The sequence below is a fragment of the Megalobrama amblycephala genome, linkage group LG15 (assembly GCF_018812025.1).
Source record: "Megalobrama amblycephala isolate DHTTF-2021 linkage group LG15, ASM1881202v1, whole genome shotgun sequence".
NCBI classification, from domain to species: Eukaryota; Metazoa; Chordata; class Actinopteri; order Cypriniformes; family Xenocyprididae; genus Megalobrama; species Megalobrama amblycephala.
The window spans coordinates 29,507,824-29,568,771 of record NC_063058.1 but is presented as its reverse complement, the minus strand read 5'-3'; the positions used below and the strand labels follow the sequence as shown (position 1 = coordinate 29,568,771).

Genomic DNA, 60,948 nt, shown 5'->3' with positions numbered 1-60,948 from the left:
GCACACAATTTACTATTTCGTTTCCTCAATTTGCTAAATCGTGCACAATTTACTAATTTGTTCCCTCGATTTACTAAATCGTGCACACAATTTATTATTTTGTTCCCTCGATTTGCTAAATTGTGCGCACATTTTACTATTTCGTTCCCTTGATTTGCTAAATCGTGCACAATTTACTCATTTGTTCCCTCGATTTGCTAAATCGTGCGCTCAATTTATTATTTTGTTCCCTCGATTTGCTAAATCTTGTGGACGATTTACTATTTCTTTCCCTCGATTTGCTAAATTGTGCGCACGATTTACTATTTTGTTCCCTCGATTTGCTAAATCGTGTGGACGATTTACTATTTCGTTCCCTCGATTTACTAAATTGTGTGGACGATTTACTATTTCGTTTTCTCATTTTGCTAAATCGTACGCACGATTTACTATTTCGTTCCCTCGATTTGCTAAATCGTGCACACAATTTACTATTTCGTTTCCTCGATTTGCTAAATTGTGCGCACAATTTACTATTATGTTTCCTCAATTTGCTAAATCGTGCGCACAATTTACTATTTCATTCCCTCGAGTTACTAAATTGTGTGGACGATTTACTATTTTGTTTTCTCATTTTGCTAAATCGTGCACACAATTTACTATTTCGTTTCCTCGATTTGCTAAATCGTACGCACGATTTACTATTTCGTTCCCTCAATTTGCTAAATCGTGCGCACAATTTACTATTTCGTTTCCTCGATTTGCTAAATTGTGCACACGATTTACTATTTCGTTTCCTCGATTTGCTAAATTGTGCGCACAATTTACTATTTCGTTTCCTCGATTTGCTAAATTGTGTGGATGATTTACTATTTCGTTTTCTCATTTTGCTAAATCGTGTGGACGATTTACTATTTCGTTTCCTCGATTTGCTAAATTGTGCGCACGATTTACTATTTTGTTTCCTCGATTGGCTAAATCGTACGCACGATTTACTATTTCGTTCCTTCGATTTGCTAAATCGTGCGCACGATTTACTATTTCGTTTCCTCGATTTGCTAAATCGTATGTACGATTTACTATTTCGTTCCCTCGATTTGCTAAATCGTGCGCACAATTTACTATTTCGTTTCCTCGATTTGCTAAATTGTGCACACGATTTACTATTTCGTTTCCTCGATTTGCTAAATCGTGTGGATGATTTACTATTTCATTTTCTCATTTTGCTAAATCGTGCACACAATTTACTATTTCGTTTCCTTGATTTACTAAATTGTGTGGATGATTTACTATTTCGTTTTCTCATTTTGCTAAATCGTGTGGACGATTTACTATTTTGTTCCCTCGATTTACTAAATTGTGTGGATGATTTACTATTTCGTTTTCTCATTTTGCTAAATCGTGTGGACGATTTACTATTTTGTTCCCTCGATTTACTAAATTGTGTGGATGATTTACTATTTTGTTTTCTCATTTTGCTAAATCGTGCACACAATTTACTATTTCGTTTCCTCGATTTGCTAAATCGTACGCACGATTTACTATTTCGTTCCCTCGATTAGCTAAATCGTGTGCACAATTTACTATTTCGTTTCCTCGATTTGCTAAATCGTGCGCACAATTTACTATTTCGTTTCCTCGATTTGCTAAATTGTGTGGACGATTTACTATTTCGTTTTCTCATTTTGCTAAATCGTACGCACGATTTACTATTTCGTTCCCTCGATTTGCTAAATCGTGCACACAATTTACTATTTCGTTTCCTCGATTTGCTAAATTGTGCGCACAATTTACTATTATGTTTCCTTAATTTGCTAAATCGTGCACACGATTTACTATTTCGTTCCCTCGATTTACTAAATTGTGTGGACAATTTACTATTTCGTTTTCTCATTTTGCTAAATCGTGCACACAATTTACTATTTCGTTTCCTCGATTTGCTAAATTGTGCACACGATTTACTATTTTGTTCCCTCGATTTACTAAATTGTGTGGATGATTTAATATTTCGTTTTCTCATTTTGCTAAATCGTACGCACGATTTACAATTTCGATCCCTCGATTTACTAAATCGTGTGGACGATTTATTTCGTTTCCTCGATTTGCTAAATCGTGCGGAAGATTTACTATTTCGTTCCCTCGATTTACTAAATTGTGTGGATGATTTACTATTTCGTTTTCTCATTTTGCTAAATCGTACGCATGATTTACAATTTCGATCCCTCTATTTAATAAATCGTGTGGACGATTTATTTTGTTTCCTCGATTTGCTAAATCGTGCGGAAGATTTACTATTTTGTTTCCTTGATTTGCTAAATCGTGCACACGATTTACTATTTCGTTCCCTCGATTTGCTAAATCATGCTCATGATTTAGCAAATCGGGGCGAGGGAACAAATTAGTAAATCGTGTTCATGATTTATAAATCTAGGGATGAATAAGTAAATGTCCACACGATTTAGCAAATCGAGGGAACAAACTAGTAAATCGTGTGCACAATTTAGCCTACTATTTTTTCCTGCATGTCATGTCATGTACGGGGCTCCGTAGATTGAATCTGGAGCACATAAAAAATGTGTTATTTTGTCATTACATTTGTTAGATTTATGTTTAAAAGAACAAAAACATTATTTTTCTAACACCATTAGCACAAAGTTAATTCAAGATATATTTTATGAACACAGGTCTTTTTAGCTATTACAGCATCATTACTCCAGTCTTCAATGTCACATGATCCTTCAGAAATCATTCTAATATGCTGATTTGCTGCACAAGAAACATTTCTTATTATTATCAATGTTGACAACAGTTGTACTGCTTCATATTCTTGTGATTCAGAATTTCTTTGTAACATTATAAATGTCTTTACTGTCACTTTTGATCAATTTAAAGTGTTCTTTAATATATATTTACAGGAAAACAAGACAAATAATGATTAGTCCAGCACTAGCTTTCTCTCACCCGTCTTCATGTTTGTCTCTCAATCATTGTTCTATGCATGTATGACAGTGATGGATCCTCTATGTTCCTGTGCAATATGTTAGCCGAGGACTCAACAGCACAAGTTTGATAGACCGAGAATGAGGGGACAATGTCTATGGTGCTGTGGAATAGAAAGCGCAGAGAACAGGAAAAGAGAGAGAGATAGAGATTGGATTCTGGAGAGGAAGAGAGAGGAAGAGGATACTGTAGAACAGAAAGCTCAGGATCAAAGCCCAGGATCAGTGTGACTTTAGAAAGTTTCTGCACAGGAGATAAAAGCCTCCAGGAGAATCTTCAGATATCCTCGTTCAGCACAGGCAACAAAGGTTCTTGTTTGTTTTCTCAGATTCTTTGTCTTGGGCTGAAACTGATCACGGATTGAACTGGATTGACCTTTTATGTAAATTGACCCTTCGCTAAGCCACAATTTAAAAACATCACTGACCAATAGCAACTGTTGCTGACTACTGTTTTCTCACACAAGCTTTTGATTTATTTCTAACGCAAGTCTATGGTGGATCTGTGAGACTGTTTTAAACACAATTTCACAAATTTAGGATTAATCATGTTAATCAGTTAATGGTAACTATTTTCCTTTTATTAAAAAAAGCAGATAAGAGACTAAAAGCAGACAAAAATGTGTTGCAATCTCTCAATTCCAGCTTTTTTTTTTTTTTTTTTTTTTTACCACTTTATAAGCACATTTTACAGAAGAGATATTACACTATCATTGAAAAGTTTGGGGTCAGTAAGGGCTTTTTTGTTTTGTTTTTTTGGAAAGAAAAAGAAATTAATACTTATATTTAGTAAGGATGCATTAAATGTACTAAAAGTGACAGTAAAAACATTTATAATGTCACAAAAGATTTGTTCTTTTTAACTTTCTATTCATCAGAGAATCCTGAAAAAAAATGTATCTCTGTTTCCACAAAAATATGAAGCTGTTTTCAACATTGATAATAATCAGAAATGTTTCTTGAGCATCAAATGATTGATTTCTGAAGGATCATGTGACACTGAAAACTGGAGTAATGATGCTGAAAAAGTCTGAAATGTCTGAAAAAGTTTTAAAAGCTTGAAGTTTGAAGGTTTAATGTTTGAAGTAATTTGAAATCTAAAGTTTAAATGTTTTAAAGTCAATAAAGTCTATCAGAAAAACACTAGATAGATAGATAGATGTTGATAGGGTGTGTTTGCATTTTGCTAGTATGCTTTAGCATGTCACGAACATGTTTCAAGCATTAATTAACACATTGCTAACATGTTTTGCATATTGTTAGCATGTTACTAGCATGATTGAACATGTTGTTAACATGATTTAACACATTGCTAGCATGCTTTTAACATGTTTAAGCATGTTACTAGCATGATTTAACATGTGGCTAGCATAATATAGCATATTACCATGATTTAACACATTGTTAGCATTATTAGCATGTTGCTAGAATGTTTAACACATTGCTGGCATTTAGCTAGCATGATTTAACATGTTGTTAGAATGATTTTGCATGTTGCTAGCATGACCAACGCATTGCTAACATGAATTAGCATGTTGTTATCATGTTTCTAACATAATGCTAGTATGTTTTAACATGAATAGCAACTTGTTAGCATACATTAGCATGTCATTAGCATGAATTAGCACATTATTAACATGTTCTAACATAATTTAGCACATTCTTAACATGTTAACCCAGATTACCATGTTTCTAGCATGATTTCGCATGTTGCTAGAATGATTTTGCATGTTGCTTGCATGACCAACACATTGCTAACATAAATTGGCATGTTTCTAACATAATTTAACATGTTGCTAGTATGTTTTAACACGATTAACAACTTGTTAGCATACATAAACATGTTGTTAGCATGAATTAGCTCATTATTAACATAGTTCTAACATTATTTAGCACATTACTGACATGCTAACATGATTAGCATGTTTCTAGCATGATTTCACATGTTGCTAGTATTATTTTAACACATTGCTAGCATTTTGCATGTTGCTAACATGAATTAGCAGGTTACTAGGATGTTTCTAACATGATTTAGCATTGCTATCATGTCTCTAGCATGATTTAACACATTGCCAGCATGTTTTAGCATTTTGTTAGCATAATTAGCATATTGCTAGCATGTTGACCTAGGATAGCCCCAAGTGACAGACAGCTTTGCTAGTGACAAACAGCTTAAATACTCTATAAGTCTTATTGTGCAAAAGTTTTGACCCCCTCATTGAAAGTCTAAGACTTTTCGCAGTTTTGATTGTACGTTTAATTAAAGTCGTAAGTCGGATCAGTTAGAAAAGATATAGCAACCCGAGTCAGAAGAGTCTGAAGGTCTGACCTGAGTTTGGTGGTTGTAGCTGGAAAGCCCTAGGAGGAGATACTGTTTAAATTTTTGTTAATTTTGTTTCATTTTCCAAACTGAAACTGCAGTTCTGATTGGTCCAACTATTCAGATACAATATTCAGATCCTGTCAAATTCATGACGGGAAACTGGATGTCTTGACTGGCAGGTGGAGGAAAAGTTTCTAAAGAAGCAAGAGCGAGAGAACGACTAGAGGAGTGCAGCAGAGAGGGAGAGAATTGCTCCCAGCAAATCGTATAAAGCCATGAATAATTTACCACCTCCTCCAGCAAACCCTGATCTTTTTGTCCGTTGACTCAGGAGACCGAGGCTTTATTGGAATGAAGGCTTTCTGTGTCCTAATTTAGCATTTGCTGCCGTATCCCAGAGTGAGAGAGACGCTGCAGTGTTGCATGGATCCCAGATGCAGAACGCCTGACCTTAGAGAGTCTCGTGAAACGCGGCTCCCGGGAGGAACCTGGCCGGCTGTGAAACGTGTGTTAGCACACTGTTTGGAACAAGCGGGAGAATTGATGCGAACGGAGCACTGGAATGCTTTAACCCCTCTGAAGATGGCTGGTACATAACAAAGCGATATCATTTTCTTTGAACCCCTGATGGTCCTGCGATGGCTAAATAACTCACTTCACCGGACAGCAGATGGGGGACTCACTGAGAGCTCAAGCGGGAATAGGAGTTCATTTAAAGTGAACGGTTCTTCCTTCTTTTCCAGCATCCCAACATCAATCTTTGCCATTTCGTTCCAATACCATTCCACAAAATGACTAGTAATAAGATTAAACACGAATGCTGCTCTGTCCATTTTGTTTATGATGGATAAATGTCTTGACAGGCCGTATTCCATGCTTGATTTCATTTTTTGGCAGTTTTGCCATATATAGGAGACCGAAAATGACAAAAAAAAGAAGGAAAACAAAACTCTGGTGTGGATGGAATCGAACTCTGATCGTCCACATGAGCACCAAGAATTATCTGCTCTAACGGAATGAATGAATGCATATTTATTGAATATAAATATTTAATATTGTAACATAAATATTTAATATTCAATATGAATATTTAATATTGTAACATAAATATTTAATATTCTATATAAATGTTTTTTATATATATAGTTATATTAATGTTTCATATAAATATTTGTTCAATTGACTATGCATCAATATATAATATTCTGAATTAATAAAATGTGTAAATATTTAACAAATATTTAATATTTTAATATAAATATTTATTTTTCTATTTGCATATAAATAAAAATAAATGAATGATTGAACAAATAAATGTATTCATTTAATATAAATATTTAATATTAAATATACATATTTAATAATCAACAAATATTTACTAAATATTTCATATATTTATTTTTATTTATATATCATATAAACATTTTTTTCAGTTATTTAAATATGCATAAATATAAATAACATTCTGAATAAATAAAATGTGTATATATATTCAATACATATTTAATATTTTAATATATTTAATATAAACATTTATTTAATTATTTGAATATAAATAAAATTAATTAAAATTAATATAAATATTTAATATTGTAACATATTTAATATTTTGATATTTCATATAAACATTTATTTAATTATTTGAATATGAATAAACATAATTGAAAAACATTCTGAATAAATAAAATCTATCTATGAGTATATATTTAACAAATATTTAATAATAATTATTTAATATATATATATATATATATATATATATATATATTTAATTTAATTATATATTATATATTTATAAATATATTTACATTTATATAAATATATAAATTTATAATATTATTAATATTTAATATTAATTAATTAATTTTTAACTGCCTACTTGGACAAATGTTAATACATTTGTTTAAAAAAAAAAAGAGGAGGAAAAAGAAGAAGTGCAACAAACTGCAAGCTGGATTCAAACTCTGAATGCCCACATGAACATTTCTGACCACATTTCAGACCATGTGCAGAAATACTAACTTTCTATTAAAGTCCAACAGAAAGCCAATTGATGTCAAGCATTTGAAATGCATTAAAAAAAAGAGCAAAAAATTAATGTCTACTCAACATGTAGTGAGCAGCGAACCCTGCGTAGGAGCCGTGATTCAAAGAGCAGCTTGTCAGCTGACCATTGAGTTCCTCCAAACGGACCTCGAAACTCTCCTCGACTCTCGTCATCCTGAACTTTGACCCTAGTGGTTTAATAATGCTTTTAATAGAGGCTTTCCTCTCTGACCTCTGCATATTTTCCAGGCTCATTATATAGTCATTCAAGCTAATGATCATCAGGGGGCTCGTTATCTCCCAGTTTTGGCACGGAGCTCAACACACGCGGCACTAGAGCAGGAGCTGTCAGAGGCCTGCTTTTCTGCTGAACAATTTTAAAGCCAAATCATTCACAGAAGAGGCTGACTTTATTACATGATGAATAAATGAATAGTTCTGTGGAGCAGAACCCTGTTTTAAAAGGAATGAACAGTTTGGCGCTTCCTTAATGCTTGTGAAACTCCATAACGCAGAAATCTCCGTAAATGCATTTTCTGCTGTACAATCACTTCTTATTTCAATAGAATGAAGATGTGTGGGAAACTCGAGCAGCTGCCACAACCTGAACTTTCACTGTACATTCACAGCATCTACAGTAGAGGATGTGTATAGATAGAATGATACCTGAACATGTTGCTTAGACTGCAGTCAGGCTGTAGAGGATGATGGGTATATATGGTTCTTGGTTTTAGCATAGACTCGTTGGAAGGGGATTCTAGGAGCTGGAGATTTGTCTTGAATGCAGGACAATGCATCCACACTAGAACAGAAATAGGAAGCAAGTTAATCAGGGTTGTGTCCCTTTAAATGCAAATGAGCTGCTGCTCCCCGGCCCCCTTTCCAGAAGAGGGCGGAGCTTTAACAGCTTGCGCTTCGGTTGCTCAACAACAACAAAGCTGGAGAATCTCACGCAGACAAAATGAGGATTGTCAGTAACGGTGTTCAGCCTTACATTGTTCAAACCGGAGTCGACACTGATGGAGAGACTCAGGAAGAAGTTACTACTTTTAGGACGTTTCTGAATGGTTAGTGGATAAATTTATGTAGTTGCTGTGGAGTTGATTTAACTCATCCTACTCCTACCAGCCGTTTGTTATAATCCTTAAAAAGCAATTTGTGTAAAAGAAAATATCTCCCTTTGCACTGAACTTTGAGCGTCGTAACTTTGCAGATGTTGTTTATGCTCAAACAGCAACATTACACACTAACTAAAGTTAAAAAAGTGAAATCATAATCAAGGACCCCTTTACATTTTTATCCAGAAAAACAGCTTAAGACAGACAGAATAATAGAACGATAGACTGATAGAGAGATGTGTGGTGTGAGAGGTGTGGCCAATTCAATTCAAATTCACACTTATGGATTAAAAGAGAGCCAATTCTTCAATTCAAAATTCATTTCAGTGAATATTTGACATCTTCTAGATGACTAGAGTCTTAACGGGCTAAGAAAGACAGGGCTAGTAATATACCGGGTACATGTGCCAGACCCTCATCACGTATAATGCCAAGGTTCTTGGCTTTCTGAGGGAGAGATGATTGAGCTGTCTATAGAGATGGCGAGATCTTGGCGAGGATCACTTTTGGATTGAAGAACAGCTTGGTTTTCAGCTTCAAATGATGGGTGGTCATCCAAGGTGAAATGTCTGCCAAATATCTAGTGATCTGAGATATACCTGGGTCTAAAAAGATTGAAATGAAGAATTATCCACATGTCAAGTATAAAATGGCCCTTATTTGAGCATAAAATACATTATTTATCCTGCATGGTTTGAATTTTTTAAAGGTGCCCTAGAATTCAATATTGAATTTATCTTGGCATAGTTGAATAACAAGAGTTCAGTACATGGAAAAGACATACAGTGAGTTTCAAACTCCACTGTTTCCTCCTTCTTATATAAATCTCATTTGTTTAAAAGACCTCCGAAGAACAGGCGAATCTCAACATAACACTGACTGTTACGTAACAGTCAGGATCATTAATATGTACGCCCCCAATATTTGCATATGCCAGCCCATGATCGAGGCATTACACAAGGGCAGGCAGTATTAACGTCTGGATCTGTGCGCAGCTGAATCATCAGACTAGGTAAGCAAACGAACAATAGTGAAAAATGGCAGATGGAGCGATAATAACTGACATGATCCATGATAACATGACATTTTTAGTGATATTTGTAAACTGTCTTTCTAAATGTTTCGTTAGCATGTTGCTAATGTACTGTTAAATATGGTTAAAGTTACCATCGTTTATTACTGTATTCACAGAGACAAGACTGTCGTTATTTTCATTTTTAAACACTTGCAGTCTGTATAATTCATAAACACATCTTCATTCTTTATAAATCTGTCCAACAGTGTGTAATGTTAGCTTTAGCCACGCAGCACTATCAAACTCATTCAGAATCAAATGTAAACATCCAAATAAATACTATACTTACATGATCCGATGTATGCATGCAGCATGCATGACGAACATCTTGTAAGATCCATTTTGAGGGTTATATTAGCTATGTAAACTGTGTTTATGCTGTTCAAGGCAAGCGCCAGCTCCAGGGGAGGGGGAGCGGGAGATTTAAAGGGGCCACAACCTATATATCGGTGCATAGTTAATGATGCCCCAAAATAGGCAGTTAAAAAAATTAATTTAAAAAAATCTATGGGGTATTTTGAGCTGAAACTTCACAGACACATTCAGGGGACACCTTAGACTTATATTACATCTTTTAAAAAGAAGTTCTAGGGCACCTTTAACTAGTCAAGGCAAACTTTGAATTATAGCTTGACTAAGTCTTGTATGAAAGTTTAAAAACTACAAGGTTTAGATACATCTGTTTGAAATGCCACCTATACCTGGATATACCAGGATGGAAGTGCATTTTATTCTTGTAATCCAAAATAAACTTCCTGTTGGGCGTGGTTAATTTAATTCAAATTCCAACTCATGAAGTGTATACTAATTCTTCAATTCTGAATTTTCTGTTTGACACATGGTATAATGAGAGGTTTGCTCACAGAGCAAATAGTTATTCAACCCTCAAGGCCTCATATAGTTATTTCAAGGGCTTACCCTCAATTAAAAGACACATAATCCAGGTATTACTTCAGCTACTAAACAATAGGTAGCCGATGAGTCAGCTAATTAACTGTTAGCGTACAGCAGTTAACAGAAAGAATGTTAATGACTTACACTGTCAGAACCTGGTTTAACAGAAGCTTCATTAACAGAACTGACATGAAATTGGTTTTGGTCATGACATTAGAAAACCATCGTACTTCCATGACATGGCATTTCCAATTGAAACAGGATATTCAACAAGAAAAAAAAAAAATTATAGGTTAGGACTTTTATTCATAGTTTGACTTCTAACTATTTGGTGTATAAAAAAAAAAATAAATAAATAAAAAAAAAAAATAAATAAATAATAAAAGCCTAATATGCATAAGTTTGACTTAAGTAAATAAAAAAATAAACCTAAATAAATAAATAAATAACTAAATAAAAATTAAAATAAATAAATAAAATAACAAAATAAAATAATAAAAGCCCAATATGCATAAGTTTGACTTCTAACTATTGGTGTATTCTGGTGTATAAAATTAAAAAAAAAATTAAAATAAAATAAAATAAATAAAATAAAATAAAATAAAATAAAATAAAATAAAATAAAATAAATAAAATAAAATAAAATAAAATAAAATAAAATAAAATAAAGTCCAATATGCATAAGTTTGACTTCTAACTATTGGTGTATTCTGGTGTATAAAATTAAAAATAATAATAAAATAAAATAATAAAATAAATAAAATAAAATAAAATAAAATAAAATAAAATAATAATAAAATAAAATAAAATAAAATAAAATAAAATAAAATAAAAATCCAATATGCATAAGGTTAACAACTATTGGTGTATTCTGGTGTATAAAATAAAATAAAAAAAACAATAAAATAAATAAAAAATAAAATAAAAAATAATAATAAAATAAAATAAAATAAAATAAAATAAAATAAAATAATAAAATAAAATAAAATAAAATAAAATAAAATAAAATAAAATAAAATAAAATAAAATAAAATAAAATAATAAAAGCCCAATATGCATAAGTTTGACTTCTAACTATTGGTGTATTCTGGTGTATAAAATTAAAATAAATAAATAAATAAAATAAAGTCCAATATGCATAAGGTTAACAACTATTGGTGTATTCTGGTGTATAAAATAAAATAAAATAAAATAAAATAAAATAAAATAATAAAATAAAATAAAATAAAATAAAATAAAATAAAAGTCCAATATGCATAAGGTTAACAACTATTGGTGTATTCTGTTGTATAAAATAAAATAAAATAAAATAATAAAAGCGTATTCTGCGTATAAAAAATAAATAAATAAATAAATAAAATAAAAAATAAAATAAAAATAAAATAAATAATATAAGCCCAAAATGCATAAATATGACTTCTAACTATTGGTGTATAAAAAAATGAATTAAAATAATAATAAAAGCTGAATTTGCATAATGTGGCATTTCCAAGTGAAACAGTATACTCAACAAGATTCATGATTAGGTTGGGAAAAATGGGCATTTACCATTAAATGTGAAGAACCCCTCCTGAAACATTGAAATTGTAGAGGCCTTGGTGATGTCAGCTGAAAGAAAAATTGTTTGAAACATACATTTTATCTTGGGAATAACATGATGAATCATTCATAATATGATCAGGTATATGCATTAAGAAAGAAAAAGCCATTTATTTTGATTATATGTTGAGCACTAAAGTCAGCAAAAATAAGCCTGGTGAGAACACCAGTGATTCAAGCTGCAGGGGGATCAGCATCCAAAACACAACATCTGCTGGTGACCAGCGATGCTCCTGTGTACTGTGACCAGTACTGCTGCGTCTTTTGATAGCCGCACAAACGCGCTCACAGGGAGGCGGGCTGGCCTTCACTGGGGAAATCATAATAACATACGACAAAGATGCTGCTTTTGAAAGCCGTTTTGAAATAAGGGGGCGTTTAGACAGAGAGAGATTCACGCACCTTCAGAAGCCAGCGCCGCACACTGCAGCTAAAGCCAGAGCAGCACGCCATCCATCAACAGCAGACACTGCAGCACAACAGAGCTTAATAAAAGAGAGCCAGGGCCCAGGTTCAGGCTTCAGGTCTCAAACCTGCACCAAACAGTGCAGCACATTATCGTTAACGTAAGGTTAATAAAACTAGCAGTGAAAAATACTGTCTTTAAATGATCGAAAATGGGAGTTTGCAGTAGAATGAAAACTAATCTGAAACTATAAATGTTAATAATAAATAAATAAATAAATATGTGTGTGTGTGTGTGTGTGTGTGTGTGTGTGTGTGTGTGTGTGTGTGTGTGTGTGTGTGTGTAAAAACAAGACTTTTCTTTGTATTAACATTTATAGTTTCAAAATATAATTATATAATTATATAATTTTATATATATTTATATATTTATTTTATGTATTCTGGTGCTAAAATAAAATAATACATAATATAATAAAATAAAATATAATTATCTACATATATTATATATTTATTTGTTTTAGATATTTTATATATATTTATTTTATGTATTCTGGTGCTAAATAAAATAAAATAAAATAAAATAAAATAAAATAAAATAAAATAAAATAAAATAAAATAAAATTGGACAGGTATAACAATCTGCAATATTGTTATTGTTAACTAAAACTACAATTATAGCCTGTAATAAATGTTAATTCTGAGAAAATGTCTTTTTTTATATTAAATAATTTTGTATTTTCAACATTTAATTAAACAATTCAAATTAAACTTAATTCAGCTAATTAATGTCCCAAGTTTGATGTTTGGTGTATTCTGGTGCACAAAAAAACAAACAAAACAAAACAAAACAAAACAAAACAAAACAAAACAAAACAAAACAAAACAAAACAAAACAAAACAAAACAAAACAAAAATACAGGCATTTAATCAATGACAATTTGAGTATATATATATATATATATATATATATATATATATATATATATATATATATATATATATATATATATATATATATATATATATATATATATATGAAAATTAGAATATATAAAATGAAAATTAGAAATATTGCCCAACTTTTATTTTATTTAAAATAAATAAAAGTAAAAATTTAACATTTAAATAAATATAAATTAAAGCTATATATATATAAAATATATATAAAAACCCTGAAAAATAAAAATGAAGAATTCAAAATATATAATACTAAAATAAAACCGGACACAATAATAAACCAGTGTGTAGCAAAGTGGTAACAATGAATTATAGTACCACTGTCTTTATGAAACAAACAAAACATGGAGAAAAAAAATCTCCAGTCTCATTTAGTTGACCCAAAAGACCTCTAACAAACTCTTGAACATATTTCAAAGACTGTATGCCGTGAACTTGGCAAACTTTAGAGAAACAGCGAGTGTTTGTTGGGGGTCATCAGAGGCTGACACGAGATCTGAGCGAATCAATCCATGCCGCTGAATCATAAATGCCCCAGAGTGATGCTACTCGCAATTTACTCAGCATGTACTGCACTGTGTGATGCGAATTCGACAAATTAAACAAACTTTGAAGGTGCTATTTTGAGAACGAAGCAGTTTCTGATAAAGTATGCGTCACCATGGGCAGATGGAACAGTTTGTGGTCGAAAACTAAGACTTTACTGCATCCAAGTGAAAAATTAAAAATTAAAAATTAAAATAAAAAAATCACTTTTTATGCAACACTAAAACTTCACTGAAATGGAAAACCAGTGCCAGGCAAAATAAAAACTATAATAAAGAATTTTTTTATAATAGCTCTGTGTGTTTGTGTAGACGCATGTGTTGTAAAGAGGGCTGTGGTATTTGGGTTGGAGAACGATGCTTGATTAAGCTTTTGTTGGTCTCTGTTTGAGGAGCCTCTCAGCACCCAGAGGGGTTTGGTCCACTCATGCTCTCCCATCGAGAGCCTCTATTCATCCACACAGACCTTGGAAAAACCCAACAAGGCTGTTTCAGAATGAATAAACAAGGAATAATGATTAACCTACCCCTGGTCAGAGCTGAGAGTCCCTGTGCGGCCTTTTCAAAATTGAATGGGCAGTTCAAACTAAAAATTCTAGCATTATTTATTCACCCTCATGTTGTTCCTAATCTGTATGACAAAAAGAAATATAAGGACTATACTGGTCGCTGTTTTTCATAAAATTACAATTCAACGCTTCATGCACCTTTAAAGTATCAGTCCATATGCACCATATTTCTAGTCTTCTGAAGACTTAAGTCATAACTCACGGAAACATCCAGTCTTGCATGTTAACAAAAGAAGCTGCAATTGAATGATGAACAAATCATTTATTTCTGTCAAGCTTTTCAATGAATCCATTCATTTAATTCACAAAACCGATCAGAATGATTTGTTCACGAATCTGGCCGGTTTGGTTCTTGAACTAACTGACTCAATGTTCTGGTCACAGTGGTTCAGTCAATTCAGTGAGTTCGAGAACCAAATTAATCTGATTTGTGATCAAATTGTTCTTTTGAGTTGATCTTTTACAATGAATTTTGATTTGATTCACAAAATCGGTCTGAATGATTTATTCACGAATCTGACTGATTCTGACTCAGTGGTCTGGTGACAGTGGTTGACAGTGGAGTCAATGAGTTTGTGAACTGAATCAGTACAATGTGTGAATAATCTGTTGATTTGATTCACAAAACCTGTCTGAATGATTTGTTCACGAATCAGAACGATTTGGTTCTCAAACTAACTGACTCAAAGGTCTGGTCACAGAAATTCACAGTCAGAGCGTTTGAGAACCAAATTAATCAGATTCTTGAACAAATCAATAATCTTTTCAATGAATCCAATGATTTAATTCACAAAACCGATCAGAATGATTAGTTCACAAATCTGGCCTGTTTGGTTCTTGAACTAACTGACTCAGTGATCTGGTCACAGTGGTTCACTGTCAATTCAGTGAGCTCGAGAACCAAATTAATCTGATTTGTGAACAAATCTTTCTTTTGAGTTGATCTTTACAATTTTGATTTGGCTCACAAAACTAGTCTGAATGATTTGTTCATGAATCTGACTTATTCCGACTCAGTGGTCTGGTGACAGTGTTGACAGTGGAGTCAATGAGTTTGTGAACTGAATCAGTACGATGTGTGAATAATCTGTTGATTTGATTCACAAAACCAAACCGTTTTGGTTCTCAAACTAATTGACTCAAAGATCTGGTCACAGTAATTCATAGTCAGTGTGTTTGAGAATCAAATTAATCAGATTCTTGAACAAATCAATAATTTGAGTCAATCTTTTCAATGAATCCACTGATTTAATTCACAAAAACGATCAGAATGATTCGTTCGCGAATCTGGCCGGTTTGGTTCTTGAACTAACTGACTCAATGATCTGGTCACAGTAGTTCAGTCAATTCAGTGAGTTCGATAACCAAATTAATCTGATTTGTGAACAAATTGTTCGTTTGAGTTGATCTTTTACAATGAATTTTGATTTGATTCACAAAATCGGTCTGAATGATTTGTTCACGAATCTGACTGATTCTGACTCAGTGGTCTGGAGACAGTGGTTGACAGTGCAGTCAATGAGTTTGTGAACTGAATCAGTACAATGTGTGAATAATCTGTTGATTCGATTCACAAAACCTGTCTGAATGATTTGTTTACGAATCAGAACGACTTGGTTCTTGAACTAATTGACTCAGTGATCTGGACATTTCACTGTCAATTCAGTGAGTTCGAGAAACAAATTAATCTGATTTGTGAACAAATTGTTCTTTTGAGTTGATCTTTACAATGAATTTTGATTTGATTCACAAAACTAGTCTGAATGATTTGTTCATGAATCAGACCAATTTGGCTCTGAAACTAAGTGACTCAAAGATCTGGTCACAGTAATTCATAGTCAGTGTGTTTGAGAATCAAATTAATCAGATTCTTGAACAAATCAATAATCTTTTCAATGAATCCAATGATTTAATTCACAAAACCGATCAGAATGATTCGTTCACGAATCTGGCCTGTTTGGTTCTTGAACTAACTGACTCAATGATCTGGTCACGGTGGTTCACTGTCAATTCAGTGAGTTTGAAAACCAAATCCTTCTTTTGAGTTGATCTGAGTCATGAATTGTGTTTTGAGTCATGAATTAGACTGATTTATTTCTCAAACTAACTGACTCAATGATCTGGTAGTCAGTGAGTTTGAGAACCAAATTTATCAGATTCTTGAACAAAAACCAGTCTAAATGATTAATTGATAAATCTGAACAATTTGGATTTAGCACTAGTCAGTGAGTTTATTCATGAATCAGTCTGATTTGTAAGCAAATTATTCTGATTGAAGACTTAATGAGTCATATAGACAACATTTATGATGCTTTTGAGTCCTTTTTGAACATGAGAGTGCATTAATGATGACAGAATTAGCATTTTTGGGTGAGCTACCCCTTTAAATGTTAACTGCCATGTCAGTTTACCCTTACAAGAGCTTTGAACCTTTACATTTGCTCTGTTTTCTCATTTAGACAGCAAAATGGTGTGCATGCTGATAACAAAAGCATCTTTATTTAATATTACAATGGTCTTTTGTTTTGTGGTTCCTTGTGAAGGACAGTAAACAGGCTGCACTTGTGTAAATGAATATCAGATGTCACATTAACTTGAGATTACCTGTAAACATTTGTTCATGTTCGGGGTAATGATGTGGGTCAGCCACGCTTGCGTTCGGGACTGTTTTTCTCAGATAATACACAAAAGCAGGTTAATGCCACAATGGGAATGAGCCGGGTATTAATCCATATAAACTCCACATCAGTGTCAGTGCTTAAAATGTCAAGCAAAGAGACAAATGAATGGAATTGAAATTAATTGCCTCTCAGGCAGAGAGCAATACAATCCCTCTCTCCTCAAATGACTCCTCACTGGAAAAGCCTCGGCTCCACATGAGCGGGATTATTGTACGCAGCGTGAATCAGAAATAGACTTTTATTTGTTTTATAAACAGTGCAGGCCAGGAATAGGCAGTGTAGGTGGCCGATTTCCAGCTGAACTACGCCTCCTTTCCGAACTCTCCCAACATCAGACCATGATATTGATTCCCATACATACAAAAAAAAAAAAAACCTGGTTTGTTGAATAAATAACTAAAGAAACATTGCATCAAATGCAGTGATGCAGTTCTGCTTAGGCTGGCAACACAAGTTTGAACCCAGCTTGTGTCATTTCCTGTTCCTATATCATGTCTTGTCCATTCTCTGCTGTACCTTTCAATAAATGAAAGTGGTCACAAAATTCAAAAGAAAAAATGGACGCAAAATTTAAGATATAGTGCTAAATGATAAACATATACTTAAACAAAGCTTCCAAAAACAGGCCTTTCTGTGAACAGTTCTTGTGATACATTTTAATACTCTAAAGAACCATCTTTAATTTTAAAGAACCTTTAGTGCAACAGACAGTTTCCATGGATGTTTAAGGTTCTTCATGGAACAATCAATGCCAAAAGAGGACCTTTATTTTTAAAGTTGGGATGAAACAGAAATAGTTTTTTCTTCTCTATTGCAATGTCTATCTGAGTGAAACGGCTTCTCAAAAAATAAAAATGTAGGGCGGAACTTGATTTTGTCCACGGGTAATTTATTGGATGGTTGTGGTTTGCTATTGGTCGATCTCATGTGAGTGACAGGTTGTCCCGCCCTCGTGTCATTAAACATGTAATCAGAGAAGAGAAGAGATGTTGCTGCAAGAGGGATGGGAAGTTTTGATTAAGATTATGAGTGAATTAAAAAATATATATATTAATGATGTGAACATGTAACCCCTCCAATTCTACCGCAGTCTCTAACATCAGTCGCTAGTGTGCCTCTTGAGACCAGGGGAGTGAGGTTTACCTACCCAGATCTTTAGGCCTCCATTATACTCACCCCCCTAAAACTCACTCCTATCCGGGTCACGGCACCAATGTGACTGGCTCTACTCGCAAGGATGTTAAAGACTGCAGTCTCTAACATCAGTCACTAGTGTGCCTCTTGAGGCCAGTGGAGTGAGGTTTACCTACCCAGATCTTTACTAGCTGGCCTCCATTACACTCACCCCCTAAACCTCACTCCCATCCGAGTCACGGCACCAATGTGACTGGTTCTACTCGCAAGGATGTTAAAGACCGCAGTCTCTAACATCAGTCGCTAGTGTGCCTCTTGAGGCCAGGGGAGTGAGGTTTACCTGCCCAGATCTTTACTAGCTGGCCTCCATTACACTCACCCCCTAAGCCTCACTCCTATCCAGGTCACGGAACCAATGTGACTGGTTCTACTCGCAAGGATGTTAAAGACCGCAGTCTCTAACATCAGTCGCTAGTGCACCTCTTGAGGCCAGGGGAGTGAGGTTTACCTCCCCAGATCTTTAGTAGCTGGCCTCCATTATACTCACTCCCCTAAACCTCACTCCCATCCGAGTCACGGCACCAATGTGACTGGTTCTACTCGCAAGGATGTTAAAGACCGCAGTCTCTAACATCAGTCACTAGTGTGCCTCTTGAGGCCAGGGGAGTGAGGTTTACCTGCCCAGATCTTTACTAGCTGGCCTCCGTTATACTCGCCCCCCTAAACCTCACTCCCATCCGAGTCACGGCACCAATGTGACTGGTTCTACTCGCAAGGATGTTAAAGATCGCAGTCTCTAACATCAGTCACTAGTGTGCCTCTTGAGGCCAGGGGAGTGAGGTTTACCTGCCCAGATCTTTACTAGCTGGCCTCCGTTATACTCACCCCCCTAAACCTCACTCCCATCCGAGTCACGGCACCAACGTTACTGGTTCTACTCGCAAGGATGTTAAAGACCGCAGTCTCTAACATCAGTCACTAGTGTGCCTCTTGAGGCCAGGGGAGTGAGGTTTACCTGCCCATTACTCACCCCCTAAACCTCACTCCTATCTGATCTTTACTAGCTGGCCTCCGCTATACTCACTCCCCTAAACCTCACTCCCATCTGAATCACAGCACTAATGCAACCCCTCCAATTCTACTTGCACCAGTCTGAGCAAGATTCAAACCGCCATTTCTGGAATGGGAGGCGGGCGCACTAACAAGGATGCTAAAGACCACAGCCTCTAGTGTCAGTCACTAGTGCGCCTCATGAGGCCAGGGGAGTGAGGTTTACCTGCCCAGCTCTTTACTAGCTGGCCTCCATTACACTAACCCCCCTAAAACCTCAGTCCCATCCGGGTCATGGCCCCAATGTAACCCCTCCAATTCTACTTGCACCGGCCCAAGCCGATTTGAACCGCCATTTCCTAGTGTGCCTCGTGAGGCCAGGAAAGTGAGATTTACCTGCACAGCTCTTTACTATCTGGCCTCCGTTACACAGAGATAAATCATTTATAATAAATACTGCAATATTTCATTAATAAACAAGAATTAAACATTTTAATTTCATGATATTCATATACAATGCTACTCCAAAGTACCATTATGGCAGTGTCTGAAAACCATGGTATTACCACGGTCAAAACGGCACTATTTAGCTAGGAAAGGACAGTAATCCACAGACAGGAGCTCAAATGATGATTCATTCAGTTCAAACACCATAAATGCTGCAGACTGTGACCTTAATGTTTATTCCTCCTATTTTTTTAGTACCGCATGAGTTGCTTGAGCTCAGTAAGAAAAATCTCCAAATATTCACCATCAGTTTGAGAACAACTTTAGAGGAGCTGCGTGTCCGCCACAGGAAGAACAGCAGAGATTCAGATACACTGCAGGAAACACAGTCTGTGGTGGAGCACAAGCTGCTTGAATCAGCAGCACAGGCTGAGATAGATGACCATGGAGACCAGTGGCGTTCCTGGAGGGAGAGACAGACAGGAGAATCTGGAGTGAAACTTATTACAGACTATTATGGAAGTCTCATACAATGAGAAGGATGAAAATCTAGCCGTTGTGAACCGATCGAGTCAGAATTCAAGAACCGTAACGGTATGATTCATGCATGAATCATTCACTCACTGATTCAGTGAAAATATCTGACACAAAAGAGTGATTCGTTGATGAGTTTTTGGTCTGTTTCTCACACAAATCTATCGTATGACAGTCATATGGACCACTTTTACGATATCTTTTCACTTCATAATTCAAATTCATTCATAACTGACAGATTTTGCAACATTGAAAATGTTATTGAACTGAATGGAAACAACACTGAACTGATTCAAAGCAAATAATGACACTATCATCTTCTGTAGTGGTGCTTATAGCTGAATTGGACTGATTTCATAATTGATTAAAATTTACACAGTTATTGAACCAAACTGAATCAACACTGAACTGACTTCAGCTAAATAATGACACTATTCTGTTTAACAGCTGCTTAACAGCAGAATTGAATTCTGTTTGATCAGTGATCCTTATTTCCTGTCAATCACTGAAGCTGCTTTGAAACATCCTGTATTGTATGAAGCGGTATACAAATAAAGATGACTTTGACTTGACTAAAAGTGGTGTTTTTTTGTCATTTTTGAGTTTGACAGGCCATTTTCTCATTCAATTTCATTATACTGAAAAGAACAGTTAGGATGTTCTTCAAATATTCACCTTTTGTTTTCCACAGAATATATAAAATCAAATTTGGAACGACATGAGGGTGAGTAAATGAACTTTCATTTTGGGGTGAACTACTGTATCCCTTTAAACTCTCCAAAGAACTCACGCTGTCATATACACCGGCAGTGAAAAGATAAAGAGAGCTCATGCTCAGAAGTGAAGGTTAGCTGACGAATAGGAGCGCAATGATAATTGACATTTAACGTTGAAATGGCCGTAAATGCAGAGACATGCAGAGACTAATCACCGGCTTCAGTACCATCTGTGTCGTCATCCGCAGGAAATGTCAGTGGCACTCAAGAGTGAACCGGAGCATTCGGCCCTGCCGGCCGCATATTCCACTGCCATTCTCATTTCATTTAGTGCCACAAAACGTCACTTTGGTCTCCTATTTGCTCCCTCAAAGACATCTGACAAGAGAGAATGGCTCCGTTCCAAACCCAATCGTGCTGCCTACCTACACAGCATTTTTAAGCACCACAGGCGAGCTCCAGACGTGAGGCCGTTCCAAATAGTTGGCAGCAAAATTATGCTGCCTTATAAGATCAATCGTTTTGGCCGATATCTAAGACAGTGCCGGATGTGTGCATTCCTATTTTTAACTGCCACTTTATATTTCCTGTCTGCCTGAAATACTACTAGTTAATTTAGAAATGACAAAATTTGTCTGACTCAGTATTAGAAAAAAAAAATTATAAGTATATTTTATTCAGTAATGAAAATAACTGACACAAAAATAGTTCCATATGGAGAGAAATTGTTTATTTTTATTTATATTTTTGTGTGTGCTATGCATTTTCTGTACTTTTTAGATTATGGATGTCAAAATGTCAGTACTGAATTCTACAGATCCTCTAAAGTCTCTGTGTAGACGGCATACAGCGAGGCAGAACACCAGGTTTTATCTGCAGGGCTAGAAACTGTTGTGCCATTCAGTGTTAGAGTCCTCTCACAGGACAAGGGACCACGGATAGAAATATTCAGGGCGTAACAAAAACGGAGTCCCCACAGCATTATTAAAAAAAAACCCTGAACCACAGAGCTGTAACAGAAAATGACTAACAGCAATGACCCTTCACAGTCACCTGATCTCTGTGTGTCGTATTCTCTCAGTATTCAGAAACACACACACACAGCAGTCTATGGACTCTCTAGTGTAGTGCACTAATGTACAGAGGGGTTTTATGCATGAACGCATTCAGACACTTTGCTACGTCCAGCATCATGACACACTGAACACAAGAGCCGCAGTGAAATACTCTCATGCCGAAAGTTCAAGAACTGGGCAGAACATAAAAAACGAACTGAAATACTTCAGCAAACGTCACGACAAACAACGTCTCTTCATGTCAAAAATTTTATTCCAATGATCAGACAGAGATCAGATCGCACCTAAGTGTGCAAATCATAATTTAGGTTGCATTCATTTAACCCTTGTGTGGTCTTCGTTTGGGAAGTACACTCAAGAGTCTTCGAAGTCTCCACAGACCCCAGGCAACAATTTTTTTTTTTTTTAAACAAATGTAATTTTACTCTGTTTATTAATGTTTTTACTCCATGTTTGTACAGATTTTGGAGGATTTACCATATTTTTTAAATTTATATAAATAAATAAAAAAATATTTTTTTTAATAGGTTTTTATACAAAAACAGCTTTTTACGTAAAATTCACTTTATAAAAGACCCACAATTCTAAATTTCATTCATGGGGATAACATGGATAATTTGACATGGTTTAGTGTAAGATTTTGCCCATGTTTTGGAAAATGCAGTTTTAAAAGTAAAAAAACCTATAATTTTTACCAGTAAATGCTGCAGAGCCCCACTATGTGCTATTTGACTGACTGAAAGACATCTTTTCACAAGGTTTTTTTTTTTTGGATTCATATCTAAATATTATGAAATCACAATTATAACAATAAAAGCTACTTTTTGTCAAAGTTTAGTATTTTTTGTAATAAAAAAAAATCTGTTTTTCAATATTGTTACATTATGATGAGACCCCGCTTAGAAAATGGACAGAATTCATCCTCAAAATCAACATTTTTGAAAAACTTAGTTTTTTCAGTACAAAAAAATGCTAAACTTTGACAAAAAGTATTTTTTATTGTTATACTTGTGATTTCATAACATTTAGAAATGAATCCAACAAAAAAAAAACTTATGAAAATATGTCTTTTACTCAGTCAAATAACACATAGCAAATAGTGGAGCTCTGCAGCCATCTACTGGTTAAAGTGATTTTTTTTTTACTTTTAAAACTGCATTTTCCAAAAGATGGGCAAAAATCTTACACTAATCCATGTCAAATTATCCATGTTATCCCCATGAATGAAAGTTGGAAATGTGGGTCTTTTATAAAGTGATTTAAAAAAAAAAAAAAAAAAATTATTTATTTATTTATATAAATTTAAAAGATATGAGAAATCATCTAAAAACTGCACAAATATGAAGTAAAAACATTAATAAACAGAGTAAAATTACATTTGTTTTTTTAAAAACAATTATTTTATAACAAAATTACATTTTGTTGCCTGGGGTCTGTGGAGACCCCGAAGACCCTGAGTGTGCCTTTTTTTTTTACACTAACATAAAAACAAGCTATCACTCCAATTTTTTTTTTCTTTGTAGATCTAGAAAGTGTTAACCACTGTACAAAGTTTCATGTCATTTGGACAAAGGGAACATTTTTTTTTTTTTTTTTGAGCAAACGTCGGGTAAACATTTGCATCATTTAACCAATTTTAAAAACATTTACAAATTATTCAAAATGCTTTGTGTCAGTTTTTATGCTTCCTTCCTTTTAAAGGTAGCTCAAAATTTCAGCTCAAAATACCCCACAGATCATTTATTATAGCTTGTCAAATTTGCCCTTATTTGGGTGTGAGCAAAAACTGCCGTTTTTGTGTGTGTCCCTTTAAATGCAAATGAGCTGCTGCTCCCGCCCCCTTTCCAGAGGAGGGCGGAGCATTAACAGCTCACACTTCGGTTGCTCAACAACAACAAAACTCATTGACTAGCATACAGTAACAGAGTGTATGGAGGCTAAGGGAAAGCACACATAAAGTGAAGCTGCTTGAACAGAAGAAACACATTGTATTATTTAAATATACTTACATTTTCTTCATCTGCAGCTTTGCATCGCTTGCGAAAACAAAATGGCGGTGGAAACGTTGCGGTAATATTATAATAAGATCCCCTTCCTACGTCACTAGGGGAGCTAAATTGGAGCGGCTCGTTTTTTCACATGCTTTCAGAGAAAAGCTTACCAAAACAAAGTTACTGGGTTGTCCTTTTTCACGTTCTCAGGTTTGCTAGATGCACCGGGAACCTGATTATAGCGCTTAAACTAGTGCTGGGTGGTATACCGGTTCATACCGAATACCGGTATTTATTTTTGTTATGATATGAATTTTGATGATAGCACTGTAGCACTGTAGTGAGAGCACAGCTGCGATCGCATCACAAATTTCAAGTGTAATCAAGCAAAATAATTCATAAATAAGCAAATGCTGTTGATTAAATCAGTAATAAAAAAGAGCACAGATGAAACCCAGCTCATGTATTTTACAGCAGTTTGGAGGCCAAATGCTTGTCATCATATTTTTAATTTATTACGCTGACTTCCACAGGCGCGCTGGACACAGAGCATTCTTTCATCTCTAAGGCAATAAGCATTTAAGCAGTTTGGTACAACAATGTGCAAGCTGAAGAATACAAGATCAGCAGTGGCGTATGGCCAAAACAGGCCACTTACAAGGCAGATGGAGCCTATTTCTTCTCCATTTGTAACTGAATGTGGCAGACAGCAATTCACAAGTTATAATATATGATCTGAAAACCGACACCATCATTACGGTTCGTATCACTATCAAGTGTATCCATTTCGTTTCCAACCAATCACAACAGACTGGGCGGGGTTTAGAAAGATGGAAAAACATTTCAGACACTGTGAGAAAAGAGCTGATGCTGCAATGTATGTTACGAGAAAAATAAAGTGTTTTATGACCTTGGACGCATGTAAACCTGTTGTAGGAGACCTCCAAATCAAAATTAGGAACATTCAAAATAACACTTTAACACCCAAAAATGAAAATAATGTCATTTATTACTCACCCTCATGTCGTTCTACACCTGTAAGACCTTCGTTCATCTTTGGAACACAAATTAAAGGTGCCCTAGAATTAAAAACTGAATTTATCTTGGCATAGTTGAATAACAAGAGTTCAGTACATGGACATGACATACAGTGAGTCTCAAACTCCATTGTTTCCTCCTTCTTATATAAATCTCATTTGTTTAAAAGACCTCTGAAGAACAGGCGAATCTCAACATAACACTGACTGTTACGTAACAGTCGGGATCATTAATATGTATGACCCCAATATTTGCATATGCCAGCCCATGTTCAAGGCATTAGACAAGGGCAGGACATCTGGATGTGCACAGCTGAATCATCAGAATAGGTAAGCAAGCAAGAACAATAGCGAAAAATGGCAGATGGAGCGATAATAACTGACATGATCTATGATAACATGATATTTTTAGTGATATTTGTAAATTGTCTTTCTAAATGTTTCGTTAGCATGTTGCTAATGTACTGTTAAATGTGGTTAAAGTTACCATCGTTTCTTACTGTATTCACGGAGACGAGCCGTCGCTATTTTCATTATTAAACACTTGCAGTCTGTATAATTCATAAACACAACTTCATTCTTTATAAATCTCTCCAACAGTGTAGCATTAGCCATTAGCCACAGAGCATAGCCTCAAATTCATTCAGAATCAAATGTAAACATCCAAATAAACACTGTACTTACGCGATTAGACATGCTGCATGACGAACACTTTGTAAAGATCCATTTTGAGGGTTATATTAGCTGTGTGAACTTTGTTTATGCTGTTCAAGGCAAGCGCGAGCTCCGTGGGCAGGGAGCGCACGATTTAAAGGGGCCGCAGCATGAATCGGCACATATTTAATGAGGCCCCAAAATAGGCAGTTAAAAAAATGAATTAAAAAAATCTATGGGGTATTTTGAGCTGAAACTTCACAGACACATTCAGGGGACACCTTAGACTTATATTACATCTTTTAAAAAAACGTTTGATGCCACCTCTAAAATATTGTTGATGAAATCTGATGGCTCAGTAAGTCAGACAGCAAAGCCATTCAAACTCTCAAGGTTCATAAAGGTACTAAAAGCAGTGTTTTGAACTCGGCCCATATAGATATTGCTGAAAAGTTGTTATTTTGGGGTTTTTTTTGGCGCACTAAACGTATTCTTGTCGCTTTGAAATATTAACATAGAGCCACTGAACTCACATGAACTTTTTCAAATATGTTTTTAGTACATTTATGGATCTTGAGAGTTTGAATGGCTTTGCTGTCTGACTTACTGAGCCATCGGATTTCATCAATAATATCTTAATTTGTGTTCTGAAGATGAACGAAGGTCTTACGGGTGTGGAACGACATGAGGGTGAGAAATAAATGACATTATTTTCATTTTTGGGTGAACTAACCCTTTAAGTTTTGAACTAACCCTTTAAGATGAAGTGTAAAATTCAATTAAGTCTTCTGCTCAGCAAAGTTGCATTTATATGCTTAGAAATACAGAAAAATGGTAATATTGTGAAAAAATATTACAATTTAAAATAACATTTTTCTATTTTAATACATTTAATAATTTATTTCTGTGATGCAAAGCTGAATTTTCAGCAGCCATACACACACAATATATATATATATATATATATATATATATATATATATATATATATATATATATATATATATATATATATTTAAAACATTATATATATGTAAAATCAAAAACCAAAAGTAAAATATAACAAATTTAATTAAATAAACACAAAATTTTGGCAATATTTTTTTTTTATTTTAACATATTATTATTCAACATTTATCGGCCCCCAGTGTCCTTCCTCTAAGACACTTACGTTCAGGTCGCAAACCTGAAGAAGAACAGAATCTTCACTTGAGGGTCGGCTAAATTTATTTCCATGACTTTCACTTGTTCTGACTGTAGAATGGTGCCATGAACTTATTACAAGGACAGTCCCCTTGGAGTAACCTGGGGTTAAGAGCCTTGCTCAATGGCACAATGGTAATGGCTCATGGTTTGCTTCTTGTGGAGAACAAACTAGCAACCATCCAGTTACCAGCACTGAGCCTTAAAGGCACAATATGTAATTTTCACTTCTAGAGGGCGCTTATTTAAAACAAAGGCGTAGCTTGATGACGCTTTGATTTCATGGAATCATGGGAGGTGTTGTCTTCACGTCTACAGTCGGTGGAAAAGAATCCGGCGGGACTCAGGCAGAAATCATTTTCATGGATGAACTAATGTATTAAAGATTTATTAACATTACTGTAGTATGAAGCAGAGTGTGTCTGAAAGCTGTCAGAGCGGAACAAGGCTGCTGGAGCGACTGCTAATGAGAAACAAGCGTGACTTGTAAAATAAAATAAATGACCTACCAATACCATACAGTAAATCTACTTATAGTGAACAGTAAATCTAATAACAAGGTGATTAAAAAAAATACAAAAACTTGTGGGCAAGTGCTTCCAAGATCATGTTTCCAAGTTCATGGTGACAAAACAAAAAACAAAACCATTCGCTTTAAAGGGAAAAACTAAACTGATTTCAAAACTTAGAGAATGACATATAAGTGTCAATGGGATGAATGGGAATGCTTTCTCAGATAGCTTTCTCCAGGTATATCAGAACTCCTATTTTGCACAGTCCATTTAAAGCAGAAAGAAATTTCCATTATACTAGTGCATGCAGTGTAAACTGCTCCTCTCACTATCAAATGCTCTTACATATTAAATTCGCCGCTCACCTCATTTAACGTCGGGTAATTGAGAAAATGTATTCAACAGCACGAAACCAGGGTTCCTGAGCCCCACTCCAGAAGCAGAGACGTGAGCGGTGTGCCACGGTGTCAAACTACATTACACCACTTGATACACATAACAGTCGCTGTAGAGCGGATAAATATCACTGATCAGCCCACAGATGTGCAAATGTGTCAGAGGGATTAAAAACATGATTGTTTTGGAAGGAAACCAAAGCTCAGCTGTCTACACAATACAATGACACAGGAAAAATCTACAGACTCAATTCACAGTTTTCATAAATTCAGTCTTATATCATGTCATGCCTTCTGTTTCTGCAGACCCGCCTACAGTGAAACCTCATTGGTCCAAAATCCTTTGTTCATATATATATATATATATATATATATATATATATATATATATATATATATATATATATATATATTTAATTATTTATATAAATGAACAAAATTTTGAAAAAAAAAGGAAAACGAAATAAAATTAATAGGCTACATCTGTCATACAGCGCTATGGTATCTGTGTAATGTGTAAACTTAGATAGTAACCTAACTTTCTTGGTACTGTAGCCTTCAGTAAATTAACTTCTCTAAGAAAATGATTCATAAAACATCAGTTGACATCACATGTTTACTTTCAATTTCATATTTCCATATTGATTAAAAAAATATATTAAAATTCATTCATAATTTGCTCAACCTCATGGTGCAAAAGTTTGTGTAATAAATTCTTATAAATCAATGAAAATATTTCTATCTGAATCTACTTTTTGTAATGTCATTATTGTGTCAATAATGACTTCAAATTATCTTTTGGGGATAATTTCTCAGCCAAATTTGATGTACAATAAATATGCAATTAATTTGATTAATTAATTGCTACATCATGAAATTAATTAGATTAAAAAAAAAATTTAATTGCTTCCCAGCCCTAATATATATATATATATATATATATATATAGAGAGAGAGAGAGAGAGAGAGAGAGAAAATATTATATAAAATTATTTACTCTAATTTTTTAGATTGTACATTTTATACTCTTAGAAGCCTTAAAGGGTTAGTTCACCCAAAAATGAAAATAATGTCATTTATTACTCACCCTCATGCCGTTTCACACCCGTAAGACCTTTGTTAATCTTCGGAACACAAATTAAGATATTTTTGATGAAATCTGATGGCTCAGTGAGGCCTCCATAGCCAGCAATGACATTTCCTCTCTCAATATCCATTAATGTACTAAAAACATATTTAAATCAGTTCATGTGAGTACAGTGGTTCAATATTAATATTATAAAGCGACAAGAATATTTTTGGTGCACCAAAACAAACAAAATAATGACTTATTTAGTGATGGCCGATTTCAAAACACTGTTTCAAGAAGCTTCAGAACACAAATGAATCAGTGTATCGAATCAGCGGTTTGGAGCGCCAAAGTCACGTGATTTCAGCCGTTGGCAGTTTGACACGCGATCTGAATCATGATTCGATACACTGATTCATTATGCTCCGAATCTTCATGAAACAGTGTTTTGAAATCGTCCATCACTAAATAAGTCGTTATTTTGTTTTTTTGGCGCACCAAAAATATTCTCGTCACTTTATAATATTAATATTGAACCACTGTACTCACATGAACTGATTTAAATATGTTTTTAGTACATTAATGGATCTTGAGAGAGGAAATGTCATTGCCCCCTATGGAGGCCTCACGGAGCCATCGGATTTCAACAGAAATATCTTAATTTGTGTTCTGAAGGTGTAAAACAGCATGAGGGAGTAATAAATGACATAATTTTCATTTTTGGGTGAACTAACCCTTTAAGAAATACTGGTATTAGACCAATATTATGTATGCAATATGTCAAAAAACAGATATTTTCCCGTTGTCTATATATTGTACTGTATGTTGTCCATCTAAAATAAAAAACAACCTAAATATAGATATATTATACAGATGTATTATTTCTATATACCTAAATATAGAAATATAAATACATATTGTGATGTTATGTTTCAGAATTTGGTTACTCCAGCTTTGAAACTATTGATTTCGTTACTGAGATATTTTGACATGTTCACAAGGACACAGAATGACTGATTCACCGCAGCCGCTGGCTTTATGAACACCAGCACAAACACAGACACGCAGTGCAGAGGAGGCTTTTCCAGTGTATTATTTTTCAGTGTGTATCTGTGCGTTCAAAAGCAGCAGTCTAGTCCTTCAGAATACATACATGCATGCGTCTGTATCCACCCACATTTCTTTGTCTATAATACAACGGGAGCTCTCGAAGCCGTGTGAGAACATGATCAGATGAATACAGAGGCACTTATCAGTCAACAAAGAGAAAACACGCTGCGTTATTCGCCGCTCAAACGAGACGGACGTTTTTAACCCCGAGGTTTTTCTCCTTTCCTGAATGATGACAGACCTCAAGAAGTGAGCCAAACGCTGACAATGTTTTGTGTTCAGCATTTGCATAACAATTCCTGACCTTTCGCTGACATTTAATCGTGACCACAAATTTCTAATCAGCCCTTAATAATGAGAGCGGCGATGAGGCACTCTGACAGACCTGCCTCACCGCAGCAATCCGCGCGGATTTCAGGGATATGAGCACAAAGGTTATCCTGCGAAAATACCACTGGAAAGTTCCCCCGCAGAGACGCTGTTATGATCCACACGCTTGCCGCTAAAATTAAAAAGCTGCCAGCGACTCATTAAAGAGTGAGGATATCACACTTAAATTGTGTTCATGCTGACTCTTCTCTCCCTAAAGGAAGCGTATGTGTGCACACAAATAAAAACGCACTGTCCTTTTCTTGGGGCAAACCTCTTTTCCTGTAAATATTTAAGCCGGGGACCATCACAGCATGGCCTATTCTGGACTTAGTTAAGCAAATACAATTAAAGGTGCAGTAAGAGATTGCTGAGAAACAGTGTTGATATTTGAAATCAACCCAAACAAACACACCCCTCCTGTCATTGCTCCGCCCCCAAAATACACAAACATGCGATGCAAGAGTGGATGTGTCTTTATCATAGCTGAAGCAAAGCAAAATAATGCTACAATGACACTAAAAACTGTCCTGTTACTAAAGCTAACATTACAATAACAGCATATCTTGGTTCTGTAAAACAGCAAAAACCAATGTTACTCGCGTATGGAGCAGAAACACAACCTCTGTGTCTGTTTTATGGCCTTCCCGCTCCTGTCCCTCCAATGCTGGAAGGCTTTTCTAATATTAACGTGGGTCCTAAAGCTCTTGCCTGATCATAACTAATGATATTCAGTGATAAACAGTGATTTTTGTTGTTGTAATGTCTCTCAGCCATCTCTCTTTCTACAGTCTTTCTTCAAATCTCCCTCTTGCTCACTCTCTCTCCTCCCCCATCATGAGTGGACACGCCCCCTACTGCTGACTGGCTACAAGTGTGTTGTGCTGCTCAGGCCAGTCCACTTTCAACAGCGTTTCTCAGAAATCGCTTACTGCACCTTTAACTCTAAATTAGTAAGCAACAAAAATTAACAGGTGTTGAGTAAGTGAAGTTTGAAGTAAATCTGGCTTGTTATGCACATTATTGAGTGATACAGCAGCTAAAAACAGTTTTTGGACAAATTTAAGCCACTGTTGTTTACTATATTTTGGGCATTCTACACTTTTAGTATCATATTTTTTTCTATAATAATAGAAAATAATATGTTTTCATTATAATAATTTATAATGTTAGTTACGTTTTTTGTACCGAAAATTGTCACAATTAAATTAGGGAGACACAATATTTTATTTATTCATTGTGAAATAATAATAAAATAAAATAAAATAAAATAAAATAAAATAAAATAAAATAAAATAAAATAAAATAAAATAAAATAAAATAAAATAAAATAAAATAAAATAAAATAAAATAAAATAAAATAAAATAAAATGTGAAAGCTAAGGGCATAAATTTAATTTATTTTTAAATGTAATAATTATTCATAAATTTAAATTATTTACAATATTTTATGAATTCATTGTGAAATAATAATAAAATAAAATAAAATAATGAAATAAAATAAAATAAAATAAAATAAAATAAAATAATAAAATAAAATAAAATAAAATAAAATAAAATAAAATAAAATAAAATAAAATAAAATAAAATAAAATAAAATAAAATGTGAAAGCTAAGGGCATAAATTTGATTGATTTTTTGATTGAATTCCAAAATTATTTTACCATACATACATTTACATAGCATGAATATAATGCAATTTAGTCAGTAAAAACACAAAATATTGTGGAAAGATAAAAAAAAATCAAAATGTTTAAATAAAATAAAATAATAAAATAAAATAAAATAAAATAAAATAAAATAAAATAAAATAAAATAAAATAAAATAAAATAAAATAAAATGTGTAAGCTAAGGGCATAAATTTGATTGATTTTTTGATTGAATTCCAAAATTATTTGACCATACATACATTTACATAGCATAAATATAATGCAATTTAGTCAGTAAAAACACAAAATATTGTGGAAAGATAAAAAAAATCAAAATTTTTTAAATAAAATAAAATAAAATAATGAAATAAAATAAAATAAAATGTGAAAGCTAAGGGCATAAATTTGATTGATTTTCATATTTATGTAATTCCAAAATTATTTGACCATACATACATTTACATAGCATAAATATAATGCAATTTAGTCAGTAAAAACACAAAATATTGTGGAAAGATAAAAAATTCAACATTTTTAAATAAAATAAAATAAAAAAATATTTATATAAATATTTATATATTTTATCAAATTAAAATAAATGTAGTTTCTGAAGACAAAGCCTTCATATATTTACTTAATTTTCATATTCATGCAATTCCAATCCATTCTCATTTGTATTATGTAACCATAAATGTACATAAAGCATCAAACTAGCTCAGCTGAATGAAGTTTCTGCTTAATTTTTATTTTATTTTTAAATTGTGCATACTCATTTCCTATATTTTTACATTTGCATTACCTTTGCTATCTCTTAAGTTGTATATATTATGTTACTCTTAAAAAAAACAACTATACACACACACATATGTATGTATATATTTCATAACATAAACATGAAAATATTTAAGCCAGAATTTTTAAATTGGTGCATAATTAAAGAGTTGCTAGTTAAGCAAATACAATTAACTCTAAATTAACAAGCCAGAAAAATGAACAGGCCCTGAGTAATAGTGTTACCGACACCCTAGAAGTAAATCTGGCTCGTTTTCAGCGTGGGAGCTAAATACAAACATCTCCTGCAGCCAAACTAGCGGAGACAATACACCAGGAACTCTGGGATTTAGGACACACGCGGCTTCCAAATCCCGTCCGTACACACCTCTTTTGCTGCGCTGCAGTCGAGCGTTTACGCATGCAGGTGGTGCGACGTGAAGCGAAAGGCCAGTTTGATTTGGTGTTTACAGATGGTGCTTTTATCCTCTCCGGCCCGGATGGACCGTCGTGTCATGTTGCGGGTCTGAATAACATCCTACTAATAAACCCGTCTGATTTTTTCCCCAACACGTGGTCTTTACCAGTGAGATGAGGAGGAAACATGAAAAAGAATATTTCCTCTTGTGACACTTGAAGGAAGAGAAGCGTTTGAAGAATTGGACAGGAGCGTTGGAACAGGTTTGATGAAAGAGACTTGGACGTGTTTAGAGCACACCTACACTCAATCATGTGCATATTTTAGTCCCATATTGTCCTTGCCTGAACTATATGTTTTTTAGTGTGCACTACGTACTATATCCAGAGCATGTAATATGTTCTAGGGCGTGCATGACTACACATTATAGCAGTCGACTAGTCATGCAGAAAATGGATAAGTAGTAGGCGAGTCAATGTTTGCCTTGTGTAAATGAGACAATGTGCAGCATCAGCAGTCTTATGGCCCTGAAAGCCAAGTGGTGGACTTTTAACATGCTTTATGAATGCAAAACACTCGAATTTCACCTCTTTTTATATATTTGTGTAATTCCAAGTGTATATAGCCTTAGAAGCCATAAAGTGAGTGAAAATACAAAATCAACGATGTTGATTTTTCCACCATGTAAAAAAAAAAAAGGATGTGTTTTTTGAATGTATAACGCTCAAGATAATGGTGATTTCCCAACAATGTAAAAAAAAAATAATAATAATAATAATTAATAAGGGTGAATTTAGTTTGATTGGCACACTTTTTTAAAAATAAAATAAAAAATTGTGAATGCAAAATGCTCAAATGTTCTTCAAAAAACAAAGATCATAGTGATTTCCTAACAGATTCTGTGAAAACGTCTTATTTTAAGCCATTTTGCTTCTCAATTAAATTTATCTTGTGTAAAGGATGTTATTTTCCTGAAAAGTACTGACCACTATTGTACAAAATCAATAAATTTCACTCTCACTTGAATCTATCAGCTTTCTGAAATACAAGCCCATTTTATCAGTCAATTAGTTTTAAAAAAAACTCCTCTGTGAAATAAATATCCCTTCATTAAGGTCGGATAAGCACATGATCGCACCCCGAGAAGCAAAACAGCCTTACGATGTTTCAGGCTCATTTTGATCCATGGGCCGTGACATTTGTCACGTAAGAGTTTTAGCTTCACCTTCAGCCCTGTACCTTAAAATAACTTTAAATAACCAATTTAATTATCAGCATCGCTGGTTAGTTCAGTTCGCTGATCTCTGAGAAGGCGGATTAGTGGAAAATGTGCGTATAATATCAGCAAGACAGTTCGAGCATATCTGCAGGGAGAATATTCGTATATATAGGTTATATAAATATAGCCTGTTTTACAGCAGATACACACAGACTGAAAGTGACTCAAGGGGCAGGGAATCTCATTATACGTGCGTTGGAAGACAAAGCTCAACTCACAGGAAGTGTGAATAGCGTGAGACAGAAGTTGCTGGTGCTGCTCCTCTGTGTGGTGAATCATAACGCTGGTCTCACACCTGGTGTGCGTCTGTTTGTGCTGAGTCAGCCAAAGGCCCCCTGTATTACATACAGTGATAAAAAAAAGTAAATTGATATCCAAAATGAAATATTATATGAACTTTACTGAGCACCTAAAAACAGTTTCAGCACAATTGTGTGTGTATGTACAGTATATATAGGGCGAGTGGGGTAAGATGAGCCATTTTTTACTTATGTGGTCCTCAAGATATCTTATCATGATCAGAATACATCTATGATAAAGGGTTCTAAAAATATGGATTCTTATTAAAAAGTGTTCCTCTGGCTCAATTTACCCCAGGTTAGGGGTAAGTTGAGCCGAGTCAGTAGGTGGGTGTAAACTGACCATCTAACTGAATCTGAATCAAATCCATGTGAAATTTTAAAGATAATGTTTCTATTTTAAAAACTAATTTAATAATCAAATTTCCTTTTACAAATATTCTTTGTTAAAATATTTTACAAATATTTCTCTTTTTAAAGCTAAATTAACATAAAACCAACCAAATGAAGTTGAAATTTCAGTATGTTCAATTGTTTGCATTTCTGAAACAATATGTTGAACACCAAAGATGTAAACTTCCCATAAACAGACTAAACAGACAGTTTGTTGAGTAAAATTAAATAAAAGCTAAATAAGAATGAATAAATGTCACTGAAACTAATAAACATTTTAGTCAAAAGGTTCTTGACATGGTAGTTTTTCTGCAATGTCAACCATGTTAGACCATTAGAGACTACAGGTGGAAAGATATGATTAAACATCCTCTGGTTCGTATCAGAGAAGGATTTGGTGTACTTGTACACTGTTCCTATCAAATAAACTCGAAAATAAAGATAAACTAAACCAATTGCGTAATATTACATTCAAATGACACCAGTTTATACTTCAGATTTAACTTAAATTCAGTGCCTTATGGTGGGGTAAGTTAAAACGCTGGCTCAATTTACCCCACAGCATTTGGCTCACTTTGCCCCATAGCTGCCATTTTAGGAAAAGCTAGCTAGCTTACCAATTCAGAATAATATTTAGCTAAGTGACTAGCATGGTTTTATATGTTGTTAAATCACCAATATGTATCATAAATAGTTTTAGACCTGGACAAATTTGCTTTGATGAAACATACATCTGTTATGATCAAATTTTACTTTGACAAGCCAAAAACAGTTTAAGCGACTTCCACTCCTCCCATGTGCTTTTCCTTTTCAGTCTGGCAGAAATGATGGGTGGTTCTAAAATATATGGCCACATGACAATAAAATGGTATGGTTGCCAAGATACAGGGGGTGGGTCAACTTACCCACTGGCTCATCTTACCCCACCCTCCATATATATATATATATATATATATATATATATATATATATATATATATATATATATATATATATATATATATATACACACACCGGCCACTTTATTAAGTACAAGTTGGACCCCCTTTATATATATATATATATATTGGTGCATCCCTAATTGCTCTCAGTGTTGAAACTCTTTTTGTGGGTCAAATAATGCGACTATGATCCAGGGCTACAGTGATGAGGGCAGATGTGAGAGAATGTGAATGTGGAGTGACTCTGCTGTCGTGTTTCCAGGCAGCTGTGCGCTGTACAGCTGGATTTGGAGAGATACCTGTCCTCTCCGAGCATGCAGCTCCAGCAGCCGGGTCGATGCGATCTGAACCCCTGTCTGATCCTTAGTCCGCACGACTACTGCGTGAAGAGCTCCAGGACACCTGTCTGCTCTCATCTACACTCCATCTCTGACTGTGTTTGGGGAGGAAATACTGCTGTTATGGGTTTCAGAAAAAGGCTTTCACATCCTGTGCAGAAAAACTCTACATGAGTTCATACATCACAGATTTGTACACTGAAAATAGGTGTTTTTGCGATTGCTTACTGTAAAGGAAAAAACTGTGTTTTTCAGTGTTGCAGTACAATTTGGATGTGGTATAAGCGCAGTTTTTACCACAGTTGTAGTTAATGCAATTATATAAACTGCTAATATAATTTGTAAATTTAACAAACAACAAATTATCACTCATTTTATATAATTATCACTTTTTGTTTAATAATACTTAGGCAGAAACATGACATAGGACTACCCTACCCTGCTGAAAAATCCAGCTAAAACCAGCCTAAGCTGGTTGACTGGTTTTAGCTGGTTTAAGCTGGAAGTAGCTGGTTTTAGCTTGTCTCCCAGCCTGGGTTAGCAGGTGTTCAACTGGTTTAAGCCTCCCAGCCTGACCAGCTTAGGCTGGTTTTAGCTGGATTTTTCAGCAGGGTAGTTAGCACACCTACAGAGAAAAGTCTGTAAATCAGTAGCCAAAGTGCAGAATTTGTATACACATCTTAAAAATAATGGATTAACATATATTCAAAACGATAAATAAGAGGGAAAACACCTGCTGAATGTCGTTTAAACATTAACCCTTAAATGCATGACTGTTCCGCCAATCATTCTTACATATTCGGGTCTTTATCGACCCGGATCTATATCTAACACGGAAGGATCTCTACCTGTCGGATAATATAAAACTCCTCTGATATTAGAGTAACAATTACAGAAGAATAAAATAAATCGTATTTTGTTACCTTTTGGAGCTTGAAAGGGCTCCGTTTGAGCAGATGTTTTATGCCATCATCACTGTCCTCGTCAGAGCTCATTTCCCAGTAAATTCAGCAAATAATGGGCTAGTTTTATGTTTGAGGTCACGAATATGAGCCCATTCGATTCGTCCCGGGTCACTAAAGACCCGAGGTATGCATTTAAGGGTTAAACAGAACATTTTAGCAATTAGGGGAGAACCGGGACGAAAGTAATGCGGGGCGAAAGTAACAAAGCTATTTTTTCTGAGCTCTGACTACATTTGCATTTCAAGTTATGACGCACGTTCAGCATGCAACCCTTGACTGAGCTACCAAATATCATGTGATTTCGTCATCGTTTCCCGCGGTTAGGTCCGGAAAACAGTTTTCGAGTACGGTAAATAAATTGCTGAAGCAGTACTGTTTTTTCTATTTACAAGTTGTGTTTCGAGTTTCATGTATCACAATAATGATCAATCTAGTGCTGTAACACATTCTGAAGTTTGACTTGTCAGTATTTTTCAGTATGAAAGTAAACATTTGTCCCGCTGCAGTGACAACAAGAGTTTATTTTGTCCCACTGCTAATGCGGTGGCTTTCACTGCATTGCAGCATTTATTAAAACATGTTCATGTCATATTATACTAGCAGAATATGCCAAAAGTGAGGGTCAGAAAGACAGAAAGAGGTCTGATTCAGCCAGATGTTTATGAGAGGGCGTTTCTGGACACATCTGTTGCTGATTTCTGTATGTCACCATTTATTAACTCAATCTGTTTACATTTATCATAGTCACATTTAGTTTTTAGCCATACCTTAGCTTCTTCACATCTACCTATGAGTTCGCAGTGTTTATATTCAGATGTTTTTATGCATTTTTATGCATAAAAACAGCTGGAAACATGACTACTGCTACATTATGTTGAGAATTTATATTATGCTAATTTAATTTAATTTTCATATTGTTCAAACTGTTGAAAAAATGTTTTATAAAATAAATTGACATTGCCAAAAAAAAAAAAAAAATCTAAACAATTCAAGTTTGCACTGTCGGGTAACTTTTGAAACATTTGATGAAACTGAAATTCTCAATTTAAAATGAAAATGTAATTTAATATATATATATATATATATATATATATATATATATATATATATATATATATATATATATAAATAATTTTTTTTTTTGCAAAGATAAAGGACAAAATATGTTTGCAGTTACATATCAACAAGGTCATAGTCAGGTATATTTAATAAAAACAAGACTAACACAAAAAAATCTAGCTTTTATTGTTGTGTTACTTTCGTCCCACCTGACGGGGTCGAAAGTAACAATGTGCAATAATGTTCAAAGTGAAATTATACTGAAGCCATTCTACATTTGTACAAAATACCACCTGGTATTGATAGACCACACTTATAAAAATATATCGCTGTCTAAAACATTATCTTTTAAAATATTTTTTTTTGTGAAAAATGGTACTTTCGTCCCCCTATGCTTTCTTTAGCAACATAGCTAGGCTATATTAGCAACATAAGTATACGTTTTAGCATCATATATTTGCATATAAAACATAAGTATATAATAAAAATACACATATTTTATAGCATATTTCACAAAACAAATATCTGCTAAAAGTTTCTGATATATGTCGGGAACGTTTTAGCGACGCATTGCAGTTGAGCAAATTATCTAAAGTTAAAATGCTAATCTTTCAGAGGAAAATATAGCATATTATTTCATATGCGATTATTACTGTACGTGTTTTAAATATGAAATTTCTGAAAACATGTACCGTAGAACATCTTCAAGGGGATATATGTAGAATTCAGAAACACTTATTATTATTAAGACACCGGTAGCTGTTAAACGGCAACTTATGCTCGTGCTCGCCGTCATACTCGTGCACACGTAACGTAAAGGAGTGATTCAATGACCCGATATACTCACAGCGAAATTCTTTTACGTTTTTCTTTGCTTAGAAGTAAAAAGAAGTTGGAAATACCTTTGCAGGCCGTCCACACTGCTGAGAGCGACGTTTAGATGAATATGTAAATATATGCGCGATTTCCTCTCAATAACAAAATAAACACAACAAAGATGACAGCAGCAGTTAAAGGATCGTAGCGATGGATATGTTTGCAAAAGCTCTGCAATTCACCGTCATCATGTCGACAGATGAGGTAATTGAAATTGCACTGTTATGTTTGATTAACGTATATTTGAGACTTTAGACTATAGATCTGGCTATGTGAGACTATTGAATTCATCTTTTCTTTGCGTGACACTGACATTACAGTACAGAATAGCTTTCTGCATTCATGTGTCATAGAACGGATGAGAGGTTCACGGGAGCGTGCGTAAAACGTCACGTCCGTTTGATTTTCCCGGCAAAAACGTCCCGAATCCTTCACATAAAAATCAGTCTACAGGCTTTCATATATATCCTAGAAAGTCGGGAAAGGTCTTGTTTTCTAAGTTTCATTACAAGCTATTCATACATTGGCAATATTAATGATTAATACATGACAATTATATAATTTCGTGGTTAATCTAAAACATTTATGAATTTTGTTGGTTTTAAACTATGACTGGAGGTCATCCACTCTAATTAAGCCTTAAATTGAATTCAGTTGCACACAAGTGCTTTTCTTTGCCAAGGGCTACTCTAGACCGACCAACTCTACTGAATGAGGAAATTGTGTTTATTTCATTTAATCTGGATGCGACTGAATGTTGAGAGGAATTTCTCCAGCAATTCTCACCATCACATTTCTCATTTCCGCACCACCTTGAACTTGACTTTGGGACACAGGCATCCTTGTTCACACAAACATCAGCAGTTTATTCCAAACATAATTGCTGGTCAAATGTTAACATTACTCAGCAACCACACATACATCACCAGCTTGACGTAGCAGTGTTTTGGAACATGGTTTTTAGTTGAAATCTGGTTAAAAACCTGTCGGATCAGGATCTGTTTCAGTAATTGCACCATTTTTTTGCTGACCAGCAACAAATCAGCCTCAAATATATTCCAATATATATATATATATATATATATATATATATATATATATATATATATATATATATATATATATATATATATATATATATATAGATATTTAAAAAAAAAAGACATTTCATTTTAAGTTTTATTATTTTTGTCTTTGTCATTTTTATGTTTATTTTTTTATGTTTATATAGTTTTAAATCAAGATTTATTATGTTTTTCTTTTATTTGGGTCATTTCCTTTCACTGCTCCTCCTATAGTGAGCACTCTCTCTTTCTCACTTTGCCAAGAAAAAGTTTAGACGAGCGGCTTTTATGTTTCTTTCTTTTCATAAACCCTCTGAGAGAAACTAGCTAAAAAGATGTGCAGTGAATCGTCTTCACTAACAACAAAAGGATAAAAAAGCCACCAGAAAATCCATTTTAAAGTCTTAAAAAGACTGACAAATGTGTTCCCTGGATGGCTATATTATGTCTGCCGTTCGCTGGCCACTTTTTGCCTCGGTGGAAATCATTGCCATTCGCCTATTAAAAGACAGGTTCATTTTGTCAAGTCTGCTAAATGTTCACATTTAAGTCTTCAATTTTCTGTCATTATCAGTCTATTCCCTGATGGAAAATCCAACTGAAATGAGTTTCTTAGGATATCTTGTTTGACGCAATTTCTAGCCGGTTGATAATTGTCATTAGCTGGTCCAAGCTGGTTAGTTGGCTGATTAGCTGGACTGCTGCTAATTATTTTTATTTTAATTTTACCTTTTTGACCTTGGTGGGAACATCCGCTGGATTTCCACCTTCAGTGTGGTATCAAAAAAGAAAATGATATTAGAATTAGGGTTGCACAATATTTTTTCTCTGATAAATTGACATAAAACTAATTTACTGTAAAATAAAAATTATTTAAAGGTGCAGTGTGTAATATTTAGGAGGACCTATTGACAGAAATGCAATATAATATACATTACTATGTTTTCAGTGGTGTATAAAGACCTTACATAATGAACCGTTATGTTTTTATTACCTTAGGATGAGCCATTTCTATCATACACCGCAGGTCCCCTTACATGGAAGTCGGCATTTTGCGCCGCCATGTTTCTACATTAGCCCTAAATGGACAAAATGCACTACAGAGCGCATTTCATCACTATGTTGTTCTTCTTCGTTGGTGATTTTAGAGGCAGCTTCCATCATCACTACATTGAATACACAAGCAGAAGAAGTAGTAGTCGTCTGGTTTATTAGAAGTTTTTTGTTAGAAGTAAGAAGAAACCTCATTGCTTGATTGGCTACTCTCTTCTGTCTCAGACTGCGTAATCTTTGTCCTGTGTCAGCCACCGTAGCTTCTCTATGCGCTTCGAAATAGAGGGGTGAGCAGTGGACTGAGCCGTTGGTTGCATTTCGCAACCTCACCACTAGAGGCCACTTAAATTTACACACTGCACCTTTAAGAAAAATATAATACAAATTTCTTATAACAATTATTATTATTATTGAATGCAACTGTACAAACTACTGTTAAATAAAAATTATGTAAGAAAAATATGATAATTTCCTAATAATAATAGTGTTGTAGTTGTTGTTGCTTTAAAGTTATATTGATATAAAATCACAATTGTTTGGGCCAAATTGTGCAGTACAACTGTAAAATTAATAATATTTATGGCTTCCTTAATTTCTTCATTTTCAAACGTTAAAGGTGCCGTAGAACATGTTTTCAAAAGATGTAATATAAGTCTAAGGTGTCCCCTGAATGTGTCTGTGAAGTTTCAGCTCAAAATACCCCATAGATTTTTTATTATTCATTTTTTTAACTGCCTATTTTGGGGCATCATTAAATATGCGCTGATTCAGGCTGCGGCCCCTTTAAATGCTCACGCTCCCCACCCACGGAGCTCGCGCTTGCCTTAAACAGCATAAACAAAGTTCACACAGCTAATATAAGCCTCAAAATGGATCTTTACAAAGTGTTCGTCATGCAACATGTCTAATCACGTAAGTATGGTATTTATTTGGATGTTTACATTTGATTCTGAATGAGTTTGATAGTGCTCCGTGGCTAACGGTTAATGCTACACTGTTGGAGAGATTTATAAAGAATGAAGTTATGAATTATACAGACTGCAAGTTTTAAAAAATGAAAATAACGACAGTCTTGTCTCCATGAATACAGTTAGAAACAATGGTAACTTTAACCACATTTAACAGTACATTAGCAACATGCTAACGAAACATTTAGAAAGACAGTTTACAAATATCACTAAAAATATCATGATATCATGGATCATGTCAGTTATTATTGCTCCATCTGCCATTTTTCGCTATTGTTCTTGCTTGCTTACCTAGTCTGATGATTCAGCTGTGCACATCCAGACGTTAATACTGGCTGCCCTTGTCTAATGCCTTGAACATGAGCTGGCATATGCAAATATTGGGGTCATACATATTAATGATCCCGACTGTTATGTAACAGTCGGTGTTATGTTGAGATTCGCCTGTTCTTCGGAGGTCTTTTAAACAAAGAGATTTATACAAGAAGAAGGAAACAATGGTGTTTGAGACTCACTGTATGTCATTTCCATGTACTGAACTCTTGTTATTCAACTTTGCCAAGGTAAATTCAATTTTTAATTCTAGGGCACCTTTAAACCATCAAGACGGAAAACCACAGCACAACATTTACCATGGGAAAACATAAAGTATCATGTAAATAACATAATAAATATATCATAAACTAATCAAGCCAAAAGTATACTTCAGCCGTCCGCGTTCCACGTGACGTATGTCTGCGGACCCACCTGATGACCAAAAATTACATTGCGCGCCCAATATTTGTGTCCGTGGAGACAATACGCAGTTGTGATGTATTTTGCAGTAGTCAAAGAACAGTGCTTGAAACATGCTGGGGCTCGATTTCTCACCACACCAAATCTGCAGCTTTTTCTTCTTCTCTGTAAATTACACGACTCAGTGCTGCCCTCTGATGTCTTGTAGAGTATAGAAAAGCAATTGTACCGAGTATGTGTCGAACTCCACGCTCATCCGCAGTTCAGTATACTTTGAAAGCTGTGCAGACACGATTGTGCGTGAGACGAAGTAAAAAGCAGAAAATTAATTTTACCCGGGGCTTCATTCACCACACCTCCATTTCAAAATACCACTGTGTGATACTATCACTGTACAACAGTACACATCTATTTTACACATTCGAATTGATCGCACACAATGAAATTCAAGAATAGTGCTGCATTAGCTCATTTGAAGTAAGAAAATTGAGCAAGCAGCTAAAATCCATTTTTTGAGCATAGCCTGAACCATCTAGCATGGCCGCACATGTATTTCCTGTAGAATGGAGTGTGTGTTCCTGCAGCGCTGAGCCTGAATCTCCCATCGGTTCCAGAGCTCATTACCCTACAGCGTCTCTGAGAGTATCTCTCCAGCGCTGAGATCAATGTGAAGAGTTTGTGAGCGCAGACTGTTATCGAGACAGATGAATGAATATGTATCGTAAGGGGCGAGCAAAAAGGGCGCCATTCGTTCCAAGCAACCCGATGCTCTTCAAACGGGGGAAAAACTCAATCAGAAAACAAATATACTTTTACAGACATGCCAAAGTTCTTTAATCGGAGTCGGCGCGTGTGGGTTGATGCCCCAAAAGAGTTTTCAGAAGCTGTATGAAAGTCTCTGATAATCAAACATGTCACTCACTACCTCCACAAGCTCAGATCACATGGGACGCCTTCCCATCCTGCCTAGAGAGAATTTAATTATAGTATCGAATGGAGGCAGGAGATGCTGGTTGGCACAAGGGAATTGAAGGACTATCGGTTTGCCCCAGTCTCTGCGAGTCTGTCCAAATGGGCCGTAATGAGAGTCGACGTACTCGGACCCCAGACCAGAACCGCCGTGTGTGTAATCTCATCCCAACCAGACCGGCGTGCTGGGTACGATTTGGGCTTTATCTGCCGTGAAGCACTCTTCCCCCAGTGATCTCACGCACACGGTTTGATCATCCTGCAGTAATTAATCAGCTCGTACTGGTGCGATTATTGCCCATTAGACTACACTGAATCGTGCGCGAGACATAACTGTAGCGGTTCTGGGTTAATCTTGTCATATGCAATAGACCATAACAAGACGTGTGCTGGTGTATGTCTGCACAATTTGACCCAAAGAAAGTCATGTCCACCTATGGAAAATCGACATATTCAAATATGATTTAAATTTAGTTAAAGATGTCAATTGTTTTTTTTTTGTGATAACGCGATGAAACGTGCCAAATTGTGCAGACATTATTTTTGGCCAGGATGCCATACAAAGAAATTATGAACACATGCAAAAACAAGAGAGAACCAATGAAATATTAATAACTGATTGTGTTGTAGTCAATGTATGTTTTTTTTTTTTTCTTCTGTGAGCTTTTAGTTTTTCTATGCATTTTTTTGCAAAGTAAAATAAACCTTTATATCTCTAGTTTTCCCTTTTTGCCAAATAATTTTGTCAGATAAATACTTAATCAAGTATTTTGTTCTTCCATCATATTTAAAATGTTATATATATATATATATATCCCTACTGTATATCAATATGAATGAAATATAATTTAATAGTAGATTATTGCTATAAAATAATTTTATACTAGAAATAATAAAAAAACTAATTATTTGTGATTATATAATCAATGACTATAAAAATAATGATGATTATAAAAATAAGAAATTATTATTATTTAAAAAATAATCCAGTTCCTTCTATTATAAGAAAATAGTACTATAAAAATAAAAATAATAAAATACATTTTTATTTTATTTTTATAGCAATAATTTCTTATAATAATTTAGTGATTATATATCAATATGACTATATAATAATAATGATGATGATGATGATGATGATGATGATGATTATAAAATAAGAAATTGATATTAGTTAATACTATAAAATAATAATTATTATTATTGTAATACTAATAATAAATAATTATTAATTAAATAATTATTGATTATTGATCAATTATTGATTAGTAAATAATTATTGATTACAATTATTATTATTGTAATCATTATTATTAGAAGAATAAATTATTATTAAATAAAAATAAACAAAATAAGAAACATTACTATTGTAATAAAACTTATTTACTGAAATAGAAAAAAATAATATAAGAAAAATATTAGGGATGCACCGATATTTATATATTTAATGCAGGTGTTTTTGAACTTTGTTTATTTAAAACATGATCAAAATACTATGTATTTTGATGACAAAATTTTAAATATTAGAAGAAGTGACAAATATCGGTATCGGCCGATAATTGTTTGTTAATATCGGCCCCAAAAAATCATATTGGTGCATCCCTAAAAAATATAATAATAATTTATTTGAGCAATTAACAAATGATTTTGCTAATTAAGCTGCTCGTACTGGTGCACGAGTTCTAGCAGAAGGTGCGTTTCTTCTAAAAAACTAGATTATTTTCAGATGGCTTAATCTGGTTGTATGTAACAGACCATAACAAAACGTGTCGTGGGTGGTTGGAGGGCATAAGCGCCGTCTGTCATGCGTCCTCTCCATCGTCCCTCGCACTAAACGGGTCTCTTGTTTTCCGCGCGCGCTCTCGTGTGACTCACGTTCATTGTCATGCACCGGGTTCAAGCTGCAGAAATGACAGTGTACAGACTTTGTTCAGACGCTTCACCTAAAACTCTAGAGGACGTAAATGATTTATTCTGCAAGCGCAGTGGGTCAGAACCAGGTCAGGGCGGGGTGAAATGGGCAAGGCTGGCTCTGCATAGACCTGAAATACAGTGACGTCTGGCCTTGAGCCAACCACCATGGAGGTTTAGTGGAGGGAAGACATGCTTCTTTAGTACAATGTGGATAAAAGATGCTAAATTTAGCTTTGCATCGGTGGCGTATGAGGTGAATCTTTTTGGATGTGATATTGTCTCGTTCTACATCTAAATGCATGAGTGAAAACATGATTATTAAAAAAAAAAAATAATAATAATTGCAAAAAAGTCTTTGGATTGTGTTCTCGGAGGCTGCATGAAAAAACAACATACAATACGACCAGTGTAGCTAGATTCATTAACAAATTCCTTTTGAACCAGTTCTTTTTAGTGAATCAAAAACATACAGTGCAATCACTGTAGTCCAAATCACCAGCAAATGTGACACTTATGAACTAGCTCTTTTTAGTGAATCAAAAACATACAACCTGAGCAGTGTAGTTTGAATTATGAACAAATGACTCTTATGAACCAGTTCTTCATAGTGAATCTAAAACATACAGCGCAAGCAGTGTAGTCAGATTCATTAGCAAATGACTCTTATGAACTGTTTTTTAAGGAATCAAAAACATACAACGCGACCAGTGTAGTCTGAATTATGAACAAGTTCTTTATAGTGAATCAAAAATATACAGCGACAACAGTGTAGTCTGATTCATGAGCAAATGACTCTTATGAACTACTACTTTTAGTTAATCAAAAATATGAACAGTCTAGTCTGAATTATGAACAAATGACTCTAATGAACCAAATCTTCATAGTGAATCAAAAACATACGCCGCACCCAGTTTAGTATGATTCGTGAGAAAAAGACTTTTATTATCTGGTTCTTTTTAGTGAATCAAGAAACATACAGGGCAAATTCAGTATATATATATATATATATATATATATATATATATATATATATATATATATATATATATATATATATATATATATATATATATATATATATATATATATATATATATATATATATATATATATGTATGTATATAATTATACAGCTTTCTCTAATATGTAATCACCCCACTTGGATAAATCACATTACAGTTGCTCTTGTAGCCTATACATATCTTGCACAACCCTCTTCTGTCACTCATCTCCACGGTAACAACAAAAACAACGCTATCACAAATGATCAATTATGGAGTCATAACTGAAAGCTTCATTGATCAGATGTCAGTTTCATTAGAGAATAATAGAATAAATGTCATGAATATAATTGCTGTTTAAGTCTCATTCTATGTTGACGATCCCTGCCGTTTCCTCACAGCTTCCTGACCTGCTTTAGTGTCCAGGCAGGAGAGCGGAGCTGACAGGCCACTGTGCTTTCATTCTTTCTGCCGTGCGCTGGATTAGTGTCTCTAGCTGTCAGACAGCCACTATGGGGAACGCTGGCTAATCTATATTTAGAAGTTTTTGCATTACATATTCATGGATGATTCAGAATCCAAAGTCCCTGAGTAGATCTGAAACTTCACCATCCAATCTGTTCGTTTGCTTTTCTTTCTGTCTGTCTGTTTTCAATGGACGAATCATATCAGATGAGTCTGAAAACAGCAGATATCTGAACCAGTGGTGATCACTGCAAGACTGAAGCATGGCTTCTCATATGATTTCATTAAATGCATTGGTGTTAATTAGTGGGAAATTAACGGAAAGTTCTTGGAGGTTTTCCAAAATACCAAAATTGTCATAGTTTACTCACAACTCAGGTTGTTTTTCATATCCGCAGGTTGAAGCGACCCCAAATAACATGATATTTAGCCCCGGAATGTGATTGGGCTAGTTTTGATTAGGTTTTGTTATGAAAACCTGTCAACCCTGCTGTCTAGGTAGGAAATATACAAAAATGTAATAAAGTTATCAAATACTTTACAGTCTTCACTGCATAAATTATAAATTAAATATAGATAATCATCATTATTAAAAGTGCCCTAGAACGCTTTTTCACAAGATGTAATATAAGTCTAAGGTGTCCCCTGAGTGAAGTTTCAGCTTAAAATACCCCATAGATTTTTTTTATTCAGTTTTTTAACTGCCTATTTTGGGGCATAATTAAATATGCGCCAATAACGCGCTTCCCCTTTAAATGCTCGCGCTCCCCACCCCCAAGCTCGCAACTCTATAATACATTGCATAAACAAAGTTCACACAGCTAATATAACCCTCAAAATTGACATTTACAGAGTGTTCGTCATGCAGCATGTCTAATCATGTGAGTACAGTGTTTATTTGAATGTTTACATTTGATTCTGAATGAGATTGATAGTGCTCCATGGCTAACAGGCTAAAGCTAACATTACACACTGTTGGAGAGATTTATAAAGAATGAAGTTGTATTTATAAATTATACAGACTGCAAGTGTTAAAAAATGAAAATAGCGACGGCTCTTGTCTCCGTGAATACAGTAATAAACGATGGTAACTTTAACCACATTTAACAGTACATTAGCAACATGCTAACGAAACATTTAGAAAGACAATTTACAAATATCACTAAAAATATCATGTTATCATGGCACATGTCAGTTATTATTGCTCCATCTGCCATTTTTCGCTATTGTCCTTGCTTGCTTACCTGCATAATGTTTGATGATTCAGCTGTGCAGCTCCAGACGTTAATACTGGCTTGCCTAATGTCTTGAACATGGGCTAGTATATGCAAAAGTTGGGGGCGTACGCGTACATATTAATGATCCCGACTGTTGCGTCACAGTCGGTGTTATGTTGAGATTCGCCTGTTCTTCTGAGGTCTTTTAAACAAATCAAATTTACATACTGTAAGAAGGAGGAAACAATGGAGTTTGAGACTCACTGTATGTTATTTCCATGTACTGAACTCTTGTTATTCAACTATGCCAAGGTAAATTCAATTTTCAATTCAAGGGCACCTTTAAAGCTACAATTTTCTCTGTTACCTTTGTTGTTTGATTAACATTAATGACAGACATCACAGCAACTGGTTTATTAGGCTGCTGTCACTTTAAGAGCTGCCGAACATGACGCGCATCTCATTTTCTCACAACACTAAGTTCATTTAAGATGTTATTTAAAACTGCTATTATGTTGATACTCAACAAAACAGGCATTTTGACATAATTATGTGTGTTATTGTTTGTTCAAGCGCAAAAGAGAACTCGATACTGGCGGGCATCTTTCTGTGCGTTGTGTGTGTCATGACACGACATTCACAGACAGCGCGTTCTCATTTGTCTTGGTTTAAAAACATTCGCTTGAATAAGAGCGTGATCATGTAATGTAACGTTAGCCAAATTATGACAGAAAAAACTGATCCTGCGGTAATTGCGTTAAATATTTTTAACGCGTTGAACTAAAAAATATGAATCGCTAATTTTGACAGCACTAATATATTTATAATAATAAATAGGTTGATAAAATATTTAAATAAATATAATTTATATATAAAGTACACAAATTGCAAGGCAAATAAATAAATACACATATTGCAGAACGAAATGTGTTAGCTGAGGAATTGACCCACATTTTTTTCTTCATTTGTACAGTCTTTTGGCTTGAAATGACACTGTGTGGTTCAGGTTGGTTAGTCCAGAATGCGTCTTTGACAGGGTCTGGAAATCTCCTGACCGATGACAGTTTCATAATTGGCACTCAGGAACAAGGCTGTCATGACGTCTGAGTGACAGGTCGTCTGTTGGGGATAGAGGATAGTTCCTGGTTTACTTTGAAGGACACCAAGGATTTCCAGGGAAGAAGGGGCGGAAAATACACTGCGCGCTCTCTCCAGGATCCTCGGCATAATTGGTATCATTCAACATCTCTTTAATAGAGGGGCCATATTCTTTTCTTTCATAGTCAATTGCAGTATAATGTCTGTCATGGTATCTTAGTTGTTGAACATGACCATTATTCATTCTTTTCTGACTCTCAGAATTAAACATGCTACTGTACCTTTAAGACTTCTATGCAAATAGCAGTGTATTAGCAAATCAAACTCTTCTATATCAGTGGAGCAAGAAAAAATAATGATTTAGGGTCTCTGAATATATAATGATATATGATCAAAATCCAATTATGCATTGCATGTCAAATATTGAGCCAGACAAACATGTTGTTCAAAGCTCAGCGTTCAACACTTCTTTTCATCATCCCCGTCACACCTTCAGGATCTTTAAAAAGACTTAATTAGAGTTAATAATCTGAGGTACGGGCAGGTGTAGTGCACACATCTCTAATAATCAGTGTTAATGAATTGCCATTTATAAACACAGCTGTGAGCCGAGATTGGCGCAGACCTGCAGGCTCCGGACGTGCTGTTCCTAACAGTCACCTCACGCTTAGTTTTTCCACAGATGTAGAAGCAACAGCATCAGTTGAATCTTGAAACAAGCGTTCGATTGAGGCTCTCTGGTGGGCATATCTGAAAAATATCAATAGTGATTAAAATACGTGGATCAAGGGTCAGTTTGAGTTTTGAGTCTTTGCTCTGGAGTTCTTGACATGCTAACACCGTTTGTCCTTTGTCCCCGGGAAGATGGAGGTATCGATTACTCCGTTTCTTCCTCTTTTTTTTGTTTTTCACAAAATGTCAATTGTGCCAGGTTTCAAACCGTCTGTCGGGTGGCTCCCTGAAGAACTCATGAATAATGCAGACGAGTGGGGGGAGAAGAGAGGGAGATATCTTCTTCTTTTTTTCGGCATCGGAGAGGTGGATCCTCACCTGAAGGTGTGAAAGGAAGCCGGTGGGGTGGGACCAGAAGGTTGAAAATGTCAGGGCAGGTTGTGTTGACGGTGGGGGGCTGAGACATGTTCGGTGGGCACAGAACAAATCCTGCTGCTGAATAGAGGAATGACTGTAATTATTCTACTGCTCCAGTTTTCATGAGAGAGGAAGGCCATTAATTCCGAGAGACATTCAGGCACTGTCCCACTGCGCCCCCAGAGAGAGAATGAGAATAAAGGGGAGAGGACGAGAGAGCGAGCGAGAGGGAGAAAAATGGTATACAAAGCTTTCTGCTTTGACAATGGCATGCAGGCACATTAGGACCCAGTGCAGCGTATTTAAAACTGAAAGGATCCAGCATGATAGTCAGCCTCCATTTTTCATCTGACAATGTGTGTGGTATTCCAGAGTGGTCGTACTGCAGATGAGGCATTATGGCTGTTAAGATTAAGGGACGCATTAATTAAGACTCCACGATATATGTTGGAATCTGACAGGCACAACAAAGAAAGCAAGAGGATCAGAAGTAGATAAATAACCCTTTACCTAGTTACTCTAGCAGACATCTGCATCAAGTATTAGGAGAGACTATGTATGTTTCTTAAAAAAAAAAGTTGGTAATACAGTTGTAGCGTGGTGAGTAAATGATTAGTTATGGATGTGGTAAAGTAATGAGACAGAGTGATGGGTTAGTTGGGAACCCCTGCTCTATCTCTAACAGATTACTTTACCTCATCATTAACCCATTATCTTAGCATTAACCCAGTTAGCAATGAGATGGGTTAGTGATGAGATTGGTTGGAAACCCCTCCTCTATCTCATAACAGATTACTTTACTGTAACTCATCATTAACCCATTATCCTATCATTAACCCAACTTTCTACTTTAGTAACCCAGTTAGCAATGAGATGGGTTAGTGATGAGATTGGTTGGAAACCCCTGCTTTATCTCATGACGGAATACTTTACCTCATCATTAACCCATTACCCTATCATTAACCCATCTTTTTACTTTATCATTAACCCAGTTAGCAATGAGATGGGTTAGTGATGAGATTGGTTGGAAACCCCTGCTCTTTCGCATAACAGATTACTTTACCTCATCATTAACCCATTATCCCATCATTAACCCACTGTTCTACTCTATCATTAACCCAGTTAGCAATGAGATGGGTTAGTGATGTGATTGGTTGGAAACCTATCTCATGACGGAATACTTTACCTCATCATTAACCCATTATCCTATTATTAACCCATTGTTCTACTCTATCATTAACCCAGTTAGCAATGAGATGGGTTAGTGATGTGATTGGTTGGAAACCCCTGCTCTATCTCATAACAGATTACTTTACCTCATCATTAACCCATTATCCCATCATTAACCCACTGTTCTACTCTATCATTAACCCAGTTAGCAATGAGATGGGTTAGTGATGTGATTGGTTGGAAACCCCTGCTCTATCTCATGACGGAATACTTTACCTCATCATTAACCCATTATCCTATCATTAACCCATTGTTCTACTCTATCATTAACCCAGTTAGCAATGAGATGGGTTAGTGATGTGATTGGTTGGAAACCCCTGCTCTATCTCATAACAGATTACTTTACCTCATCATTAACCCATTATCCCATCATTAACCCACTGTTCTACTCTATCATTAACCCAGTTAGCAATGAGATGGGTTAGTGATGAGATTGGTTGGGAACCCCTGCTCTATCTCATAACAGATTACAACCTCTCAGAAATAAAGATGGGTAGAGCTATGAAAGAGTGCATAAAAGATTGTGGAATAATTTTAAAAAGTGTTCTATGGTCAGATGAGTCCAAATTTGATATTCTTGTTGGAAATCATGGACACTGTGTCCTCCAGGCTAAAGAGGAGGGAGACCTTCCAGCGTGTTATCAGCGTTCAGTTCAAACGCCAGCATCTCTGATGGTATGGGGGTGCATAAGTGCATACAGTATGGGCAGCTTGCATGTTTTGGAAGGCACTATGAATGCTGAAAGGTGTATAAAGGTTTTAGAGCAACATATGCTCCCCTCCAGTCGACGTCTATTTTAGGGAAGGCCTTCTGTATTTCAGTAGGACAATGCAGCTATTACAACAGCATGGCTTCGTCGTAGAAGGGTCCGGGTGCTGAATTGGCCTGCCTGCAGTCCAGATCTTACACCTATAGAGAAAAATATGTCAAAGATGACCACGAACTCTTCAGCAGCTGGAAACCTATATCAGGCAAGAATGACACCAAAATCTAACACCAAAACTTTAGAAACTCATAACCTCAATGTCCAGACGTCTTCACACTGTTTTGAAAAGAAGAGGAGATGCTATACCATGGTAAAAATGCACCCGTCCCAACTATTTTGAGACCTGTAGCAGGCATCAAATTTGAAATGAACTCATTTTGTGCATAAAATTGTAAACTTTCTGAGTTTAAACATTTGTTATGTTTTCTATGTTCTATTGTGAACCCATTATCCTATCATTAACCCATTGTTCTACTTTATTATTAACCCAGTTAGCAATGAGATGAATACTTCATCATTAACCTCATCATTAACCCATTATCCTATCATTAACCCAACTTTCTACCTTACTAACCCAGTTAGCAATGAGATTGTTGGAGACCCATGCTCTATCTCATGATGGAATACTTTACCTCATCATTAACCCATTATCCTATCATTAACCCATTCTTCTACTCTATCATTAACCCAGTTAGCAATGAGATGGGTTAGTAATGAGATTGGTTGGAAAACCCTGCTCTATCGCATAACAGATTACTTTACCTTATCATTAACCCATTATCCTATCATTAACCCAACTTTCTACCTTACTAACCCAGCTAGCAATGAGATGGGTTAGTGATGTGATTGGTTGGAAACCCCAGCGTTATCTCATAACAGATTACTTTACCTCATCATTAACTCATTATCCCATCATTAACCCATCTTTCTACTTTACCATTAACCCAGTTAGCAATGAGATGGGTTAGTGATGTGATTGGTTGGAAACCCCTGCTCTATCACATAACAGATTACTTTACCTCATCATTAACCCATTATCCTATCATTAACCCAACTTTCTACCTTACTAACCCAGTTAGCAATGAGATGGGTTAGTGATGTGATTGGTTGGAAACCCCTGCTCTATCTCATGACGGAATACTTTTCCTCATCATTAACCCATTATCCTATCATTAACCCATTGTTCTACTCTATCATTAACCCAGTTAGCAATGAGATGGGTTAGTGATGTGATTGGTTGGAAACCCCTGCTCTATCACATAACAGATTACTTTACCTCATCATTAACCCATTATCCTATCATTAACCCAACTTTCTACCTTACTAACCCAGTTAGCAATGAGATGGGTTAGTGATGTGATTGGTTGGAAACCCCTGCTCTATCTCATGACGGAATACTTTACCTCATCATTAACCCATTATCCTATCATTAACCCATTGTTCTACTCTATCATTAACCCACTTAGCAATGAGATGGGTTAGTGATGTGATTGGTTGGAAACCCCTGCTCTATCGCATAACAGATTACTTTACCCCATCATTAACCCATTACCCTATCATTAACCCATTGTTCTACTCTATCATTAACCCAGTTAGCAATGAGATGGGTTAGTGATGTGATTGGTTGGAAACCCCTGCTCTATCGCATAACAGATTACTTTACCTTATCATTAACCCATTATCCTATCATTAACCCAACTTTCTACCTTACTAACCCAGTTAGCAATGAGATGGGTTAGTAATGAGATTGGTTGGAAACCCCTGCTCTATCGCATAACAGATTACTTTACCTTATCATTAAGCCATTATCCTATCATTAACCCAACTTTCTACCTTACTAACCCAGTTAGCAATGAGATGGGTTAGTAATGAGATTGGTTGGAAACCCCTGCTCTATCGCATAACAGATTACTTTACCTCATCATTAACCCATTATCCTATCATTAACCCAACTTTCTACCTTATTAACCCAGTTAGCAATGAGATGGGTTAGTAATGAGATTGGTTGGAAACCCCTGCTCTATCGCATAACAGATTACTTTACCTCATCATTAACCCATTATCCTATCATTAACCCAACTTTCTACCTTACTAACCCAGCTAGCAATGAGATGGATTAGTGATGTGATTGGTTGGAAACCCCAGCGTTATCTCATAACAGATTACTTTACCTCATCATTAACTCATTATCCCATCATTAACCCATCTTTCTACTTTACCATTAACCCAGTTAGCAATGAGATGGGTTAGTGATGTGATTGGTTGGAAACCCCTGCTCTATCACATAACAGATTACTTTACCTCATCATTAACCCATTATCCTATCATTAACCCAACTTTCTACCTTATTAACCCAGTTAGCAATGAGATGGGTTAGTAATGAGATTGGTTGGAAACCCCTGCTCTATCGCATAACAGATTACTTTACCTCATCATTAACCCATTATCCTATCATTAACCCAACTTTCTACCTTACTAACCCAGCTAGCAATGAGATGGATTAGTGATGTGATTGGTTGGAAACCCCAGCGTTATCTCATAACAGATTACTTTACCTCATCATTAACTCATTATCCCATCATTAACCCACTGTTCTACTCTATCATTAACCCAGTTAGCAATGAGATGGGTTAGTGATGTGATTGGTTGGAAACCCCTGCTCTATCTCATGACGGAATACTTTACCTCATCATTAACCCATTATCCTATCATTAACCCAACTTTCTACCTTACTAACCCAGTTAGCAATGAGATGGGTTAGTGATGTGATTGGTTGGAAACCCCTGCTCTATCTCATAACAGATTACTTTACCTCATCATTAACCCATTATCCTATCATTAACCCATTGTTCTACTCTATCATTAACCCAGTTAGCAATGAGATGGGTTAGTGATGAGATCCCAACTATTTTGAGACCTGTAGCAGGCATCAAATTTGAAATGAGTTCATTTTGTGAATAAAATTGTAAACTTTCTGAGTTTAAACATTTGTTATGTTTTCTATGTTCTATTGTGAACCTGTTATCCTATCATTAACCCATTGTTCAACTTTATCATTAACCCAGTTAGCAATGAGATGGGTTAGTGATGAGATTTGTTGGGAACCCCTGCTCTTTCTCATAATAGATTGCTTTACCTCATCATTAACCCATTATCCTATCATTAACCCATTGTTTTACTCTATCATTAACCCAGTTAGCAATGAGATGGGTTAGTGATGAAGCGGAGCAATCTGGTTAGTGATGAGAGACTAATGTAGTAAGATAACTGGTTAGTGATGAAGTACGGTAATGAGGTAGAGTGACAGGTTAGTGATGAGACATTATTTGGTTAGTGGTCATATAGAGTGAAGAAGTAGAGTAATATGGTAAAAAAAAAAAAAAATTTATGAGGTAAATTGATTGGATAGAGCTGGGAGAGAGAAAGGTAAGTAATGGGGTACAGTAATTGGTTAGTTATAAAGTAATGTGACAGAGGGAAATGTTAATGATAAGAGAACAGAAAAGGTTTTAAACCCATTCTGTACCACATAACTGATTACTCAACCTCATCACTAACCATTTTACCTCACCATTAACCAAGTGAAGTACACTTATGAGGTAGAATAATGAGGTATAGTGATGGGTTATAGATGATGATTGATTGGTTAGTAATGAGATGATGTGTAAGTGATAGTTGGTTAGTGATGTGATGTGTAGCCAACTATGGTTTCTTTTTTGGCTGCAGCGCCTGGGGAGTGATTGAGGGTTAGGTGCCTTGCTCAAGGACACCTCAGTTGTGGGCAATGAGAGTGGAAGAGAGTGATGTACATTTACTCCCCCCACCTACAGTACATTTCCTGTACTGAGACAACCTTCGGGTTACACTCAGGTAGAGTAGTTGTGGTAGAGTACTACTACATAGCTAGAGTAGTCCATTGATAGTGATAAAAATAATGAGGTGGAGCAATTGGCTAGTGACTAGGTTGAGAAACCAGAGATCAATCTGTGACGTTTGGTTCCACAACTTCCATTATTAGTAAAATGTCTTTTTATTATGCAAATTTGGAGGGTTTTTTTCCAAACGTGAACTTTCCGGCTCTCCTGCATTCGCATAAATGTAAGCAAAGGAATCTGAAAGTCTATTGTGTGCACACCTTAATAGGTTAGTGATGCGTTGGAGTACTGAGGACAAAACTGAGCTTTCAGTTACTGACGCAGACCGTTGCAGGTAGTGATGTGTGTCTCACAATGAAGCCCAGGGTAACCTTGAGCATGAGTTTCTCATAGCAGTACGATGAAAATGTTCACCGTTCACGTGCCAATGCGTCTACAATTAATGAAAAACACACTGACATGCTCTAGAATAAATTCAGTAAGACTGCAATGACCTTGATGACTAGTGATGAGAATTTCCACAAGCAGATTCATTCAATCTTCAGCTCTCAGGTGATCAAACCTCTTCCTCCATATAATTCAATTCAAGCTTTTGTGAGGAGTGGCTGGATTGAATCTTTACTCAGTTTTGTTGAACTCACCAGCATTATAACTCCGTTTCTGGGCTCAGGAAGGATATACCATGCAGAGGGAACTCATAAATCACTGAATTAGACACTAAACACAGCAAGAATCAGTAAAGGATAGTGGATTTTTTGTGTTTTTATCACCAAGAAGGAAAAGTGCACGATTTAGCGCCCGATTCACTGAATAATTATGGAAATTAGGTTCTGCGGGTGGTAAGAGCACAACGCTAATTGCGGCAGGCAAATAGCGGTTTTGTGGATAAGGTGCAATCTATAACTATTTTAATTTGCATATAAAAGAGACGTGTTTGCACAGAAAAGAATGACAATTACTTAATTTATATATCAGGTGCAGAACTATTTCAACATATTTAGCACCTGGTTAAAATGGATTGTGCAGACTTAGTGAATGAGATGCAGGTTTAATATGCAAGTTAACGTGACAACTGTTTAGCGAATTCACCCCATGAAGTTTTCATGATAACGTGAAATTGGATGCGTTTCTCTTTCTTTTCTTCAGAGTATCTGAAGACCTGGCAACATGACTTATTCTACTCCCAGAATTAAACATGATTCATACGCATAAAACCCAGGAATTTCCCTTCTGTTAAAACTCCAATGATTAGTTTCTCCTTGAATTTTGTTTGTGCTGTAGGAATATACATGTGAAAAAAAAGAAAGCGTGGGAGTCGCTGACTTTAGCGATGCATTTACAGTTAAGGTGTTTCTTGATAAGCGTTTAAGAGTTTGTGAATAAAACTCTGCATTCGGCTGTTTTAATGAAAGCTCTCTTGGCCCACTTCTTTTTCCCTTCAGCATCTTCAGCTTAAGCTCAAGGATCAGACTGACATGAATAAATAAAGAAGCCTCGGGACACAAGAGTCTTTCCCACCCGAAAATCCCTTCAGCTCAAACATCAGCACAGACCCAGTGAAATCTCAAACGCTCCAGACATCTCAGCCTCTGGAGGAGTGTGTGTTCGCACGAGTCTAGTGAAAAGTAGTTTCGAAGAAAGTCACCTTTGAATTTATGGCATATAAATACTGTACATTTACACTTTAGGCTCTTAAAGAAAACATTTCAGACATGCGCTTAATCGTCTGCAAATAGACTAGTATGCAAATGCAGTTCCTTTTGAGGTTAATATGGTTAGAAATACATTGATTGATCAAAAAGGTTATATAAACAGTAACCAACTCTTCCTTCACTTTTATTTTGTGAAGCGATATGAAATGAAAATACTCTCTTACTAAAAAGAATCAAGCTTTAGACGTCATCTCAGTTTGCAATCGTCCACACACTAAAAACATCACTGGAACCTCCTCTTCTGTAGTGCAAGGGATTGTGGGAAATATTAATCCAAACTTAAATTAAGGTTTTTGATGAAAACATTCCAGGATTATTCTCCTTATAGTGGACTTCAGTGCACTCCAGATGGTTGAAGGTCAAAATTAGTTTCAGTGCAGCTCCTTCCCTATTCTACTTACGGAAAAAAACGAAACTGGCGCCGCGTTCGCTCCGTAAGTAGAATAGGGAAGGCGTAGGACATACAGCGTAAGCTTTTTGAAGAATGCGGAAAGCGGAAGCACGTGCAAGACGATCATTTGTGTTTATAAAGCATATACAGTTGTATTTTTTTCGAAAATGACCGATCGTTTCACTAGATAAGACTCTTATTCCTCATCTGGTATCGTTTAAAGCCCTTTGAAGCTGCACTGAAACTGTAATTTTGACCTTCAACCGTTTGGTGCCCATTGAAGTCCACTATAAGGAGAAAAATCCTGGAATGTTTTCATCAAAAAGCTTCATTTCTTTTCGACTGAAGAAAGAAAGACATGAACATCTTGGATGACATGGGAGTGAGTAAATTATTAGGAAAATTTTATTTAAAAGTGGACTAATCCTTTAAGGCAACTTTAGCATGTTATTTTTGATATAGTATGATCTGGTGTGCACTATTCCTAAATTTACTTTTCATTATGGATAGTATGCAAATTGGCATGACGCATCATTGCTTACATTATCTGTCTTTTGTCATTGAATATGAGTTCTATTTAAATAAGTATTTAAATAATTCTCAAAAATATTTTTAAATTGTTCTAAACATTTTACTTTGATCTGTACATTTTTAATATATTTATTTAATTTTTTTAATACATTAATTGTCATACATGCTACCTTTCAAAAGAATGAAGTCACTTTATGCTCACCAAATTTGCATTTATTTGATCAAAAATACAGTAAAATTGTGAAATATTATTACAATTTAAAATAATTGCTTTCTATGTGAATATATTGTAAAATGTAATTTATTCCTGTGATCAAAGCTGGATTTTCAGCATCATTACTCCAGTCTTCAGTGTCACATGATCCTTCAGAAATCATTCTAATATGATGATTTGATGCTCATGAGTTAATGTCACTTTTGATCAATTCAATAAAAGCATTAATTTCTTTCTTTTTGAACAGCATACAGTATGTGCCACTGGCGACTGCAACTTATCTTATTTTCATGACATTATAACTTGAAGTACAGAACTTGAATTTTGATGTACAGTATTTTAAAGCAATAAGTCAAAGAAAGCATGTGTTACAGTCATTTTACTACAGTTAAGATGATGCAAAGCGGAGTCAGCTGTGGGCTATTTACGGTTGTCAAGCTACATCACCATCAAAGATCATTGCATGAACAGAGCGACTTTCTAATAATCCGGATGCAAGTTTATACCAAAAATACCAATCATATTCAGAGCCAGAATTAACCGTTTTATTAAACGCATTTAGCCTTAGCGTTTCTCCCTTTTAGAATTATTCATATTTGAGATGAATCTCATGAAAACACATTAAAATCGGTTCGTTCCTCTTGCCTCCCCGTATCGCAAACGTTACCCATGAAGCTCCATATGTACAATGTCCTACAGAAATCAAGCTTCACAGGACAAAGCGAGAACGCAGGGCAGAAAGAGAGATTGGGGGTGTTCAAGCTGAGACAGATGGAGAGATAGCCTGCAGGAACATCGCTCTCTGTGGGAGTCGAGCCACTTTAGAGACTCGTTTTGGCTTTCGGAGACAGAACGATTCCTCAGGCGTTCGATCCTCGATCAGGCACAGCAACCCGTCCCCCACACTGGCACTTTAAATGCACCGCTTTCTACATTCCTTCACTTGGAGAATTGCTTTCAAAGTTAATAATGCAGAAGATACTTTATAAAGCAAACAGTTGCGGCTCCGAGATCCGATTGGATGAGCCTCGTTTGAAGTCGAAGGTTTTTACCCGAAATGCTCTTATTGCTTAATTTGAACACAGTTCTAATCAGATTGCTCTCAGATCCCACAGAGCTAACAGAGAGCGCAGTGCACATTCACAAACGCATTACTGCCCACAAAGAAGCAGGAAG

General features: G+C 35.2%; 1 long non-coding RNA gene across 2 annotated transcripts; it reads right to left on the bottom strand.

Moving 5' to 3' along the window:
* Positions 1-7,755: 7,755 nt before the first annotated feature.
* Positions 7,756-39,818, bottom strand: LOC125247615. Of its 2 annotated transcripts, none has more exons than XR_007180120.1 (4): positions 39,506-39,818; positions 36,541-36,674; positions 34,827-34,943; positions 7,756-8,149 (listed from the first exon to the last, which is right to left on the bottom strand). It is a non-coding gene; the product is annotated as an uncharacterized LOC125247615 (long non-coding RNA). The 2 variants fall into 2 exon arrangements; XR_007180119.1 differs by lacking the exon at positions 7,756-8,149 and adding an exon at positions 20,042-20,287.
* Between the last annotated feature and the right edge of the window lie 21,130 nt (positions 39,819-60,948).